The sequence below is a fragment of the Suricata suricatta genome, chromosome 13, assembly GCF_006229205.1.
Source record: "Suricata suricatta isolate VVHF042 chromosome 13, meerkat_22Aug2017_6uvM2_HiC, whole genome shotgun sequence".
Taxonomy (NCBI): Eukaryota; Metazoa; Chordata; class Mammalia; order Carnivora; family Herpestidae; genus Suricata; species Suricata suricatta.
In genome coordinates this window covers 82,758,514-82,828,924 of record NC_043712.1, presented here as the reverse complement: position 1 = coordinate 82,828,924, position 70,411 = coordinate 82,758,514, and the positions used below count along the sequence as shown (strand labels likewise).

At 47.5% G+C, this 70,411-nt stretch overlaps 1 protein-coding gene across 3 annotated transcripts; it reads left to right on the top strand.

Annotated features, from left to right (window-relative positions):
- Positions 1–12,829: 12,829 nt before the first annotated feature.
- Positions 12,830–58,098, top strand: PUM3 (pumilio RNA binding family member 3). Of its 3 annotated transcripts, none has more exons than XM_029919957.1 (18): positions 12,830–12,896; positions 18,764–18,811; positions 20,149–20,355; positions 23,116–23,251; positions 23,849–23,924; positions 26,473–26,566; positions 26,833–26,899; positions 28,304–28,478; positions 29,365–29,468; positions 30,468–30,546; positions 32,372–32,470; positions 33,331–33,384; positions 37,210–37,290; positions 42,306–42,448; positions 49,653–49,875; positions 51,175–51,262; positions 54,043–54,133; positions 57,781–58,098. In XM_029919957.1, the coding sequence occupies exons 2-18, from the start codon at positions 18,775–18,777 to the stop codon at positions 57,911–57,913; spliced, it is 1,887 nt and encodes a 628-aa protein (XP_029775817.1). In that variant the 5' UTR covers positions 12,830–12,896; positions 18,764–18,774; the 3' UTR covers positions 57,914–58,098. The 3 variants fall into 3 exon arrangements, 2 of the variants coding, with proteins under 2 accessions (XP_029775817.1, XP_029775816.1); XM_029919956.1 differs by having other exon boundaries at positions 18,764–18,856; XR_003901824.1 differs by lacking the exons at positions 54,043–54,133; positions 57,781–58,098 and adding an exon at positions 50,158–50,554 and having other exon boundaries at positions 18,764–18,856.
- Positions 58,099–70,411: the final 12,313 nt, after the last annotated feature.

Genomic DNA, 70,411 nt, shown 5'->3' with positions numbered 1-70,411 from the left:
CGGCTGCCGGGTGCCAGCAGCTTCGGCTCCCCTGAGGCTAGCTTTGTGTTGGCCTGGCGGGCCTGGTGCCCAGCTGTCTTGTCGGACATTATCCTGGGTGTTTTTGTGAGCATGGTTCGGGATGAGAGTGCCATTTAAATCAGTAGATTTTGAGGAAAGCAGATTGCCCTCTGTAATGTGGACAGGGCTTGTCCGATCCATCAAACACCTGAGTAGAACAAAAGACTGGCCTCCCCGGAGCAAGAAGGGCTTCTGCCAGGAGGCAGCCTTTGCCCTTGAACTACAGTATCGGCTCCCCAGTAGGTCAGCAGCCCGATGGGCTTTTGACTTGAACTAACAATTTTGAACTTGTCAGCTCCCGTAGTTGTGTGAGCCAGTTCTTTAAAATCAGTCTCTCTGGGGGCACCTGGGTGGCTCAGTGGGTTAAGCATTCGACTTCGGCTCAGGTCATGACGTCACAGTTCACGGGTTTGAGCCCTGCGTCGGGCTCTGTGCTGACAGCTCAGAGCCAGGAGCCTGCTTCAGATTCTGTGTCTCCCTCTCTCTCTGCCCCTCCCCTGCTCATGCTCTGTCTCTCTTTCTCTCTGTCCTTCAGAATAAATAAACATTGAGAAAAAAATTTTTAATTAAATCAGTCTTTCTGGACCCTTAAGTACAGAGAACAAACTAAGAGTTGACGGGGGTGGGGGAGGGGAGAAATGGGTGATGGGCATGGAAGCGGGCACTTGTTGGGATGGGCACTGGATGTGGTATGTAACCAATGAATCATGGGAATCTACCCTCAAAACCAAGGGCACACTGTATACACCATATGTTAGCTAACTTGACAATTAATTATATAAAAAAAGTTTTTAATTACCATATGATTTAGCAAAAAACAAAAACTTAAAATAAAATCAGCCCCTCTGATCGGTAAGATGTATATATAAACACATCTTACCGATTCTGTTTCTCTGGACAACTCTAATACAGCCCCAGGAGGAACAACTCAAAATGTCTCAAGATGTTGCCAAGTGACCTCCGGGGGCAGATGAGGCTGGCATTCCCTCACGGCATAGTTTCTGGAGAGGCTGACCTGGATAGGATAGCCTAGAACCTACTGGAAGCTGAAATGTCTTCAGGGACATGTTCTCTCTGTAGAATTTGGTTGGAGTTCTGTAATCTCTGGAATATCTTTAGTTGCAATGAATCAGCCCTCGCCTTGAGCCATTGAGTTCTCTTCTCTAGAAAAAACCATTTTCTACTTGCCTGAATTTTACACCAAAGACAAATAAAATCACCTTTGAATCCAGTCCTTACAAATGTTCTCATTAATAGGGCTCACTCTCAGTTACTTTATATTGAAAAATATAGCATTGCTTAGAGAAGATGAGCTATTTACTAGCTCCATTAATGCAGACTGGATGCTGATAAAGGCACCTGAAAGAATTTGTTTTTTAAAAAAAGCAAAAAAAATATATAAATACATATATGTAGAGAGAGAGAGACAGAGCACAAGCAGGGGACAGGCCGAGACAGAGGAGACACAGAATCGGAAGCAGGCTCCAGGCTCCGAGCTGTCAGCACAGAGCCCAGTGTGGAGCTTGAACTCAGGAATGGTGAGATCATGACCTGAGCTGAAGTCGGAGGCTTAACCGATTGAGCCACCCAGGCGCCCCTGCATATTGTTTTAAACGCGGCTTTAAATATGTACATGTTGCTAAATACATGAAATGTTACTAGGAGACGTGGCTACTGCACCTGTGTCCACACACAGTTACTAACCAGCTGGCTCGGGGGCACTTTGGGGGGCGCTCTCATTGACACACGCAAGGAGCACCGAGCAGTGAATATTTGGCGTGGGTAGCATTCGCTAAGGCTGAAGGACCGGAGGTTCAACCATCCCCTCTTCCTTCTCCCTCCCTCCCTCCGCTTGTCTCCTTCGCCTTTGTCTCTTCTCTTGGCTTTGCTTTCTCTCCTTCTTCTGTCATTATTCCACTCAGGCATGTACCTTTCAAAGATTTCCATCCCCTTGGGCATAGATACTCCCTCTTTGTTCATATATCAAATTCTGATGGAGGGGAGAGAAAGATCCAGAAAGGGGTGGGGAGCCAATTCTGAGAAATGACCAGGGATGTCGGTGCAGAGCCTATCCAGATGGACAGGGGCTGGGAAAAATCCTGCATTTCCAACCACAAATTCAGCAGAATAGCACCCACTGGCCCCCACCTGTGTGAATCTCAAAACGGGGCTTCCCACTGCACAAATTCAACAGAGCAAACAGGAAAACAAACAAAACGAAAAGTAAAACTTATGCCTTAGCTATTCCTTCCATCGCAGGTGCAAATTGGCTGCGAGAGTCAGCATTTTTTCTTTTTACATCAGCTTGATTTGCCTTCACTCCGGCTCACCAGCGGTGGTGACTGTTTGCTGCCGGGTCTAGAAAGGCCCCCTGTTCATGGGTCATGGAGCCCTCCAGGGCTCTTTGCCGCCTGTAAAATTGAAGAAGGGGGCCTTTAAGACTTTAGCTCATGATGGGTGCCAAGGAAATGCCTGTCTCCCAAGCCCCATGACCTTCGAGGGGAGTCCAACCTGCCCTGACCCCACCTCCACCCCCTTATGACCCCCAGCCCCCCAGCCTGCCCAAGCTCTGCAGTGGTTCCCTGCACTGTGACTCCATTCTTCCAGGATCTCCTCTTGTTCTATCTTTTTCTTTTCCTTCCCTTCCCTTGCCTTCCTTCCCTTCCAGCCTCTCCTCTCCTCTCCTCATTTCCCTTCCCTTTTCTTGCCTCGCTTTCTCCCTTCCTTCATTCTTTCCTTCCTTCCTTCCTTCCTTCCTTCCTTCCTTCCTTCCTTCCTTCCTTCCTCCCTTCCTCCCTTCCTCCCTTCCTCCCTTCCTCCCTTCCTCTCTCGCTTCCTTTGTCTGCACTGCTGAGGAGCATGGGGTGAGGAGAGGAGAAATGCCTCTCGTCCTTTGAGTCGGAGCCATGAGAATGAGGCCACGTTCATGCCCTAATAACTTATTCTCCAGTGCCTCTGTTCTCTGATTTCCAGACTTCGATGAGCTTTCTCAAAAGCTCCTGCTTGAAATATTCGAGCCAACTGTGAGGTTGTACTAACCGTATTTATTTATTTATCTATCTATCTCGGTTACTCTTAGATAATGCTCCCGATTCACATTATTTCTTCAGGATTTTTTCTTTGGTTCCCATGAAAAAGGCAGAGCGGCTAAGATGAGCGAGTCTGGAATTGGGTCACGTGTTACCCTGCTCTCCCTTGAGCGTGTTTAGAAGCATTTTCACCCCTTTTCCCAGGCCCTTTCCTAATGTATGTGATTTACAGGTATTTTTAAATTAGTCTTACGAATACTTATTTTCCCGGATGTATTCCAAAGACGGCATGGGGGCCAGGCCAGCATTTCTGAGTTTAACCTCAATGTCGTTAAAGGGGTAGCGGCACTTGTCCTCTTACAAGACGAGAGTCTGGAAGACCAAGCTTGCGAGTCTTCCTTTACAAGAGCTCTTAAAATCTGTTCCTTCTTTTCACCCCCTGCTCTCGGCACCCAGGTCTGGACCCACGTCCCTCACTCTGCTCAGGGGACTGCATGATCCTCAGTCATTCCTGCTGGGGGCCTGTCGCGTCTGCCCCGGCCACTTCTTCCCCCAGCACTGTCCCCCGCCTCCCTGCCGGCAGAGCGTCTTTGAGGGCTTTGCCAATGCCACCAGATGACGCCTCGCGCCCCCGTGGCACGCTGAGCGCCGGGCACCACCGCCCCCCGCCTCAGGAAGTGGCCCTCAACCCGGAGCTGGCGGAGCTCTGTGCGTAGACACCGCAGCTCCCGCACCCGTGGACGGGACCCCGAGTTCCCCAACAAGATTCCTCCCCGGTTGCCCACATTTGTCGGCAGCCTTTTTTCCACACCCGCCCCCCCCCCCCCATTCCATACAGAACTCCATTCCATTCCAGAATCAGTTGTTTCCCCTTGCATTTTTGCTTCAGGGCCATCTTCTGGAGAATTCGGTTCCAAGACCCTGCCTGTCATGTTACCCCCGCTAAACAATGCTGGCACAGTCTTGTTAGACTGAACTTCCTTACAAAGTCCAAAGAGATTTGGGACACCTGGGTGGCTCAGTCATTTGGGCATTTGACTCTTGCACTGGACTAGTCATGTGACTGCGGCAGGCAGAGCGCATGCTCCCAGCCCCCCACAGGTCAGAACCTACTGCCAGCGGGGAGAGGCAGGGTTGGCCGCCAGCCTCCAGCCCTCACCCCTTCAGGGTCCACTGAGGTATTCAGGCCGAGGCCCCGTCTCCCAGGGTTACTGCAAACCAGGCACCAGCATGCCAGGGTGCAAGAGCCACACTCCTGTCCCAACTGGGACTCTTTCAGTGACATCCCCCAGCATGGCCAAAACCTTCCTGGCCTTTCTCTGGGTCTCTTCCCATCAATCCTTCCTTCTGGCATGGCAGTTGGGGCCTCTCCCACACACCCTGTTCCCACTTTCCTTTACATCCCCTTTGTCCCTCTTTGTTACATTTCTAACTCTGTCTTTGCTTTCTGCTTCCCAGAAAACTCGAAATAACACAAAGGGTACCAGGAGTGATTCCAGAAAGCTGGCACTCAGATGGGGGTTAGAGATGGGATTATTCACCATGGCTGGCCAAGAGGATCACAATCCAAGCGGCATGTGAGTCATGGCCAGTCCTTGGCATGAGATGGTTGCTCAGTTACCAGAAAAATAAAAATAAAAAATCACCGTGGATGACCGGGGGGCCATCTGGTGGCGAGGAATTGCCAGTACAGGGGCCCAGGCATTTGAAAGTTAAAGGGGGTCCCGTTTATTTCAGGAGAGTGAAGTTGGAGGGTTCCCTGTGGAGTGATAATGAGAACCTGGAAGGAAGCAGTGAGTGAAGACTGCCGGGAGAGCCAGAGGCCTCTGTGGAGACTCACAAAGGGAGTCCCAGGCAGAGCCCACGCCTTCTAATTAACACTGCAGAGCCCTCTCCCTGGAGGCAGCACCCGCCCCCCTCAGCTGCCCCTCCTGGCTGGCAGGCGGCAGGCTGGGCCTGATTATAGAGAAGAGAGCATTCGCCCCCAGAGACCTGCAAGGCTGGCCCGCATACGTGGCTGGGGAGGAGGAGGAGCCAGCGGGTGGGCTCTGAGGGTGTTTGGCCAAGGGGCTGGAGGGTGAAAGTGAACAGGCAGCGAAACGTTGGCTTGGAGCCACTTTCCTGGGACATGGCATTTAACACCCTGGCAAGGACCCCAGGGAGTAGGGCGAACGCAGCGCTGTGTGGCTTTCCAAAGACCGGAGAGCAAAGGTGAGATGCCTGCGTTGCCATGGCAGATGGTTAAATAGGATGGGAAAAAAATAGATGGAAAACAGGATCAGAAGCAGCTCACATTCGTTGGAATGAACAACAATGTTCATGTACACTTCTGTACCAGGGCTATGGTAGCTTGCCCACCTCCTGTCTTACTATACGCTGAAGAGATCTGGACCGTCTGGACAACCTGAAGAATCACACTGATCCGTCACATCGATAAGATGAAGACATGGCCAGTAGGCTGGAGACCTTGGTAAGAAACATGTGTTCCAGGAGCTAGAAGACAAACTCTATAAAGATTCAGGGACAAGCCACTGCAGTAAAGGCCTTCAAGGAATCCTAAAAGGTAGGACTGAAAAGGAGGAGATGGTTAAGGTCAGGGAGATGTCAGGAAGTCCCTTACATGGTAAAGACATAGTGTTGCATCATGCATCCCCGATTATGAAATAAAAAAGACAATGTCACACATATGTACTTGTCAGACTCCTGCCCCAGTGCTCACCCCAGAGGACAGGGGAGGGGGCCAGCTCTAAGGCCAGGGGCCTGGATCAGGCAAGAACTGAAGAGCGGCTCTAGGCTGTATGAAAGCAGATTTCCCACTTAGACCAGAACATCTGGTAGACCCTGTGGTGTGGAGGCGTCAGTGGTGAGGAAAAAAAATGCAGTGTAGAATTCCTATTAACCCGATTAGTAAGATCACTCACAGGACCTTGGCATTCTGGCCCAGGATCCTGCCATCTGTTGTGGGAAATTATACATGTCTGGAAACAGAGCTCCTGGCAGGTTTCTGAACCCTGACAGAGATAGAACACTAGACTCTAGCGTAGATCTACTCATTGAGAGCCTGCTTCTGTCTCCTGTCAATTCGCAAAGCCAGATGGGCCCAGCCATGTAAGACAGAAGTGATGCACCAGGAACTGAGCCCAAGTAAGACCAGAGGACACACGTTGGCTGCGTTGAACGGGGAGCACAGACCTCTGTGTCACCCACATGATGGTACCAGCTCCTGCCCCCACGCTCTCATCCCCGGTCTGTTGTAGGGTGTCGTACGAACAGCTGAAGGAGCAGGACCAAGCACTGTGTCCAGAGGAGTCAGCTCAGTCTGTGGGGAGAAACTGAAGCTAAACAGCAGCATCACAGCCTCCGACAGGCTGAAAGACAGCGCAGAGGGAAGATCTTTTTACAGGGCAGGCACTGCTCCTTGTCATCCGCTTTATAGAGAAGGAAAGTCTCCCAGGATGAGAACATACAGAGATTGCTAATCATTGGCCAGTGGCCCAACCAGCTGGTCAGAGCCTGAGGGAAAAGGACGATGGGAAACGAAAAGGTCCGGGAAAAAGGTGTGTAGATGGACAGATGGGAATGAACATAAAATGTAAATATTTCACATGAATACCAGTCAAAAGGAATCCGTCCTGAACACTCAACTAGATTAACAAAATGACTCAACCAGTTGACATCCGTTTTCAGCACTGGTACTCTGGAACTGGCATGGTGGCTGCATGAACGGAATGGCCATAGTGTCAGAGATGGAGGCTACGCACGGGCCCAACAGCATAACTTCCACTTACCAACACCAACCTAACCGCTGTTTCCTCCGAGTATGAATGAGCCAACAACAGAACCAATGCTGAGTCCCTGATACGGCATTTTTCCCCAAAGAGACCAACAGCTACCCTCAACCCAAAGTTGGTGCCATTGGGCTCCTTTCATTCCAGAATGACCAGCAGTTTCTCTTCATAGGATCAGAGTCCTATTCCAAGTACGGCTTGGCCTTTCCTGCCCACACAACCTCGGTCAGCATCACTCTCTAAAAGCTTATGAAGGGCTTGATCCGTGGGCACAGAACCCTATATAACACCGTGTGCGAGCAGGGGATGCGCTTCAAACCGAAAAAGGACACGGCATCCACAAGTCATGTTACACACTGTACCAACCAGAGGCAGTCAGCCTGACAGAGCATCGCAGTGGCCTGCTGAGTCACCACCTTCCAGACCATCATCTACAAGCATGGGGAGCTCTCTTCCAGAATAAGGAATAAATCCGAATCCAAGATCTCTGTATGACGCTGTAAGAAGAATGCATGGATCTAGGAACTAAGAAGTAAAAGCAACAATGGCCTGCTTATTTTCATTCTCAATGAAACTTGAGGGGATTTGTGCTTCCTGCCCCCCCCCAAGACTTTGGGCTCTGTAGATTAGAAGCCCTTGTCCCCAGAGAGAATGAATTCTTGCCAGGGGACAGAGCAAGAGTTCCACTGAACTGTGGATGCCATTTGGATATAATGGACCTCTTGTGTCCAGGACCAATAGTGAGACAAGGAGTCCCCATCCTGGCAGCGGCTATTAATTCTGATCACGAGGTGGAGGTAAGACTGCTTTTACACCGTGGGGCTGGAGGGATCAGTGTCGCCCAGCTGACCCACAAAGGTGCCTCTCACTGTAACTGTCCAGTGGACCTCTGTAGAAACCCTCACCTTAGAAAGGTAGGATTCCCAGGGTCTTAGTCCCCTTGAGTGAAGGCTAGGGCATGAGGGGTAAGCCACCAAGACCTGCCAAGGAAATAGCTGAGGGCGAGATGGGAAAGGAATGGGCAGCGCAGAGGGAGAAGATGGAACGTCTGATGCGGCCCTAAGGAGACCACCCGTCACCCACCGCGTCTTTGGCTCTCCCCACTAGGAGCGATGCAGGAGCGGCTCCCCTAGGCCGGAGAAGCATGTCCATGCTGTGCTAGGGGTGGACGCTGGCAGCTACGGCAGTGGACTCTGATGTCCTTTTCAGAGAGAAGCTGCTGCCAGAGGTGTAGTTAGCTGACAGCCACCAGAGGCCACAACTCCAGCCTCCACCGCAGCATTCATGTCGAGGCCATTCTGTCCCCGGGTGGGCCAGATAATGACTGAGCACAGAGAGGGTACTAGAGCTGGGCCACTCCTATGCATTCCAGTCTCCTTTAATGGGCGGTCTTGGCTTGGGGGTGCTGTGTGGGCCTGGACTTCCTCAGAGCTTACCACGGTCCGAACATCGTCCACCACATCCACTCCCCTCACAGGTGTCAAGTCAGCACCGCGGTCTCAGGCTCTTCCCACTCACTGCTGTTCCCTCTTCTCACCCCTCATCGGCTTGTCCACCAATTTCTTGGCCTCCTAGTTCTATCTTGGTGTCTGCTCCAAGAACTCAGGCTGATGCAATGGGTTGAGGCTAGTTGGTTAATTTTTTCTTTCCCTTGCAGGGAGGAGGACATTGGGGTACGTAGAATTAGAGCCTCATGGTAACTCCTGGCTGGTGCTTCCTATAGTTTTTGAAAGTTAAGTGGGAATACTTGGGAAATGTAGAATTATTAGTATGCTTGGTTACTAGGTCTTTATTGCTCATAAATCAAGGAAATCAGAGGTTAAAAACAGTCAACTACTTTCCAAAGGAAATACCTCTTATCAAGCCTATGAAGAAAGCTTAAACAAAAACTTAAAAACGTGTTAAGTGTTCTCATTCTAGCAAAAACCTGAAACGGGTACCCAGTGCTTGAGGAGTTTTGTTTTACAAAACCCTAGTGCATTGTAAGTGTTCTACCTATAAATGATAACTCGTGGGCCATATGTGATATTAATTAGTCTTGGTTTTTATTTCTCTGTCACCTGCTGACAAAATCTTTCATTAAAAGTGATACTTTATACCAGAGTCAGGTAAACTTTCGTTTTGGTCACGTCATTTCTCTGTGGCCCCTAAGCATGTAACCAAAGAATGTAAATTAGGAAAAAATCGATTTTGTGTTTCTAAGATAGCAGCCAGGGCATTATGAATGCACAATGAGGGTTTGGACTAGATTAGTGTACTTTTTAGCAAATTTATGGTATTGGAAAACATAATCCACCCTACTCAGAAGCCGTTCTTTTTTACTAAAGGAAAATGTGTTGGCAACTGTTCTGTTTCCATAGATTTGCGATTCTAATAGGCCCTGAAAATAAAACTCAATCTTTGCCAAAATCTCACTTATGCTTTATATCAATAACATGCCCTTTCTCCCTGCTTACACATTTGGGAAACAGAAAAACAACACCAATTAATTAAAAATCCATTAATTAGAACTCTAAAGAACTGATTTTAGGAAAGGGGAGATGTGTGGGAGTTAACACCTAACACTTTATTTTTATGAAAAAGAGAAAATTGCACAAAATCACGAGGAACTGGGAAAAAAAAGCAAACATTTTTTTCAGAATACATTTAACAGTAGATAGTTCACATTTAAATCATTTTCAACATATAATCATACTAAGTAACTAATGGAGACCTCAAACAGCAAGGTGGATATAGTTATGTCCAAGGCATTCTCCTACTGGAAACAAACGTATTATACATTAATTCTTTAATTCTGGTGATGTGAAAGGAAGTACAAGAAGATTAAAGGGTTTAATCCTCAGTTAACGAGAAGATCAACAACTAGAAATCCATTCTTTAAACAAGCAGCTCTCAATTTTAGCCACGTGGTAGTCTGATCTGGGGAAATTTCAAAATCCTCAACGCGGAGGTCCTGCTTTGGACTAATTAAATAGCATTACTGTTTTGTTTTGCTTTGCTTTTTGACTCCACAGGTGATTCTGATGTGTGGCCAAGATTGAGATCCACCACCCTGAATACTACAATTATTTTAATTTTTAGCTTACTACAATTATTTTAAGTTTTAAACCAGATTAGTTTAAATGGCAGATTAAATCTCTACTGCTGGATGGAAGCATATTTGCCAAGTGACCTTTAATTTTACTAGAGTACTGGAAAAATAATTAAATCCAAATGCCATGATTAGCATCATGTTTGATGGTCTTCCAATCCTGACAGTGACCATGTAACCCAGGTCCAGGCTCTGAAATAGAAGGTAAATCCTGCTGGGTTGCTTTTATTTTCCTTTTCCTTCTGGGATAAAAGGACAGTCGTTTTGGGTGGAAAAAGTGGGATTTCATCCCTTTCCCCATACTCCTAGTCCTAAACTGATATAAATCCTGAAACTGAGTACATCTGGCCTCAGAAAGCAACGGTGAAATAAGTCAGAGAAAAACAAATACTGTATGCGTTCACTTATGTGTGGAATCTAAAAAATCCAAACTTATAGAAACAGAACGGATTGGTGATCGCCAGAGTGAGGGGGGCACACCAGGGAGATGGGTGAGGGCGAACAAAAGGTACAGAGGAGGGCGGAAAAAAAAAATAAAAGCAACAAGTGAGACCATTAAAAACCAACACACTAAAGGTAGCGGAGCCCAGAAACTGAAAAAATGTGGGGCTTTGATGACACTGTTGTATCACTGAACTAAAAACTACCTGTAGAATTTCTGTTGTGAAGAAAATTACTGCTTAAGCCACTAGTAGCTGAAATTTCCATTACTTGCAGTCAAAAGCATTTCTAATGGATACACCTAGGTTCTCTCTCTCTGTACCTTTCTCCTCTCTTAAGCTATGAATCACTCAACAGTACTAATAACTTGACAGTTATGTTTTGAGTCATGTAGCAACCTCAAAAGATAAATCCTATTTTTCTCATTTTATATATGCAGAAACTGAGACCCATACAAATGAACTATCTTGTCCATGGCCAGTGACCTTGGATTCTAAGCCAGATTCATTTGATTCCAGTGCCAATCTTCTTACTTACAGTACTATAAAACCTCTTAGAGGTTTCAAGTCTAATTGGTCTGATTAAATTGTATGCTTTATCATTTAAGAAGAGCATTTGGGGGCTCAGTGGGTTAAGCAGCTGACTTCGGCTCAGGTCATGATCTCACAGTCTTTGAGTTTGAGCCCGGCATCAGGCTCTGTGCTGACAGCTTGGAGCCTGGAACCTGCTCCAGATTCTGGGTCTCCCTCTCTCTGCGCCTCTCCCACTCTCTCTCAAAAATAAACATTTAAAAAAATTTAAAAAAGCACTTTATGCTTATAGGAAAATAGATATTCCTAATGTTCAACATTTAGATCATTAGATATTTGAAGAATTAATGGGCTTAACTTGGTTAATTGAAAAAGTACAAGATAAGCTGTTTTTGTTGCTGTTCTGCAAAACCAGGAGACACTTTCAACACATTCCAAACAAAAACACTCAAGTCCGTTCATTTTTTGGTAGCACAAAGGACTTGGAAAATAACATTATTAATAATAATCTAGGACTTTGGTATGTGATCATTTTTCTCCTAATCCAAAGACAAATGAATAGTAAGTAGGGTTTTGATGTCTATGCTTAAGGTATTTACATGGATGTGTTTGAGAGGATATGGGGTGGCCTTACAAAGAACAATGTGTCCCTTCCAGGTACTGTGTGTGACGGTGTATCTCTGCTCTTGTGCATTTACTAGAGAATCAGTGGAGTAGGGAAAGCAGCCCGGCCGAGTTTGGAGTCAGGCTCACGGATCAACTCTACTGTTTCCATAAAATGAAGGGAGAAGCCCTGCTTCAGTTGTTCTTAGGAGACTAAAGTGAGCTGAAATGCAAACATACTTATCATACTTAAGGCAAACCATAAGTACTTAATAAACAGCTATGCACCTAGTAGTGGGATGCGTGCCTGAATGACAGCCCCTGCGCTCAGGAAGTCTAGTAAATCACCTGCCTCCAGCCTAATGCCTTAAGGGACAAGAGACCGTGTCTTGCAGACAGTAAACTCAGACACTTGACAGATCTCAGATCATGTCTCAATTCCTCAACTTTTCGGGTCGTCAAAAGGTGTGTTATGTCCCAACCCCCAGAACCTGTTAAAGGGACTTTATTTGGGAAAAGAAGATCCTTGCCAGTGTCATTAAGTAAGGACCTTCAGATGAGATCGTCCTGTATTATCTCGATGGGCCTTAAATCCAATGACGAGTACCATAAGCAAGTGTGTGGTGTTAGTTTCTTCATCTGAAAAGCTTGGATAATATCCTAACTAGAGTCTCATTTCCTGGAGTGGAAAATAGGATAATGCAGCCTGGAGAAATGAGCAGATGTTAAAAATGACATTTAGAGAGCGCCTGCCAAGTTCATCCACTGTGTTAAGCGCAACGTATGATCCATCGATCTCTATTTTAGCGATTCAGAGAAATACAGTAATTTGCCAAAGCCACACACAAAACAAGGGGGGAAAAAAACAACCCTAGGATTAAAATTCAAACCGACTTCCGAGAAATGCCTTTTATCCTTCAGGCTAGATTACCAGAGAGGGTGCAAATGAACACACTCTAAAAAGAAAAAAAATCAATTATTTTGGTATTAGCTCAGGCGCCACCCCGGGACTCAGCCTCAACACGCTCGTGGGCGAGAAGCTGCCTTCGCTTCCCCGGCCTGGGAGCGACAGGGTTAAGGACGTCCCTTTCGGAGGCCGCTGACGCGTGATCGCCCTACGGATCCCGTCAAGGGCCAAAACCCGTGCACGGGCGCGGCCGCGGCGCCTCTAGATGAAGTGCTGGAAGCGGACCAATAGAAACGCCGGATTACCGTTTTCCCGGCTGACGCCAGTGCTTTCACCTCCGCTCCGTCGCGCAGGAAGGAAAGGGCGGGCCTGGGGGCGGGGCAAGTCGCGGAAGCGGAAGTGGCGCTGCGGAGCGTGGCCCCCGCTGGCCCAGGCCCCACGTGTGCGGTGAGTGCGGCGGCCGCCCCTGCGGGAGTTCCTTCGCCCTCACCCGGAGCTTCAGGGGGAGGGTCTGTCCGAGGCGCCGGCGGGTGGCGGTGCTCGCGCCTGTCACCCGCTGGATAGGGTTCGGTGGCCTCTTCTGTGCTGGGAGGTGGAGGGCAGACGGGAGGCTGGCGACGAGGGCGGGTTCGCGGCTCCTCTGCCCGGAGAGTGCTGCGGGGCTGGCCTGTGCTCCGTCCCCTCTGAAACCCCGGCCCGGGCCGGTTGCGGTGGCCTCTCCGCTGTGTGTGGCAAACATCCCTCCACCCCGTGCACCCTGGGTGCCGAGCTTACGTCCTGAATGTACACTTGCACGTTGTCGGCGCCGGGAAGGAAGGAGCTGGTGCCGAGGCGGAGGACAGGGGAGTCTGAAGTGGACTTTAAGCTGATAGCTAAAGAAGAGGCAACTCTGAAGTCTGGACGGCCGGGGGGAACCGAGCAGAGGCAGGAACTTGGGCTACGTCCCTGCGGTGGCCGCTAGGGAAGGGGGACCAGTGTGAGGTTGGAGCACGCCAATAGGAGACAACGTTAGAGGGTAGGGTGGCCGCGGTTCTTTGAGGCTTTAAAGGCCGTGATGAGTGGCTGAGATTCGATTTCCATACAATGGGGATACGTTCTCATTTGCAGAAAACATTGGAGGCTTGTAAGGAAGAAGCCTGGTACACCCAGGTTCTCGTTAGGAATTGTATGTAACTTCGATTATGATTGAGTATGTAATTGAAAAGTGATGGTGGCTGGATTAGGGTGGCGGTGGTGGAGGTGGAAGTTGACCAGTTAGAAGTATTTTTAAAGGGGGTTCAAAAGAGTTTATGGAAGGATTGAACCTGGCAAACCAGGGAGTGGAAAATGTCAAGGTTAAATCTTAGGTTCTCCTAAAAGGGTGTGCCCCTGGCAGAGATGGCAGAAATAGGGTGGAGTGTGATAGACGAGGGTGTTACTGTTTGGAGGTGTTTCGCAGCGAGATACAGTGACAGAATTTCATTTTGGTCTTAACCAAGGGCGATTTGCGGGTAAGACAGAACGGAGGGGTCAGGTGAGGAACCCAAGGGGTTCAGAGTGGGAAATAATTTGGAGGTCCTTCGCATAGAAAGCCGTGGGAGAGGACGAGATCACTTAAGGAGGAAAGTGGGGAGAGGGGAAGAGCTGAGAAATGCCAGTATTTAGAGGTTGGATATTGAAGGTTTACCTCTCTCATAGTTCAGTGCTAAACTCGTTGAGGGGATGGGATCAGCCCCCTGCCCTTCTGTGTCTGGAAAATCTTTGCAGTTTAGTTCCACAAGGCAAAATTGGCCTCTCAGCTCTGGCTTTTTGAACACTTTATATGTAATTCACTTATAACAATTTTTTTGTGTGGGTTTTTTTAATTAAAACATTTTTATTGTTTTCTTTTTGATGGAGAGACAGACAGAGCGTGAGCAGGGGAGGCAGAGAGAGAGAGAGGAAGGCACAGAATCCAAAGCAGGCTCCAGGCTCTGGGCCATTAGCACAGAGCAGTCAGTACATGGGCTGGGATCCACAAACGGCGAGATCCTGACCTGAGCCAGAGTCGAACAGCTTAACCGACTGAGCCACGCAGGCGGCCCCGTTGTGTTGTGTTTTAATTTTGTTTGCTTCTACCCCACCGCTTTGAATTTCTTTTTCATATATTTGTTTCAACCCAGTAGCTTTCTAGCATGTAGTGTGTAGGTATGCGGTATGTTTCAAGTCCAAGGTGTGAAGTCGTAAGGAGACCATCAGAATGTGCCAGAAAGGATTAAGAAGGAGAATCATTGAAGGGAGGCATGCGGAGGAGAAATAAGAAATTCACTTGAGGACATAATGGGTGGCTCAGTCAGTTAAGTGTCGAACTCCTGATTTTGGTTCTGGTCGTAAATTTGAGACCCATGTTGGGCGCTGCACTGACTGCACAGAGCATGCTTGGGATCGTCCCTCCCCCTTTCTCTCTCTGTCCCTCCCTGCTTGCTGTTTCTCTTGTGTGCGTGCGTGCTCCCTCTCTCAAAAATGAATAAACTATAAAAAATAAGTTGCCATTTAAGCTGGATATGAAGGCTGGGTACGATGAATATCTGACAGAATGGCTTTAAAGTTTGGATCCTGAAAAAGAATAGTGGAAGAAGTTTGACTTCTTTGTATTGTTTGTGACGAGGGTATGGTAGGACTAAATTTTGGATGACACTTCAGTTGGACATTTTTCTTGGAGGCAGTAGGAAACTTGACGATGCTGGAGCAGGAAGATGGTACAAAATTGGTGACTTGGTAGAAGATTTATTAGGCAGCAGAGAGTGGATCACAGCAGATCAGACCCAACAGCAAAAACCAAGCTGAGCGAGAGATAAAGAGCCTGCGTGGGGAATAGTGGATCAGGCAAAAGAGGAGCCAGTTCTGAGGGCCGTAGAAAGATGGGGGGTCCATGTGACGGTGCGGGCTCCCCAGGCAGATGCATTTTGCCAAGTGAAAGAAGTAAGACCCGAAAGGCTATCTATGTGTAGCTAGCCTTCATGTATATGAACTGTTTGGAAAGAGGCGAATCCAGAGGGACTGAAAACAGATCAGTGATTGCCCAGAGAGCCAGGAGGGGATGAGAGCAGAAGGGGTCCCCTGGGACTTTTTGGAGTTCTGACAGTTCCCTAAGGCACTGTGGTGGAGACAGGACTCTGCGTTCCTCCGAATCGGCGCCGGACCCCAAAGAGTGGGCTTGACTGCGGGTGAAAAAGTCAGCCACCGTGTCTGGAAATGGAATGCACACTGTGAAAAATAAATCTAACTTGTTCAAACCTATAAAGTAACCTCACCGAATGGAATAGTGGGGGGAGTCGACCTAAGTGATTTTGAAAAACAGTACTGTAAAGGGATGCTTTGGGAGGAAAGACAAAGACTAAGTAAACTCTATGCTAGAGTTGGTAAGTGTGTTTCCCACGGGCATGCAGTGTGGCATTCTGAAACTAAGTGCGGGCTAGCAGGTCAGTGGGTCAGTGTGGATACAAGGAGGCAAGTTTCTCCCTGTCAAGAGAAAAGTTACAGACTGAGCAAGAGGGGAGGACCAGGGTGGATGGACCCTGTGGCACTTGATTAGAGTTGGAGACTTTAGTAGGAACTTAACTGGATAGATCAAGAAATACAGGCTCCTGTGTCTGCACGTTTGTATGCAGACCTGGGTAGCCCCAGCCCCCTCTAGGGAAAAGCCCTCGAAGCGGTGACACCTCAGGCACACTCAGCACTCAGATCCTGCACCCTTCCAAAAAGGAACCAGGGTTCTTTGGAGAAATGACCGATTTCAGGGCTAGTGGAGGGAAGACGCGGCATGAACTGGGAGCAAGTGCCGGGAGGTGAGGGTGTGGAAACCAGACCTGATGGGCCGCGTCACAAAGTAACCAAGGCAGCCTGTGAGGTGTCCGGCTGGCCAAAACTGGCCCAGTTTGAGCAACAAAATAACACAGGATTAGGTTCGAACCCAAGTGGTAAAATATGTGTGAGGCCATCTGATATAAATGGGTAAACAGAGAAAGGGACAAACTTTCCCTTCAGAAGAATTAAAAATATCAGAGGTAAACGTTAAGCGTGGTGGGGGGATAGAAAATCACCAGGAAAACCTCAGCAATTGTTGCAAACAGGGTCCACTGGGGATTGCTAAAATCAGGGGGAGAAACAGGAGATTTGCATAATCTCAAAATGTATCACCCCCAATACTTAATCTTTGCTGTGACCATTTTAACATACGGATTGTAGTAAAATTCTTGAGTACTCCTCACTCTAGGGTAGAGCTTAATTCCCCTTTTGCCGAACTTGGTGACTTCTCATGAAGTAGAGTCTGGAAAGGGAGAAACAGAGACTTGACAGTGGAGAAGTCTGGCAAACACGACCTAAACCAAGTGATCAAGGTTAACGTCACCATTCAGTACCACTATGACCTGATAAGGCACTTCAGCGCTGAGATGCTCTTCAGAAACATCCACACCAGTCTAACGGCCAGCAGATCTCGGGCAAACCCCGAATGAGAACATCCTACAGAGTGCCTGACCAGCTGTCTTCTGTAGCATCTCGGTCATGAGGAAGACCGAGACACTGTCACAAATTGGTGGAAACTCAGGAGACCTGATGACTGACTGCCGTGGGTCCTGGAACAGAAGCATAGGCAGACTCTGAAGTTAATCGTATTGTACTCATGTTCTCTCTCCGTGTTGACAAAGCCCTGTGATAAGATGATAGAAGCTGAGTGAGGGGTGTACTAGAAGGTTCCATTGATCTTTCCAAACTCTTGTGTGAAACGAAAATTATTTCAAAATGAACAGTTAAAACGTAAAGAGAAAATACATAAATGCCCGGAGTTTAGATGAATACAAGCACAGAAGAAGGGAGAGTTGCAAGTATGTTTATGACAAAGCAGCCAAGTGGTGAAATGACCCTACAGTTAACCAATGAATGACTTAAGGAAACTGAGTAATTCAGGGGCCATTCATTTGTAAGAATTATAATAGGAAAGCTTAAATTAAGCTGCACTTTCCAGAGAGCTCTGTAGCCTTCCTGGTCCCTGGAGATGTTTCAAGAAAAAGGGACTCAATTAGGGTTGGAAAATCGTGGGTCCTGTAGCCTGTGCTTGGTGACTGATGGCTGACATTAGCAAATGAAAAGATCTGAAAAAGCCTTTCATTAAAAAGCCTAATTTTCATTTAATTCACTGTTTCTCAAATACATGCCTTCTTTGAACCCTCTGTTTTTCTTACACTCACTAATCATCTTGCAGAATTAATTTCCTGAGGAGAAAATTGTCATTTTAGAAATACCTGGTATTACCTGGTATTGTCTAGGAACTTCTAACATCTCTCGAGGGTCACACCTCACAACTTTAGAAATGAATGTGTACAACTTTGGCAAGTAGAGAAATAGCCAGGTGACATTTGCTCTTGAGAAATTCTCTGCTTTCAGGAGCCTCAGGCACTTTTGGGGTTATCTGTTATATGCCTTGGGCTCTCTGGATTCAGACATGCCCAGTTAGAGTTCTTCCAAATGAAATATTAAATATCCCACCATAACCTTACTCTGCAGATCACTGAAAATTACTGGTTACCTCTAAAAGTAGAGCAAATTAAACATTTGAAATTAGTCTGTTTTAGCTACAGTGGTATACATATGGAACTTGTAGGTGATTGATTTTCTTGCATTAAATTTGAATATACGGTTAAGTGCAACCTCTTGTTTGTTCTGGACTTTTAAGGATGGAAACCAAAAATTCAAATGGTGATATTGTCGGTTTATTTTTTTAATGTTTTAAATAAATAAAAATTTTTTAATGTATATTTATTTTTGAAAGAGAGTGAGACAGAGCATGAGCCAGGGAGGGGAAGAGAGGGAGACAAAGAATCTGAAGCAGGCTCCAGGCTCTGAGCTGTCAGCACAGAGCCCGATGCGGGGCTCAAACTGACAACCCGTGAGTGAGATCATGACCTGACCGAAGTTGGACGGTTAACCAATGGAGCCACGCAAGCACCCCTGTCAGTTTCTCCTCACAAAGTCATCCTAAGTTACGAGAAACCCAAACACTGACATTTGTGTCATATCAAATGTAGTGAGTGGTCCGTGTTTACCCAGAATTATTGCTAAAGTGTTGCCTCCACATATGTCACACACTAGGTGTGCGCGCTCTTCATTTCTGAGTTGGTATCTTGTTTATTTCCACTTTTAAAATCTTAGAAGCAGTGACTTTGTGAGCCTGTGGTATACCCGGGTGCTTTGTCCTTTGTCCATGAAGCCCAAGGACTAAAGGTGGCCCTGATTAATGACTTACTGGGGTGAGAGCAATCCAGTGATCCCTTTTGGGTTTTGTTTTTGTATTCCAGAACCGCTAACGATGGAAGTTAAAGGGGGGAAAAAAGTCACAGGAAAAGGTGCGAAGACACCACAAGTGAAAAACAAATTTCATAAAACCAGCGGTAAGATAGTCGCACCAGGCGGTGTCCTTGTAACCAGAGGGAGGGGGCGGTGGGATGCAGGGGCTCGAGCAGATGGCGGTCTGTATTCCTGGGTCGGGACGAGTTCTTGTGTCCACGTTTGCGTGTCCCCTGTGAAACTGAGACGTTTAGGAAACTGCCAGCGAAATGCAGGGGCGCTCTACTCACAGAAGACCCTGATCCCGGCTGCAGATGCTGCTGCCTCACGGTCCTCATTAATTCACCGCAGCATTTTACGTTCCTGTTGGAGAAGTTGTGCCTGAGTAATGCCCGCCCTGGTAAACCGGACCCTCTGGGCTTCCGGATTTCCGGCTGTGAGGTCTGTGTTGGCCAGCAGGTGCCAGTATTGCAGAACGGAAAAGTCAGGGGCTCTGGGATGCCTAACCGATTCCTCTCCTTTGTGAGGTACTTAGTGTGCACGCTTAGTTAGCCAAAGGTTTCTTTTAATCAAACAAGTGTTTCATGGGCTTTGAAAAAAATGTTCTCAAAATTAGAAATTTGGAAAAATTAATGTCTTTCATTCAATATGATATTTAATAAAACAGTAACATCCTTAAATTTAAAAAAATCATCCCTTTAGTTTTAATTCAATATGTAATTTAATAATATACTTTCTCCTTTTTTGGAGTTTACGTGTTTATTTATTTTGAGAGAGAGAGCAGGGGAGGGCAGAGAGAGAATCCCAGGCAGGCTCCATGCCCTGTGCAGAGCCCGACATGGGGCTGTATCTAACCATGTGAGATCATGACCTGAACCAAAATCAAGAATCAGACCCTTTACCAACTGAGGGCTGAGCCACCCAGGCACCTGTAACATACATACTTTCTAAGTGTTAAGTGTTCGTTTCATTCTTAATTCCCTATTATGTTATGGAACCACTGAAAAGTACTTACTAAGACCTGAATGATAAGGAGTCATTAAAGTAGAATACAAGACACATAAATTATATTTTATGTTATCAAATCATGTGCTTACAGCAGAAACCTGCCTGATTCACAACTTTGGTTATCTGTCAAAATCATGGATTGTTTTTATTATGCATTTCTCTATTCTGTCAATTTTCTATAGTGAACGTGTATTCTAATTTTGTAAATCAGAGAAAGTTTTGAAATTTTGTTTTGATTTTTTAAAAATTCTCTTCTCTGTATTTGAGGGTAGGACAAAGTGTGTCTCCGAGAAGCGTGTCATTTTGGGTAACAAACCCAGGCCAGTGGATACAAGAGATCTAGGCACGGGGTCGCTGACCTCTAATAATTATTTATTGTTGTCCCTAGATCCTGGTTCGTCAAAGAGCTTTCCGAGAAAAGTTGTCAAGGAAGGTGGATCTAAGAACTTCGAGAAATGTGCCACAAAACCCGGGAAAAAAGGCGTAAAGCAGTTCAAAAATAAGCAGCAAGGGGATAAAATACCAAAGAACAAATTCCAGCAGGCAAATAAATTCAGCAGGAAGAGAAAGTTCCAGGCGGACGGTAAAGGCGGCGGTAAGCACTGGCCCCCCGAGCGTGTCTCTGTGGATCGGTGCCCTCGCCCACCGGCACTGTGGCCCACGCCGTTGGGCCCCGGGTTCTGAAAGTCTCCTCGAGACCTTCCAGTCTTGTTGCTTGCCAGGCAGCGTTTGGGCGGGGGTGGGGGGTCGATGGGGTTAGAGAAACGCCAGGAGGCACCGTCCCTGGGCAGAGTTGCCTTCTGGAGCTCGCGCTGCCTTATTCCCTAGGCCCTGGCCGAGCTCTCCCAGCTGCGGAGTGCCGCCGGACTGTAACAGCGTCCTGCTGTAGCCCCGGTGAAACGTGCCCTTCTGTGGGCCAGACTGTACTTCTGACCGATTGGTTCAGCCAGCAGATAACGTGTGTTCTCCGTACACCTGCCAGGAGGTGGGAACCAAACAGTGGAACAGCCCGCAGCCCCAGCTAGGCAGGCAGAGCGGGCCTTAAGTGACCAGCGTGTCTCAGCTCTGTCTCCCGAGGCTGAGGACGCCTCAGTGGACAAGAGGCGTGTGGGCCTGCCCCCAGGGAGCCCGGGCCCGGCTAAGAGAGCCACCCACCAGGTGGCTTGCGTCTGCTGCGCGGTTCCGCGGCCGGCCGCGGCCATCATCGAAGTGGTCACGGGACGGGGGGGGGGGGGCTGCCTGAAGCGGTGGCCGGGCTCCCGTGAGCCTCCTGAAACAAGCTGCTCTTCTCTGTGTCATGATGCTCCAGCTCCCCGGTGGCTCCTTGCCTGGAGCGTTGCTGGGTGCTGCTCCTGGACTGCCCTGCCCCCCCGCAAGCCTGGCCCCTCGTGTGGTGTCTGCTCCTGGGCTCAGACAGGCAGTTTCGTGCCGACGGACACGGGCCCTCTTCTGCAGCGTCACAGGATCTCTCCAGTGTCGTCCTTCTGTTTCTCTAACGTGGCAGATCCTAATACGGCCCCTCTGCTGCCAGCTGAGACTGCTGCCGGGTGCCTCTGAGTCCCGTCTCCTGCCCTGGCCCCTGCCTTGCTCTGGAGCATCGCTCACCAGGGGGACGGGGAGGTGGGGAGAGAGGAGAGGGAGATCCCAGTGTTGCTCTTGCTCACTGGGCTGCAGGATCCTCGTATGCTCCAGCACCCGTGTCCCCTCTCTATCCCTGTCTCTTCATCCTTCGCTCCCCCACCCCCCACCCCCAGTGTTGCTCTTTCCGGAGCCTCTCTCACAGGTCCTAAGTCTCCTTCCCTGCGAGAGGTCTCGCCGCTGCATTTTGAACAGGGTGCCTTCTCCCAGGAAGACCTGTCAGGCTGTAGCCCTGGTTACTTCTGCCCTGGGAGAGGGGTCCTGACCCTGATGTGATCCTCTCGTACTTTTATATCCGCAGCTGCGGGGACTTGGGTACTAGAGATCCCCAAGGTTGTCTCATACATTGCAGCCTGGCGTGGCAGAGGGCAAGGGCGCCCAGAGGTTTGTGGAATTACACGAGCTCTGCATCCATCCTTGCCTTCTGCTGCATCGGGCACGAGGCCCTGATATGAGTGGGAAATGTGTCCTCTCTTTCCGGTAGTCTCTGATTACCAGGCAGGGAGCAAGTAAACAGACAGTAAAGGAAGGAATTAAATACACAATAGTGAATTGTACGGCTGCTAGGCTGCTAAAAATTATGTTCTTGAGAAATAATTTTGCAGTATAATGTTTAAGCGAAGCAGATCCTGAATTTTTACAGATGAATATAAAACAGGCCTAGGGAAATGGGAAGAAGATAAAGAGTTACTAGTCATACATAGGTTCGGAGGTGATAGAATGTTGTTGCATTTTCCAGGTGTTTAGTAACGAATACGTTTTCTGGTCCAGAAGGCGAGAGGTTTAGAAGTCAGGAATTCTCCGAAGGGTTCTTTGCAGGACACTCCTGTAAATAATTCCCGTTTTATGAAGTTGTTCTTTGTTAGGCCTCATTGAGTTTTTTGATTCAGTTGGTAAGTTCCTTAGATTTTGAAGGGAAAAAAATAGTAATAGGAAGATACAAGACTTACAGAGCATTACTCTGGAGAAGACTTAGGAATTTTGACTGCACAGCCATGAGTGAGGGGGCGGGGCCGGAAGTGTGAGAGGGTCTCTCAGGTTCAAGATGCATAAGAACCCTGAGAGGACGGAAAATGTTCATACTCTTTTCCCCCATTTTAGCTTGGACTAATTTTTGTTTACATTAAGAACTAATTATACCTGAAGTCCAATGATTGTGGTGTTTAAAATTTTGTTTTTTAATGTTTATTTATTTTTGGGAGACAGAGTGCAGGCAGAGGAGGAGCAGAGAGAGAGAGGGAGACACAATCCGAAGCAAGCTTCAGGCTTTGAGCTGTCAGCACAGAGCCTGACGCGGGGCTCGAACCCATGAAACATGGGATCATGACCTGGTCTGAAGTCCGAAGCTCAACCGACTGAGCCACCCAGGCGTCCCTGTGATGTTTTAAAGTAGAATTTTTATTTTGCAATCGAAAAAGAAGCTTAACACTTTTCAGTTGCTTTTACAATCCTTTTAATTTTGTTTTTTCCTAATAGGTATCCTGTCTAGAATCAGTACCTGGCTGGTGACTGAACAGTTGATTAGTTCCCACCAGATTTGAAAAGTATAAACTGCCCAGAAAATGAAAGAAAGTATATATGTTTACAGGGAACGGCGTTTATCCCGTTTTAGTTTGTGTAAGGGGTGTCAGTCCCGATGAGTGGTTGCCCCGTGTTTGTGCTGGCTGTGGCCCTCTGCACGGTACATGTAATTGACAGTCATTTCTGCACTGACCAGAATCAGCAGCCAAGAAACCCAAGTGGGATGACTTCAAAAAGAAGAAGAAGGAACTGAAACAAAGCAGACAACTTAACGATAAGACCAACTATGACGTCGTCGTGCGCGCGAAGCAGATTTGGGAGATCTTACGACGGTAATGCTGCCTGATGGCATCTCCACTCGCCCCTGGGAGGGGTCGGAGGGGCCGGAGGGGCGCCCTCGTCCACAGCGAGGTGTCCTAGGGTGAACGGTGCGTCCTGGGGCGGTGCAGGGAGACCCAGCTCTCCGGTAGAGGCGTTGGCATCGGAGGTCTGCCCACGCCGACACGTGTGGGATCCGCAGGGTGGTGTCGGCTATGCTTATGAAAATGTATGAGCATTAAAAAGGGTTGGAAATTTCTTCCTGGGAGAGTTCTGAGAAAATGAAGGACAATTTCTTAGCGGTTAGGTTTTCAGATACTTAAGTCTTTGGTCTCTTGGACTTGTTTTATTATTTTTTTGACATTTGAGGTTCAGGCTGTGAAGATTTAAATTGATGCATAAAATTATACCTTGTGAGATGAGTTCTTGTCTTTGAGAAAATTACTTTTCTCCGGCTGCTCTGGAATAGTAATTTTAACGTCGGAGGTTGGCTGCCTCCGATGAGAAAACCCCTCTAACTGGGCGGACGTGCACTGGGATGGTGTTTACTCTCTTGTGTTGGAAATAACGTCTTTGCTTGAGCTATGTTTCCTCTTCATCCTCATTTATAGGAAAGACTGTGACAAAGAAAAGAGAGTCAAGTTGATGGGTGATTTGCAGAAGCTGATTCAAGGGAAAATTAAAACAGTAAGTAGGCAGCCTCCGGGTGGCATTTGTAAGAACGGAGACCAGCCCGCTCTCAGTAAAGGCTGGGTGACCATTCACGACCGGCGCAATGGTGGCTTGAAATGTATTTGGCCCCAAATTTCAAATATAATACTGACTAAATAACCCCGTCTCAGTGAGGGACCTACTCCTGGGGAGTTATTAAAATATTGACCATCTGGCCGTGTCGTTTTTTAAGAATTTACTTGAGGTAAATCAGCATTCTTCAAAGTTGCCTTGAGGACTTGATGAGGTCAGTAGGGTGTGGAGGAGTACCCTGCTCCCAACTCCGTGTGCTCTCGTGTATTCTAAGTTCATGACTCCTGAGTACACGATGCACTCAGTGCTGCTTTCTTCCTTGCTGTTTCTAACATCATGGAGATCTTTAAAACGTAGGAGGGGCGTTCCAACATAGTTCTCGTTGTTGCCGTCCCATTGCGTTTTATAATTAACTTCTGACCCTGAGACAACTGACTTCAGAGCTTTGGGGACCCTGGAGGGGCAGTCTTCGCCACACCAGAGACACAGGTCTGAGCCGAGGCTGTCTTGCGGGGTGGAGGAGTGTCTTGAAGTAAGTAAGTTCCCAGCAGCCGCTTTCTTACAAATGCAGCGAGAAAGATCTCTGTCGGGTAAAACTTGTCCTCAGCTCCGGGAGCAGTCTGCTGTCCTGGACTTCTAAGTGTTTTATACTCAGGATCCTTCCCCAGCTGCCCGTAGGCCAATTCTGCCCGGCGGTGGGTGTAAACGTGGTGTTCACACCCTGACTCTGCTGCTTAACGAGCGGGTGTGTGAGTGTGTGCATGTGCGCGCGCGCCCTTTGCACAGACCACAGACACGACCACGTTGTTGATGACTGTGTGCTGAGGGCGGTGCTGGCCATTGCAGGCTTAGTCTCCTTTAATTTAATGTCTGAGTCCCTGATGGACATTTGCTGCCTTTCGGACGTGGAGAGGTTCAGTTTCGTCCCCAGGGTCACAGGGGTCACACATTTCTTAACTTTCGTACACTCGCGTCTCTCACCTATGAGGTGGAAGTACCAGCAGTGCACTCTCAAGGTTGCTTCGGGTCTCCATGGGAACAAGAAACTTGAAGCACTGATATTGCTTATACAGTAAGTAAGCAATAATTGCACGATAATTAAAAATTTTGTTTTTAGTTTTATCAAAATCTCTACAAATCTCCATTAAGGAAGTTCTGAAATGCAGAACTTTGATGGAAGTCTACCTTCATCTTCTGACTTACTAGAACTAAAAAATTTTAAAGCCAGAATGAGCAGCAAATAATAAGCACTATTAAAGTAGACTCATGGGGCGCCAGGATGACTCAGTTGGTTGAGCGTCCAACTACAGCTCAGGTCATGATCTTAGGTTAGGGTTCGTGGGTTCAAGCCCCATGTCAGGCTCTGTGCTGACCGCTCAGAGCCTAGAGCCTGTTTTGGATTCTGTGTCTTCCTCTCTCTGCTCCTCTCCTACTTGTGCACTCACTCTCTCTCTCTCTCTCTCTCTCTCAAAAATAAACATTAAAATAAATAAATAAGATTAAGTAGGCTGTTAACGTGGTCTAGTAAAGAATAATTTTGCATGACTCATTATTTATGGTTATTGCTCGAGAAAGCTGGTCAGCGAGGCCTGCAGTGAGGCTCTGATTTAGCCCATAGTTTTGAGGGAGAGGGAGGTGGTATTTGAAATACAACAACTTTTTAGGGGTGCTGGGGTGGCTCAATTAAGTGTCTGACTGTTGGTTTTGACTCAGGTAATGATCTCACAGTTTGTGACTGTGAGACCCGTGTCGGGCTCTGTGCTGGCATTGCAGAGCCTGCTTGGGGTTCTCTCTCTCCCTCTCTCTGCTCTGTCTGCTCTCTTTCAAAATAAATTAATAAACTCTAAAAAAGTGAAGAGCAACAACTTTTCTAGGAATAAAATAGATACATGGTCAAAGATTATAATGAAAGCATAAAATATAATCAGATTATAATAAAAATGTGAGAAATAAAGGGATTCGCTTGTAATTACCAAAGTGTGAATGTGTGTATAGGTATATTTATTCGTGTAGCAAGGCTTTTTTTTCAGATCTGTCTTCTCCCTATAGTTAGGGTGCCAAGGCCCAACGTTCTTAGGTCGCTTATATAAACAAAGTCACAGAATAATAAAATTTTTGAATTGGAAAATTTCCCTTAGGCAAAGTGACTTTCAGAGCAATGAGAAATAGTAGTATGCATAATCATTAGAGAGGTTTGGTTTGGTTTGATTTGCTTTGCTTTAATTATAATGATGGGAATCTTGCAAGATGGTAAAATCTGCCCCAGTGTCGCACGGTGAGCGGCAGAACCAGAGAATGTCCCTTTGTACAATTAAAACCAGCATCTCCACTCCCGCCTAACCTCGGTTTGAATGTATCCGTGAAGACCCCCCCACTTTGTCCCCAGGAGGGAATTCTGAAAAGTAGCAACAAAACAGAAGTGCTGTGATGGATGCGAACTGTTCAGAGGGTCCTCCTAACGCCCCACCCCCACCCCCACGTCCCCCGGCAGATGGCGTTTGCACACGACTCCACGCGCGTGGTCCAGTGTTACATCCGCTATGGAAGCGTCGAGCAGCGCCAGCACGCCTTTGAGGAGCTGCGAGGTACGCGTCCTCGCGCCAGACTAACCGTGGTCCTTGGCCGAAGGTCCCCTTTCCTCTTGACCCGCCCGGGCCGCCTGCGGAGCCGTCCTTGCGGAGGGGGAGGGGATGCAGCGCGTCCTCGGCGGGCCCTCCTTTAGTGGTTCTGGGTTCTTATTGCGGGCGGAGTAAGAGAGCTGTGCCCGCGGGGTTGTGCGCCTGCGCAGTTCTCCGTTACTGGGGGACCGAAGCGAGCCAATCAGCTCACGGTGATGTATTCTGTTTTTCAGATGATTTCGTCCAGTTGAGTAAAGCTAAATATTCCAGAAATATTGTTAAGAAATTTCTCATGTACGGGTGAGTTTTTGTTTACAACATATTGGTGTTAATTAAAAAAAATTTTTTTTAGTGTTTATTTTTGAGAGAGAGGGAGACAGCACGCGTGCATGGGAGGGGTGGAGCGAGAGGGAGACCCAGAATCCAAAGCAGCGCCAGGCTCCGAGCTGTCCGCACAGAGCCTGATGCGGGGCTTGAACTCACAGACGTGAGATCGTGACCTGAGCCGAAGTTGGACACTCAACCGACTTGAGCCCCCCAGGCGCCCGTCCTTAGTTTTTTAAAGGTGTGGCTAGTACCCGGGCACTTGGTCTGGCATCATAATCAGTAGCCCCGGGCAGATGCTCGTTGTGTCTCGGGGGAGTTTGGTCTGAAAACAGTGATCCAAGTCATGTAAAGACGGTACTGCCTTCACCACTCTTAGATTTTGAGGTCCTGGAAGAGGAGAAATAGAATGATCAACTTAGATTCATTGCCCGTATTTAGAAGGTGCTGGGCGGGGAGGGCAGGTGAGGAGACTCGGCAGGGCCCGTGGGTCAGAGAAGGTCCGGGTGAGACGTTTCCTACGCTGGTGGAGCTGCTGCTTGTCCCTGTTTCTCCGATTTCTCCGTTTGGGCGACATGTGCCCTAACGTGCAAACCATAGAACAGTTTAGTTGACAGAACTTTCAAAAAATATATTTCTGGCTTTAATTGTCAGCTGCTTGATTATGTTAAGATGTAATGTAAATGCTTGTGATGAAACCTTTTTTTTAAGTTTATTTATTTTGAGAAAGACAGCGTGAGTGGAGAGGGGCAGAGAGAGATTCCCCAGCAGACTCCCCACCATTAGCACAGAGGCCTACGTAGGGCTTCAAACCACGAAGCCACAAGATCATGACCTGAGCCCAAGTGTGAGAGTCGGACAGTCGCTGACTGAGCCACTCGGGCGCCCGAAGTCCTATTTCAGTGGAGAATCCTGTTTCCTGGCCTCCTCCGTCTTTCACCTTCTCCCTCTGTCCGTCTCCCTTACTTTTTCACGCCGAAAAGTTTAATAAGAGATCCTGATGCTGGGAACACAGTGCTGCCCACGGTTCTCTGTGCATTTAAGTCATTGAGGTCTCATCTCAGCCACATTCTCTCTGTGACGTGACCCAAGAAGCCGAGTCACAGAAGTCCAGTAGCTCACTCAGGAGCTTTCGGCTGCTCGGCAAAGTCAGGCCTCAGGCACCCGGAGCAGCCAGCTCCCGAGCAAGCTGGTGGGCTGTGGGGGAGGACAGGGCTGGGGGGGGAGGAGGAGGCAGGGGGGAGGACGAGGCAGACCGGCTCCTGAGGAAGCTGGCGGGCTGGGCTGTGGGGGAGGTCGGTGCTGGTGGTCTCCCCTTCCTGGGGGGCCACCCCGCCCGGCCCTCCGGTCACCGCCCTTTCCCGGCCTGCCTGGGTCCAGGAGCAAGCCGCAGGCCGCCGAGATCATGCGCAGCTTCAGAGGGCAGGTGCGGAAGCTGCTGCGGCACGCCGAGGCGTCGGCCGTCCTGGAGTGCGCCTACAACGACCGGGCGGTCCTGGAGCAGAGGACCATGCTGACGGAGGAGCTCTACGGGAACACCTTCCAGCTCTACAAGGTGGCCTTCCAGAACGTGCCCCCTCCGCCTGCTCTTCTCGACCTTCCAGTGCCCTGTTCTCAGGATGTATTTTTGCTTTGTCTGGTCCATTACGAGACTGTCTCCTACCCCTTATTCCCTTGGGTTATTTTCTCTCTGGCGTGGTGAGCGAATGATCCGACTTACATTTCCCTTTCTCCTGGGGCACGATGTCTAAATTCCGGTAAATTTAGACTGCGTCGTCCCTCCCTCCCCACGCTCCGTGTGAGGCTTCAGTGCGTCCGCGTCCGAGGGACTCGGATAGCTTCATAGCTGGCACCCCCCGGCCCGCTCAGGCTCCAGGGCCTCGGCTGCCTCTAGCTGCCTTCTGGGTGTCTTCCTGCGTGTGGCCTGTCCCGCTCTAGGTAGGAAGGGAAGTAGAGAGAACCAGCCTTCGGCCCAGTACAGGCTTGACTCCGACAGAGGCCAGTGAGGGAATGAAGAAAGGTCTGTGTCAGACCTTGGGACAGAGATGCGCACATCTGTCTCCGGGGATTGCTTCCCCCAGCCGGGTTCGACTCCTGGCTTGTTCCTTCTGTGACCGTCACTGTAGGACTCTACGCGGTGGCAAGAGTGTGCGCTGCTTGATGTTACGATGAAGTACATGTGCCAGCTGACGGGCTGCTTTGTTGGATGGTCGTTTAGCCTGGCTCTTCAAGTACGTCGATGGGCGTATAGAGTGTGAACCAGAGAACCAGGTTACTCCGTGAGGGTGTCTGCAGTGGGCTTTCGTTATGCAAACGTGGGAAATCGGACTTTTACATTGAGGTTATTTAAAATAACTATTTGACTTTCTTTGCTGTGATGTTGAAGAAACTTGACTGAATTTAGAGGGTTTGAATTTTTTTTTTCCCCTTTCTCTTTGAAGTCCGCAGATCACCCGACTCTGGACAAAGTCTTAGAGGTACAGCCAGAAAAACTAGAGCTTATCATGGATGAAATGAAGCAGATTCTCACTCCAATGGCCCAAAAGTAAGAAAGCGATTTTTGATTTTTGTCTTTTCTTCACAGATGGCATTCTGACTGATGGCATCCGAAAGTTTTGTATAACCCTTGCAGAAGAAAGGTAGATAGCTTCCCAAAGAGATTATACGATTTGATTCGGATCGTAAAACTCCAATGCTCAGGCACATCCTCAGAGTTCATACCGTAGTGCAGAGGTTAGGGCGTAGCCTTTGGGACCCAAACCGCCCAGGTGTGAATCCTGGTCCCCGCCCCCCCCCCCCCCCACTGTCAGTCACGTAAGTGTGCGGCGTTGAATAACTGAACCTCTTCGTGCCTCAGTTGCCACTCTACGAGGTTGGGATGAGAGTAGTGCATATTCCGAGGAGGCTCATGAAGATTGAATGGGTTCATGTGTCCAAAACCCTCCGAAGCAGTGCTTTGCCCACAGAAGCAACACGTGTTTCCCAGTTGCACAGACACCTCTTGTCAGCTTGAGGTCTCTGGCACCTTGATCATGAGCCTCCACCAGAGGCCTGAATTCAGCAAGCGTCCCGCTCAGACGCCTGGATCAGTTTGGCGTTGTTTCGATCGCTGGTGCTGTTTTCCATCTCGTCTTGTTTCAGTGGTGCTAAAACTGTTTGCTGAAACTAAGCCTTGTGAAGGGTGCTTGACAGAAAACAGCTATAGAGAACAGAGGCACGTGAGGATTTCCAGTCACGTGTCGGTTGTTGGGTAAAAGAACGGAGAAGTCCTTATTGCAGATGCTGGAGGGGTTTTAGATGATTTCACCTTTGCTGTGGGCACCAGAACTTTGTATGCTGGTTTCAGTTCTAGCAGAAGACTCAACGGTTTTTATCACAGGGAGTTTGTTGTTTTAAATCCTTCGTACATTACTGGAAAGACGCACTCTGTCTTTTGACAGACTACATTTGCTAAAACCATTTTGCTTGCTTTGATTGTTTTAGGACAACTGAGGTTACCTGTGGCCCATCTGACTTACTCTCTTTTCCTTTCCTGTCTTTTCAGGGAAGCTGTGATTAAGCACTCACTGGTGCACAAAGTATTCCTGGACTTTTTTACCTATGCACCCGCCAAGCTAAGATCAGTAAGTTCTTGCCTTTAGTTTGTACACGAAACGTAGAGAAAGAGCCACGTTAATAGGTAAAAGAGAGTTGTTTCCTTATGTAGAGACGGTAAGGCACTAAACTCCCTTTGAACAAGTCTCCTAATTCCCTGCAGATACTTGCCAGAAGACCGTCGAATTGACTGTACTTTTATGGATTTTGTTGGGTTTTTACAATTTTACTATGAGCCAGATACTAACCTCCAGCTAACCACACTGAAAATTAACAGATAGCTGCTCGGCGTTCAAGTAGGCTGGCATTCACCTGTGCTGGCACAGAAATCATGACGTGGCTAGAAGGTTAGGGGAGGACACGCCTGTAAAACTAAATGGACCGTGAAAAACTGGACCTTGTAAGTTAGAGGTAAAGAACAGAGAGGGAAGGTGATTTGTACTGCCCTTCAGGTCACTGAGGGGAACACAGATGCGAATTCACCGTCTGCTCCCCTGAACTCTGCTTGCCTCATCGAACTGCGAACTCATTGCCCGTTTGTCCTCTTTTTATTAGTAAAGGACAACTAAAATAGTGACCCTGCTTTTTAACAAACGTGCTGGATCAGACATTCACAGGAATTCTGACGCTCTCACAACCGGCATTGAGAAGAGACTTTTCCAAGAGTAAGCTGCCCACCTCAGTTCGTAGTAGATGCTGTTCCTCTTTTGGGATTTCTCTCTCTCTCTCTTCTGCAGGGCACAGTGTCTCACAGTCCTGGATTCATTAAGGGTGGGACTTTGAGAAATGAGAATGTGAGCGCTGGAATATATTCAGTGGCAGAAAATCTATATTATTAGCCTTCGTGTCGACTGTATTAATAAGAAGACATTAGTGGGCACTCAGTGTGAGTGTACAGTAATGAGACACTCTCCCCTGCCCTTGGGTGCGTAACTCTCCACCTGGGTAGCTTTGAATAGGTTCATGCGTTTAGCTGTGTAAGCTGAGTGCGGTATTTCTGATTACAAACCCTTAAGGGTGAAATCGCTTTCTTCTTATTGATGCAAATGGGCACCCGCCTTTCCCTTTCCTGGTTGGAGACTTTGTCTGTATTTTATCTATTTAGTATAAATGTTTTAGGTCGGGAATGGGTTAACGTGGGCCTAGCAGAGCTGTCAGAGCTCACTCCACCTCTGTGCTAGACTTCCCAGATAGAGTTAACAATCATGTACACTGACCATGCAGAAAGATTAAAAATAAGCTAAATCACCTTGTGAGAAATTAATGATTGGGATTTTCCTAAAGGGGGTCGTTGCTAAATGAGGACCTAGTCTAACAGGCTAATTACTCTTAGGGAAACATTAGTTACGTATTTTTATGGGGAATTATTAAAATGATTTCTAGAAGTAATCCAGTGACAGATGAAAAAGAGAAACTTTTGCAGCCAAAATTAGTGTTTTATTTTCTGCTCATTGCACACGGCTGTTTTAGGGAAGAATATTGTCTTTATCTTCGCTGGCTTTACTATTAAAACTCCCTTCTCCCTCCACCCTCCACAGTCACCTCGTAGCTTTCTTCTTCTTGAAAAGTCTTCTAGAATATACTACACACATACACACTTCTCAATAGATCCTGGAAAACTCCTCAGGTGTCTTAAAAAAAATTTGCAGACCACTGGTATTTGCTGTCTCGGAGGCGAAAAAGATGTGTAGGAAAAGATTGTGTTTCTGCATGCGTGTCTACAGAATTAAAAGTTAAATTGTTGGCTACCTCTACTCTCTTTGCTCCTCTGTGTATAACTGGTCCTCAGTGGAAGATTGTCAAAAGGCGGGAGGAAAGAAAGAAATAAAGCTGCGGTGGCATTTGTCCCCTCAGGAAATGATCGAAGCCATCCGCGAGGCGGTGATATACCTGGCGCACACACACGATGGCGCCCGAGTGGCCATGCACTGCCTGTGGCACGGCACGCCCAAGGTGAGTGTGCCCCTGGGGCTTGAACTGCCTTCCCTCGCACTTCCCGTCCTGGTCTTTGCCCCACGTGGATAAACAATAAACCTTTGCAAAGTTGTGCCTCAGGGCCTCCCAGGAATTGGATTTTCTTAGGGCTTAGTGTTTCTCTGGTGGAGTTTTCATTAAAGTACGGAAAGCTTGAGTTGTCCTTATTTGGGAAGGGACCTGTCCCACAAGTGAGAACAGTATTCCTATCAGGCTTACATTTGTAGAAGTTGTGGTACCGGCAGGTTCTCTGATTGGAAATCAGTGATCTTAGTGGGGGAGGGGATCACACGAGCAGAGAGAGAATGCTCTTGTGAGTGTTCAGGACTTCGAGGGATCAGGTGAAGATCGTGTTAATTGCAGGAGTTTATCACGAAATGATGCACATTTCCTTGATCAGTATAATTTTATCTTTAAAAGGATTGTACTTTGCCCACCATTTAAATGTATACAAGTTGAGTTTCTGTTGAAAAATAAGTATTGAATGCCGTCTGTATACTACACTCTTACTCACTTCCTATCAGTTCAGAAGCTGGCAGAAATCTCTCCATTCTCACTGTGAAAGAAGGTAGTTCCTGGAGGTTTGCCTTACAGCTCGTAATTATGGTTCCATATTGACGTCTCGATGAGTTGTCACACACAGGTCTGGTAAGACTGGAATAGCTCCAGAAAGACAACGTGTATTGTAGTGTTTCTGGTTCTGGCTGCATTCCTGTCTTCACTCATGAGAAAAGGGTGCCAGACCCGTGGAAATGTAATATTAAACAAAATTTTTTTGACCATGTAGTTTTTAATCGATAACTAAAAGTTACACAACAAGTTAACTTTTCTCTTTGAAGGACAGGAAAGTGATTGTGAAAACTATGAAGACTTACGTTGAAAAGGTGGCTAATGTAAGTATAAGAAAAGTAAAGCTTCTCTTATTTTTTTGTTTGGGTTTTTTTTGTTAGTTTCTTTTTTTAATGTTTTATTTATTTTTGAGAAAGAGAGAGTATGAGCAGGGGAGGGTCAGAGAAAGAGGGAGACAAAGAATCTGAAGACAGGCTTTAGGCTCTGAGCTAGCTGTAAGCACAGAGCCTGACGCGGGGCTCGAACTCATCAATCATGAGATCATGACCTGAGCCAAAGTCGGACGCTCAACCGACTGAGCCACCCAGTCGCCCCTGTTAGTTTTAATAAAATGAAATCAGGTCTATTGTAGAAAATTTGAAAACTTCAGAAAATTGCCAAGAAGAAAATTACTCATTGTTTTAGTACAGTCTTTTTCTGTTCATCTGCCTATATTTTTATGGTATTAAATTTATACTAAATGAGATTTCTCCTTTTTTTCACTTAATTTCATACTGTGATAATTTTCCATTTTTATTAGATATTTTTGAAGACCTGACATTTATTAACTTCTTTAATGAATCTGTCCAATTATGTTATTAAACATGGAAATTACTGTCTAGAATAAATTTGTAAAGTCAGCAGAGAAAATTCCAGTTGTTTTATAGTTCTTCAGAATCCTTTGGAAATGCTATAACAACCCTCTTGATAAAATTATAGAGGATACGAAAAGTTTTTTCGGAGAGATTAATTGCCCCAAATAATAGTATTTCTATGTATTTAAATACTTAATAGTTTTCCATGGTATTTTTGGAATATAGGTAGTAGTAAACATTCTATGTTAAAGTTTCTATTTACTGGTGAACTCAAATTGGCCATAACAACTACGTCCTGTGGAAAACGCAGTGAGAAGTGCTGGCAGCTGGTGACTACTTGCTGCAGTGAATGTTACTTCAGACGCTGATAAATCGATGCTCCGTGCCTGTGTCTGTACCGGGCTGGAGACCGGAGACCGGAGAGCGAGTGTGAGGCCACACGAGGGAGCTAGCTTTTCTGTAACAAATGAGAGAAAAGATTCTCTAGTGAGTTGTTTCCAATGTATGAGAAAATTTTATAATTCATTTTTCACTATTAAGTAAATCTTCTAACATTTTAATTTGAATATTTTAAATTAGAAGTGAATAAAATAGAATGTTAGTAGAAAACTCTGAAAGGCACTAATAGTAAAAGACTTTTTTTTTTTAGCTTATTTATTTTGGAGAGAGGGCGAGAGAGCAGGGTGGGGAGGGGCAGATGGAGAGAGAATCCCAAGCAGAATCTGTGCTGACAGCACAGAGCCCGGATGCAGGGCTCCAACCCACAGACCATGAGACCATGCCCTGAGCTGAAGTCTAGAGTCTGATGTTTAACTGACTGAGCCACCCGGGCACCACAAAAGTAAAACACATTCTTAAATAATAAAATTAATTGTTTTAATTTTGCAGTTTAGTTGTATGAACAGTTTTGGGTGTTTCGTTCTGTTTTGCAGAACCTGATCCCAGCAAGGTATTATGATGGTAACAAGAAAGGGACAATGCGGTGCCTTTTTTGTCTCACGAAGTTGCTTCTGAAGAGGGGAGATAAACTAATAACAACCCACGGATTTAACTTACAGTTATTTTGACATGTTTAATTTTCCAAGTATTGGGAATTCTTGATATACTCCATTATCCCAGCCCTTTTGCATTTATAGACTTATTTTTGGCCCAGCCATGGTCTGTCGCAGGATCTTGAGAAGAGTTGGTTTTGTGGAGTGGCGAGTGTGGTATTCTATAAACGTCATTTAGGTCAAGGTGGTCGATGCATTGTTCATGTCATCGGAGTGTTTACCAACCTATTTCTCCTTGGCTACTTCCATCCGTCGCCGAGAAAAGTATCTTACAGTCTCCAGCTGTAATTGTAGACTTGTCTTTTTCTCATTGAAGTTCTGTTCTAGTTTCTTTTGTATTCACCCAGAGATAGTTTGTACTTGGGCATGCTTTTGCGCGTGGGACCGAAAAATCCGAGACCTGGTTGTGTGCTGTATACACAGTGTTCTCTGCTTGTTTCCTTCACTTAATTGACTTCGAGGGTCATTTCTCTCTCTCTCTCTTATCTAGATCCTATAAATATGTATCGGTATATGTACATAGGCATATAGCATATAGGTCTATATATGTAGGTATCTGTATGTAGATGTATATTACACATAATGTATAACTAGATAACATATATGTAATTATATGGGTTATATATCTATACATAGCTATCCACCTCTATAAATATATGTGTATAGATACACCCACATTTCACCTCCCTCATTCTTTTCAATGACTAGATAGGGTTTCAGTATATGACTTCCGTAATTCATTCAACCAGGCCCTACTGTGGGACCCTTGGGTAGTTTCTGGTTTTTTGTTATTTCAGCTAGTACTCAAGAGCGTACCCTTTGCACCTTTGCGGAAGCATGTCTGTAAGATAAATGCCTAGAAATAGAATTGCTAGATCAGAAAGTACATGCATTTAAAATTTTTATGAATGTTGTCACTTTCTCTTTAAAGAAGTTGAATGTACATTCTCATCAGTGACCAACGTGCGTGCTTTTTCCCCAAACCTATGCCACATTAGTATATTTGCAAATTTTGTCTATATGATAGGTGACAAATGGTATTTCATTGTTTCATTGTCTTTAATTAATGAATATTATTTCTTATGCCAAAAGCCACCTGTCCCATTGTTTTCTGTGAACTATGTTCTTTGCCCATTTTTAGTAGTGTTGGCCTTTATATGGTAAAGGTGTTAGACTGTTAGTTTTCTCCAGTTGTTTTTTCTTTTTTAATGTTTCTTTATTTATTTTGAGAGAGACTGTGTCTGTGAGGAGAGAGGGGCAGAGAGGGAGACAGAATCTTAAGCAGGCTCCCTGCTCCGCGTGGAGCCTGATGTGGGGCTCGATCTCCTGACTCTGAGATCATGACCCCTGAGCTGAAATTAAGAGTCAGAAGCTTAACCCCCTGGGTCACCCAGGTGCCCTTCTCTGGTTAGTTCCGCCATGTTCTTTAAACGTGTCTCTGAGTGAATGTTATCAGAGGTCAGATACCCTCTGAAATGATATCATTACCTAGGATTCAAAAAGAATATGCCACACGCTCTGCAGACACTGTTTATATAAGAAGTTCTTAAACTTCGGAACAGGGTGAGTGTCACGGAAGTCATTCAGTTCATTCAAAGCTGGACACAACTGACTGAGCCACCCAGGCGCCCCTCAACATTTACTTTGACTGCAGGTGGATTCAACACTCCAATCAGAAGACAGGGTGACGGAATGGATAAAAAAGACTCGTCTGTGTGCCACTGCCTACAAGACTCATTTCAGACCGAAAGACACATGCGCAATGGGACTCAAGGGGCGGAAGAGCGTTTATCAACCAAATGGAAGTAAAAAGGGAGCCAGGGTAGCAAAACTTACATTGGACAGAACAGACTTTAAAACTCACAAGACGTAACAAGAGACACATAAGGATATACAAGGCTTAACCCACTGAGCCACCCAGGCGCCCCTTGATCCAAGTAGTTATTAGCAGCGTGCTTAGGGAGCGGTGTTAGCTCCTGGTTAGTTACAAAAACAAATGGATCTCGCCTGTTTGATTCTGAACAACGTGCTGCTTCTGCCTTTCTTTGTTTCTTTTCGTCAGTCTGGAACATCATTAGCTAGGTCCTGATAAGAGAGGAAGTTCCTTTGAATGGCTTTTATCTCTCTTGTCTCTGTTACTTCAGACAGTCCTCTGCTGATAAACTTTATGACGTGAGTCCGCGTGCGTAGTGAAGGGGAGACGCAGCACATTGCTCTAACCTTCCCTGGCTTCCGTTCGCAGGGTCAGTCCTCCCACCTGGTCCTGCTGGCCGCGTTCGACTGTATCGACGATACTAAGCTGGTGAAGCAGATAATCATATCAGTAAGTAATTCATTCTGATGGTCTTGAATCGAAGTTAAATCGATACATCGTTTGTGACTGTGTCCCTTTGATTTCACACCTATACGTATAAAGACATTGAAATGTGCTTTCTGCTAATCCTTTGTTATTTTTATTTATTTTTTAGTTGACTCAAGTCTGTTTTGGGACATTTGCTCTTTTCCTGTGTAAAATAACAATACTGTAACTTGGTATTAATATTAATTTAAGCTTAAACAAGACTGGTTAAATTAGGATAACATGGCTGTTAGGGAATAGGACATGCTACATGAAACCTTAGCAACGCAGTGCTCCGGTTTGCTCAGAAATTCATTGCCACAGTAATTCTGCAGTTCGTCAGGAACCCACAGGGAGAGGATGCCCATGACCTTTCTCTCCGTCCTGGAGGAACGACCTCTGCACAGTTACGGTTATCAGTGGCCCTTCCTGGATGGAGCTGGTAGTTCGCTCAGTTGTGATACTCCTTAGAGCCTCCGTGAAAGCTTGGTCAGAGCCCTGGTAGAGATTCGCAGACAATTGCTTTCTTCGTTTCAGCAGTGCCTCGTAGCCTGGGCCGGTGACCACGAGGTGGGAATAACGAAATACAGTTCATGTAACCCTGAGTTCGCCTTCAGGAAAACTAAGGTGTCCTTTTGGACTTCAGAGTGAAAACTTGGGTCTGCAGTGCCCACCTCTTTCTGGCCTCTGACTATGCAATCCTTTCTTCCCTTCCCTTTTTTTTTTTTTTGCTAGTGTGCAAGCGGTGCCGGGTGCGTGTTAGAGGTCCCAGCGGTTGCAACATTGGTCGCAGTGACCAAGATTAGAAGCATTCTTAAAACCGTATGATCTGTGTAGACCTAGATCGCACGGACCTTTGCTTCAGACACCCAGGCGGGGCCCCTCGGGAGATGTTAGTGACAGGAGCGGGTTTCACAGCGTCCGCAGGGAGAAGCGTTCAGAAAGAGACGGTACCTGTTGGCCCATGGTGGTGCTGGGGCCTCTCTGCGGCCGGTCTGGGCCCGTAGCGCTGGAGCAGGAGGAAAAAGGAGCAGCGGCCCGGGGTTGGGTGCCAGCTGTCGGTCCCAGTGTGTGACTTTCTCATGCCCTCGCTGTCACGTTGCGACTTTCCCCTTGACCGTTGTAGGATGGCGATGACTTTCTTCGGGGTAGAATTGTGGGAAGAAATGAGTTGGCAGGACTTCCATGTCACAAACGGACTATTTTGGCATGTTCCTTGTGACTTTATTACCCTTTTGACTCCAATCAATAATGATTGTTTTTCATTCCGGTGACAGAGATGTGAGGCCATAAATTGGCAAAGTGAATAAAGTTGTTTCATGAAAATGGAAGCAGGCTGGGCTATTGAAAGTTCGCTTTTGTGTAATATTTTCACGACAGCTGAAATTTGCATAAGTGTTCCAAATGGATTTCAAGAGAGAGAGGCCAGGCGCCCTTCAGGATCTGCCTCCGCTGTCTGCTGGATTAATTTTTGTCCACGCCTCTGTCCACTTGGAAGTTGCTTGTGAGACCGTGGTAATTCCTGTGCTTATCGATTTGATTCCCACAACTCCTTAAGTGAGCTACGTTCCTGACGACTTGCTCATCCTTGGGACGGCTCTGGGACGGCTCTCCCTGTGAGCGGCCTCAGGCGCTGAGCCCGGGCTTCTCCCTGACTGGACGCTCAGCAGGTTCTGTGCCTCGTTAGGCTTCATAATAGCCAGCGACACGGTTGGGGACTGCTGGTCACTCCGGCACGTTCCCCACCACCACGGAACCTGGTGCGGCAGTCACTGCTCCTCGGAAACCCCCAAGAGAGCATTGGCGATGCCACTGAGCGTCCTCTTCAGGGGTGACCGGACTTGCTGACACGTCAGGTTGAATTCACAGCCCGGTCCGCGGAGCCCTCCTCTTTTCCCACTCACTTTACTTTCCAAAATAACCATGCTTCTAAAATGGGTCCATTTTACCCTGGAATTGGGGGGACGATGTGACTTTGACAGCACGTTCCTCTGGAGAGGGCGTAAGCACACTGGCCAGTTGCTGTTTGAAAGGGAGGAGGTATTGATGCATGCTCTAAAATATACTATCCTCTAAACATATATGCTGACACAGCGAACCCCCAGCCTCGCAGCATCTGACTGAAAGTAAAGCCTGACAGACAGACGTAAAGCTCGGGCCCTTTGCGGACCTGTCCTGATTGCGTGTCCCAGCCTCCCCCGGGCCCGCCGCAACGGATTCTCTGTTGTGTGTGAGCATTTCCTACCCTTTCACTGTATGTAAATGTACATGGTATGATTTTGCATGTTTACAAAGTCTCTATCATCGAGGGCTTGTATGTTTTGTTCTGCACTTTGCTTTTTCCCTTCGGCATTGTGTTTGTGCGATTCGTCAGTCGGCAAGTCTTTTTTATAAAGGGCTGGATTGTGATTATTTTAGGTTTTGTGAGCCGTTTTAGTGATCTCTGTTCCCTATTCTTGTTTTTTTTCCTTTTTTTTAATCTTTTTTTTTTAACAACCCTTCAAAATATGAAAGCCATTCTTATCTCCTCGGATATGTAAAAGCAGGCTGCAGGGTGGATTTGAGCTGTGGGCCATGTTTTGCCTGCCCTGTTCTAACTCCCTGGTTTTCAGTGCCCAACGGTATGGTACTATGAGTAGGGTTATTTTTCCAGTTTTCTGTTGATGGAGACATAGATTATTTATAATTTTAAAAATAGTTACGTTCTCATTAGTTTTTGCTATCCCAAATAATTTTCTGAGCATTCTTGTCTGTCCCTGTGTTTCTCTAAGGCATTGACGTAGCAGGACGGATGGGTTGCCGGTTCCCCGCACGTCTGTTTACATAGAGTCACGTGTCATGTTGGCCACCCAGCCTCTACAGAACCTGTTGCATTATGCAGTGCTTTTAAAAATAGCCAAGACAGCTTAGTGTTGCTAAGCATTCTGTTCAGAAGTAGCTGGAGTCCCTGCAATGTCAGGTAGAAGTCCTAGCCTAATAACGCTCCTCCTTTTCTAAGACCAAGCCCAGCTCAGTCTCGAGACCGTGTTCTCTGACAGCTCTCCGCGTTCTAGCAGCCGCCCCCCCCCCCGCCCCCCGCCGGTTTGTCTCTGCCCTCCCTTCATGGAGCGGTTACTCGTGGTGTGACCCAGGGCTCACAAAGCCAGACGCGGTCGTGGACCAGGAGTGTAGGTAGGGGCTGGGCTGTGGGGAAGGAGAAGCTACAGCACCCTGTCTGGGTGGTGGCTGCCAGCTTCTAGGAACTTGAGCTCCATAGGGAGAGATGTCTTCTGGTTCTGTGTGTTCTTTTTTTTTTTCCTACTTAATTGTGGTACAGTACACATAAAACTTACCCTCTTAACCTTTCCCTGTTTTCTCACATACTTTTTTTTAATTGAAGTAAAGTTGGCATGTGATGTCATGTTAGTCTCACATGTACAGCATAACAGCACTCCTCTGCATTGGGCACCACACAAGGCCATCACAATATCGTCCTCTGTTCCCTGTGCTGGGCGTACAGCCCTGTGACTTACCCATTATAAAACACAAAGTAAACATCAGAAATAGACTCATAAATACAAAGAACAAACTGATGCCGAGTGACCTTTACACACCCACTGCAGGTCACGTTACTCATGTAAACCTTGGGCTGCTTCTGAAACGGAAGCAGCCGTAGGACTCAGTCGAGGTGTGAAGAGTATTTAAGACCATGAGTGTTGTTCTCACAGCGTTGGTTCATGTTCCAGGTGAGCACCGAGGGTTTGCTGCTTTCAGCGAGCGCTGGAAGCACTGCATGCTTTTGTGCAGCCAATGAGGAAGGCTGGGATTTTAAGAAGAGAACATGGTTCTTGTGTGGAGTTTGGAGTTGGCCCCGCCAACCTTGGGGTCACAGACTTTGTAGCGCCGTGATCTCCTTGATGACCAGCTCCACCTTTAGCTTGGTTCCTTGCATTAAATTACTAATCTCATTGTAATCTGGAGTTACTTAAGAGGTCAGTTCCTCTGAGTGTATATTATCTCACGGAGAACTCTTTCCCATGGAGTCAGAGCCCTGCCACTGTCCTCCGGCACATCACCTGCCCGTTTATGGGTTCGTCATGTGTAAACCTCAAGTGCTGGACTGAATTCTTTCTGTGGCTCTAGCCCCTTCTGCAGAAATCTCTGCTGCTCAAACACGTATGGCTTTGAATATCTATTAGGGCTTGTTGCAAGAAATAAGGATGTTGGGGTGTGGGGGAAGCAAGTTTTTTCTGTTGCAGATTCTCTGTTAAGAGTAAAGGAATTTTTAAACAGTGACTTTTCTGTCTGAAAACATCCACACATGTACACAGGAGCTTAGCTGGGGTGGGGATGACATTGCCTTTGTGACTTAAATTCAGACAGCCAGAAAAGGAGATATTGTCCTTGGTTAGTTGATTGGAAATGTCATAGAGCGTAACTATTTGTAACTGCTCCGTGGAGTCTTTCTGCATTTATTCCCCCCCCCATTTTTGTTTTCAATGCAGTACTTAAACAGCCTTCATTTGCCATGAATAAACAATAACTTGAAAAGCCTTTATTCACTTGTTCGATTTAACAGAGTTCCTTTATCTCTCTTCACATACATCTCGGTGGGGAAATTCTAATAAGAATGTTCTTCATCGATGCTGATGCTGCATTTAAAGCAGCTGCAAATTGACTGTATCTGCTCAGTGACCCCAGCAAGCGGTGTCCCTAGGAACAGTGGACTGAGAACTGTTGGCCAGAGTGAATGAGAACTCCTTTAAATACTTTTAGGTCCTCGAGCTCGGTCAGTTATTTAAGTGGACTGTTCAGTAAGGGCAGTCACCGTGCAGACTCCGATCTCTGTTCTGAGTGTAAATCCTTGTGCTTCAGTGACGTGATTTCAAAATCAGCTCCACATTTTCTTTTATGGATGTTGGGGAAAATAATTAAGTATGTACCCTTCTGTACCGCTCAGATTTCAAGTGCCATGTTATTTTAAGCACCTAGATTCATTTTTTGTTTCTATGATTTCACAGGAAATTATTAGTTCCTTGCCTAACATAATAAATGACAAATACGGAAGGAAGGTCCTCTTGTATTTACTGAGCCCCAGAGATCCTGCACACATGGTGCGGGAAATTATTGAGGTTCTGCAGAAAGGAGATGGGAACGCACACAGGTAAGAATAGTACAGTGACTTAAGCCCTTTGTTTTCTGATGTGGTTGCTTATTTTGAGTAGCTTACGTTTTTAGGAGTCTGCTTACATGTGCATACCCTCTGTCATGCTTCTCTAAAACTCTGAAGGTGAATCCCATTTTGAAGCCTGTAATTTTGGCAGATTCTTTAAAGTTTTTATCTCGCAAAGGAGATAAACGTATCATGCCAAAAGAATGCCTCTGAGTGCCTGGCACAGAGTAGCCATTCAATGTGTGGTCCGTTTTGGTTTTGCTGCATTTATTTGTTTTAAATTATAGCAGTTTTTTAGGGGTTTTTTTTGTTGTTGTTCTTGTTGATTTTTGTTTTTTGTTTTTTGTTTTTTAGCTCTGCTCTATCTAGCCAGCAGTGCTGTTTTAGCTTCAGGTATACAGTGTAGTGATTCAGCATTTCTGTACATTCCTCAATGCTCATCACTGTGTGCTCTTCACCTGTTTCATCCACTCCCCTCTCCACCTCCCCTCTGGTAACCATCAGTTTGTTCCCTGTAGGTAAGAGTCTGTTTCTGGTTTGTCTCTTTTTTTTCTTCTTTGTTGATTTGGTTTATTTGTTAAATTCCCCATATGAGTGAAGTTGTATGGTACTTTATTTCTCTTTCTCTGACTTATTTCACTTAGCATTATACTCTGTGACTCCATCCATATTGTTGCAAATGGCAAGATTTCATTCTTTTTATGGCTGGGTAATAGTCCCTTCTTTATATACACCATTTTTATCCATTCCTGTCTTGATGGACACTTGGGCTGTTTCCTAGTTTGGCTATTATAAATAATGCTGCAATAAACATGGGAGTGCATTTATCATTTCAAATTAGTGTTTTTGTATTCTTTGGGTGTATACCCGCTCGTGGAATCACTGCATCGTGTGGTAGTGCTGTTTGTGATTCTTTGAGGAACCACTGTCCTCTTTCCCACAGGGCCCGTGCCGGCAGGGTCCTTTCTCTCCACATCCTCACCAGAACTTATAGTTTTTTGTGACACTGATTCTAGCCATTCTGATAGGTGTGAGGTGATATCTCATTGGGTTTTGATTTGCATTTCCCTAATGATTAGTTGATGTTGAGTATCTTTTCTTGTGCATGTTGACCTTCTATATGTCTCCTCTGGGGGAAATGTCTCTTCATGTCTTTTGCCCATTTTTAAATTGGATTCTTTGTTTTTCCAGTGTTGAGTTGTGTAAGTTCTTTGTATGTTTTGGATACTGACTCCTTATCGGATCTGTCATTGGCAAATGTCTCCTCCCATTCCACGGCCTACTTTTAGTTCTGCTGACTGTTTCCTTTGCTGGGCAGAAGCTTTTGATTTTCATGGAGCCCCAGTACTTTATTTTTGCTTGGATTTCTCTTGCCTCAAAAGACAAATCTAGAAAAATGTTGCTGTGGCCAATGTCAGAGAAACTACTGCCTGTGCTCTCTTTTAGGATTTTTATGGTTTCAGGTGTCACATTTAGGTTCTTAATCTACTTTCAGTTTATTTTTGTGTATGGCATAAGAAAGTGGTCCAGTTTCATTTTTTGCATATAGCTGTCCAGTTTTCCCAGTACCTTTGTTGAAGAGACTGTCATTTTCCCATTGTGTATTCTTGCCTCACAATCCTTTGTTAAAGGTTAATTGGCCATATAGTTGTGGGTTTATTCTTAGGCTCTCATTCTATTCTGTTCCATTGATTTATGTGCCTGTACCATACTGTTTTGATTATCACAGCTTTGTAGTGTGTCTTGAAATCTGGGATTGTGATCACCTCCAGTTGTGTTCTATTTCAAGATTGCTTTGGCTATTCAGGGTCTTTCGAAGTTCCATACAAATTTTAGGTTTATTTATTTCCAATTCTGGGGAAAATGCTATCAGTTATTTTGATAGAGATTACTTAAATCTGTAGATTGCTTTGGGTGGCATGGACATTTTAACAGTTTTTGTTCTTCTAATTCAGGAACATTAAATATTTTCCCATTTGTTTGTGTCTTCAGTTTCTTTCAGCAGTGTTTTGTAGTTTTCAGAGTATAGGTCTTTCACCTCCTTGGTTAAGTTTATTCCTAGGTATTATAACTGGCCTGTGATGCCCTTTTTTTTTTTTTTTTTTTTTTTTTTGTAGTGCCTTTATCTGATTTGCTATCAGAGTAATGTTGGCCTAATAAAATGAATTTAGTAGCATTTCTTCTTCTATTTTTTTGGAATAGTTTGAAAAGAATAGGTATTAACTCTTCATTAAATGTTTGATAAAATTCACCTGTGAAGCCATCTGGACTTTGTTGGAAGTTTTTCGGTCACTGCTTCAAATTCATCACTGGTGATTAGCCTGTTCAGATTTTCCATTTCTTCCAGATTTAGTTTGGGAAGGTTATATGCTTCTGGGAATTTATCAGTTTCTTCTACGTTGTCTAATTTGTGGGCACAGACTTTTTTATATTATTCTCTTGTAAACCTGTGTATTTCTGTGGTGTCAGTTGTTAGGTCTCCTTTTTCATTTCTGATTTTGTTAATTTGAGTCTGCCTATAGGTTTATCAGTTTTGTTCATCTTTTCAAAAAACAAGGCCCTGGTTTCATTGATCTGCTTTACTGTGTTTTTATTTTTTCAGTTTCTATTTTTATTTCTGCTTTGTTTATTATTTCCTTCTTGCTACTGATTTTGGGTTTTGTTTGTTCTTTTCTACCTCCTTTAGGTGTAAAATTAGATTATTTGAGACTTTTCTTGCTACTTGAGGTATGCCTGTATTGCAGGCATACTTCCCTTTTAGGCCCACTTTTGCTGTATCTTGAAGATTTTGGATTCTTGTGCCTTCCTTTTCATTTGTCTGCATGAATATTTTTATTTCCTCTTTGATTTCTTGGTTGACTCATTCATTCTTTAGTAGCATGTTAATTAACCTCCATCTATTCGTGTTCTTGATTTTTTTCCTGTGTTTGATTTCCTAGTTCCATAGTATTGTGGTCAGAAAAGATAAATGGTATATGACATCAGTCTTTTTGAATTTGTTGAGACTTATCTTGTGGCCTAATATGGTCAATTCTGAGAATATTTTATATGGACTTGAAAAAAATGTGTATTCTATTGTTTTAGGATGGAATGTTCTGAATATATATGTTAAATCCATCTGGTCCAGTGTGTTAGTCAAAGCCACCGTTTTTCTTGGTTTTCTGTTTAGATGATCTGTTAACATAAACAGGTTGTTAAAGGCCCCTGTTGTTAATATTATCATTGATTACTTCCTTTATGTCTGTCATTAGCTGCTTTATGTATTTGAGTGCTTCCACATTGGGTGCCTGTATATTTATAATTGTTATCTCTTCTTGTTGGATTGTCCCCTTTAATTTTGTAGTATCCTTAGTTGTCTCTTGTTACATCTTGTAAGTTTTAAAGTCTGTTTTGTCCAATATAAATATTGCTACCCCAGCTCCGGTTTTACTTTCGTTTCATTGATAAATGCTTTTCTACCCCTTCAGTTTCATTGTGCATGTGTCTTTCGGTCTGAAATGAGTCTTGTAGGCAGCACATCGATGAATCTTTTTTTATCCATTCTGTCACCGTGTCTTTGGATTGGAGAGTTGAATCCATTTGCAGTCAAAGTAAATATTGAGGGGCGCCTGGGTGGCTCAGTCGGTTTAGCATCCGGCTTCGGCTCAGGTCATGATCTCACGGTTCATGGGTTCGAGTCCCGCGTCGGGCTCGGTGCTGACAGCTGGCTCAGAGCCTGGAGCCTGCTTCAGATTCTGTATCTCCCTCTCTCTCTCTGACCCTCCCCTGCTCACACTGTCTCTCTCTGCCTCTCCAAAATAAATTTAAAAACATTGAAAGAAAAAAACAAAGAAAATATTGATAGGTATGTACTTATTGTCATTTTGTTACTTGTTTTACGACTGTTTTGTGGTTCTCTGTTCCTTCTCTTGCTCTTTTCTCTCCCAGTTTGCTGGCTTTCTGTAGTGTGATACACTTGGATTTCTTTTTCTTTATTTCACTCATATCTGTTACCAGTTTTTGAAAGGTGGTTATCCTTAGGTTTATATATGACGTCTCATGCTTATAGCCGTCCGTTAAGTTGATAGTTACTTAAGGTTAAACCCATTCTAAAAGCACTAAATTGTTACTTTTCTCCTCCCTCCCTTCCTCGTTTTTAGGTGGATGGTGTGATACTTTACATCCTTTTACTTTGTGACTCCCTCAACTGATTTTTATAAATATACTTAGTTTTACTGCGTTTGTATTTCTTCCTTTTCTTACCCCTTGCTTCTGGTCTTTCCTTTTCACTCAGAGTCTGTCTCTGTTGGCATTTCTTGCAGGGCTGTTAGGGGTGAAGAATTCCTTTAACTTCTCTTTGTCTGGGAAACTCTTAATCTCTCTATTCTGAATAATATCCTTGCTGGGTAGAGTATTGTTGGTTGCAGGGTTTTTTTCTTTCCAAACTTTGAATATATTATGCCACTCCCTTCTGGCCTGTAGAGTTTCTGCTGAAAAATCAGCTGAGAACCTAATGGGGCTTCCCTTGTATGTACATGTTTTCTTTTCTCTTGTTTTTTTGTTTTTGTTTTTGTTGGTTTTTTTTTTTTTAATTTTCTAATACCACATTTTGCCATTTTAATTACTATATGTCTTGGTGTGGACCTCCTTTGGTTGATTTTGTGGGGGCCTCTCTGTACCTCCTGGATCCGGGTATCTGTGTCCTTTCCTAGATTTGGGAAGTTTTCAGCTGTTACTTCAAGTAGGTTTTCTGTCCCTTTTTCTGGGATCTTAGTAATGCAAGCATTGTGACAGTGATGACGCTGATTCCCTTAATCTGTTTTTATTTTTTCTTGCTTTTTTTCTCTCTCCTTTTCAGCCTGTTGCCTTTCCATTCCTGTGTCCTCTGGGTTGGTGATCCCTTCTTCTGCTTCCTCTAGTCTATTTATTCCCTCTAGTGTATTTTTAATTTTAGTTATTAGTCCTTCCTCTCTGACTGGTTCTGTTTTATGTTTTCTGTCTCTTTGTGGCGGGTCTCACTGGAATCCTCCACTCTTTTCTCAAGTCCAGTGAGTATCTTTATGACCATTACTTGAAATTCTCTATCAAGCCTATTACTAGGTCTCTTGCTATTTTGTCCTGTTCTTTCATTCAGGGCATACTCCCCTGTCTCCTTATTTTGTCTAACTCCCTATGCCTGTTTCTTGGTGTTAGGAAAGTCTGCTGTGTCTGCTGCTCCTGAAGGCAGTGCAGTGCCCCCTGGCCCCCAGGACCCGGCACTTCCGGGGTGGCCTGTGTTGTGTTGTGTGCACCCTGCTGCCGAGGCTGAGCCTGAGCCCGTTTTTCCTCCACCCCAGTTGTGCACAGTGGCTCCCTTTGTGTGTGTGCTGCCTGTGTTGGCAGGCCAGCGCGGGGCTGCCTTTGGCTTGATCTGAGTCCGAGCAGGTGTCTGCCGTGATGCGGTAGCACCAACCTGCAGTGGTGCCTTCCCCGTGCTGTGTCCTGCCTGAGACGCTTTCACTGGGGCGGGCCCGCTCTCAGGTCAGACCAGAGTCTTCCCCAGAGCCTGCTGGGGCTGCAAGAGGACACGGTGGAGCATGTGGTGTTAGGAAGGTTCTGGCTAGTCTGTTTTGGGCGAGGATGGGGGCATGGTCCCGGAGCTGAGGCCTGGCCGAGGGGGTGTGTCTGCAGAAGTGCTCGGAGGTGGGGTGCGCTGTTAGCAAGTCAGGTGGACAGTTTGGTGTAGGCACTGTTCCCACAGCGCCCATGTGTCTTGGCCAGGGGACAGGGGAGGGAAGGGACGCCCACCTGCTTCTTGGCTCCCGTAGAAGTCTCCCAAAGCTCCCTGCCTCTCCATCCAGGCTGTGAGACTAGTACACACACCCTGGGGGCTTTGCAGACTGCTGCTGCTGCGCCCGTGTCTCCACAGGCCTGTGTGCACACTGTCTCCGCAGGGGCTCGGGTTTCCGTCACCCTCCAGCTTCCCAGAGCCAAGCAGGCTGACTTTTTTAAAGTTCCAGGTGTCAAGCCCCACTGACTGCAAGAACTGAGATGGTGCCCCGCTGATTTTCAAACCGCATGTTACAGGGATCGTCTTCCCCCTGCAGACACCCTGTGTGGGGGCTGGTTCTCTCCCTTCTCCACACCCGCTGCGAGTCCCGCCCTGCTTCCGGCAGCCCTGGGGTCCTTTCGGCTCCCAGCCCGCATCTTCACCCCCTTCATTACGGCTTCTTCTCTGTATCTAGTAGGTTAGACTTTCTCTGTCATGCTCTGGGCTACTCACCCTGATGTGGGTGTTTTCTAGGTGCATCCATGGGAGGAGGGGGCCTTAGGGCTCCCTTCTGCCATCCTCCTCGAGGTCAGTGCTGCTTTATTTTATTTTTTAATTTTCTTTAATGTATTACTTGAGAGAGAGAGAGAGAGAGAGAGAGAGAGAGAGATGGAACATGAGCCACGGAGGGGCAGAGCGAGAGAGGGAGACAGAATCCAAAGCAGGCTCCTGGCTCTGAGCTGTCAGCACAGAGCCTGATGTGGGGCTCGAACCCACAGACTATGAAATCATGACCTGAGCCACAGTTGGATGCTTAACCAACTGAGCTGCCCAGGCGCCCCAGTTTTGCTTTATTTTTAAAGCAAATGGTATCACATAATTAAATATTCTAGAGAGTGGAGTCCATATAATAGTCTAATCCTGTCTTCTAATTTGTTGTTGTTGTTGTTGTTGTTGGGTTCTGGATTGGTTTGGGCTGTTTTGGTATTAGAGCAGGCGGGGCTCACTGAGGTGCTGATTCTGTGTCAGGCTCTGATCAGATGCTGGAGACCCAAAGATGAAGGACAGGCTCCGCCCGTCAGCCGCTTCCTGCACGCACAGCAGAGAGACAGGGTTACAAGACGTTTGAGGAAGACTGCGTTAAAAGTTTTTTTTTCATGTTTGTTTATTTTTGAGAGAGAAAGAGTATGTGTGTGTGTGAGCAGGGGAGGGTCAGAGAGAGAGGGACAGAGTCCGGAGCAGGTTCCAGGCCCTGAGCTAGCTGTCAGCACAGAGCCCGATGCGGGGCTCGAACCCACGAACCATGAGATCATGACCTGAGCGGAAGCCGGACGCTTAGCTGACTGAGCCACCCGGCCCTCCCGACAAAGACTGTGTTCAGCCCTGAGAGGTTTCTGTGGTAATGAGATCACTGTATGTCCTTGGCCTCCGTGTCACCTGAGTGTCTCATTCCCCACGTTCCGACAGTAAGAAGGACACGGCGACCCGCCGGCGCGAGCTCCTGGAGTCGGTGTCCCCGGCCCTGCTGGGATACCTGCAGGACCACGCCCGCGAGCTGGTGCTGGACAAGTCTGCGTGCGTGCTGGTGTCCGGCATCCTGGGAGCTGCCGTCGGAGACGTCCAGCCCGCCATGCACGCCGTCGCCGGCTTGGCGGCGGCGGAGCTGCACCCAGGCGGCCAGGATGGAGAGGTAAGGTGTCAGGGGACAGGTGCCACACAGACCCCGGGCACCGCGAGCACGGCCGAGAAGACAGCTCTCGTGCCGACCGCCTGGCCTCAGCCCGACCCCGCAGCGCTTCCCATCTGTGGAATAGAGTCCCTGTGACCCGCAGAGCCAGACAGCTTCTTAGAGGCGGCTTTGCCGTCCGTGACCGGCACAGGCTGCCTTCCTAGCGTCTCCTGTGCTCTCAGTCTGGTTTGAATTTCTGTGCATTTCTGCACCTCTCTGCATTCGTGCCGCCTCTTCCCTCAGCCCGGTGCCACCTGCGTCCGCATTCTGCTGTGCTGGCCCTCTGGAAAGCCTCACTCACCTATAAGTTCCCAGAGTCCCTGTCCTTGCAGTCTTCCCGGACTCTGCTCCTCCTGCTGGCTCCTGCCCGCCTCCCACCTTAGGTTGCTGCGTCCGCGCCACGATCTGTGCTGGGCAGCGGTCAGCCCTGGCCCCGCACACCACAGCCTGCCGTTATACCGAACACAGCGTTAGCCGAATACGTACCCAGATGATTCCGTACTACAGGACGGAGATACGTGCTGGGAGGGACACGTACGGGTTCTCTGGGGCCGCGGAGGCAGCCTGTCCCTGGGAAGGCTTCCCCGAGGCAGCGAGACTTACCCGGGGCCAGAGGAGTGTAGCCCCGCGAAGCGTGGAGGTGACGAGCGCGGGCGGGCCGCGTGGGGAGGAGGGGAGGGCCTCGGCTTGTCGGGGACAGAGGCTCAGGGGCCGTGAGCCGGCTCGGGCAGGGGAGGCAGAAGTCGGGCTGCATGGGGCCCTCGTGTTGGGGAGCCTGCTGCTTCCTGCCGTGGGCCCTGGGCCCGGACGTAAGGCCCAGAGGATGTAGGCCCGGGGCGTTTCCTCTGGGCAGGGTCGAGCCCGCTGTCCCCTGCGCTTGATGAGGAGAGATCCTGGGTCCTGCGGGACAGGCTGGTATTTAAGCACCCTCAGCACCCACTCTCTGGGGTGCTGCTGGCGCGCTCGGTCCCCTCAGAACGGCGCAGTGCGGCCTGAGCGGCGGTTGGCCGGGTCTCAGCATCGTGCTGGTGCCGCGCAGGCTGGAACTCACGAGGCGTCCCAGTGGCTCTGCCTGCGTATCCACCTTCCCCTCCGTTGGGGATCAGGCTGCCTCTCTGGTCCCGCCCAGTGTTCATGGTCACTCTCCATGGTGACCCACTTTCAGCTCGGCTCAGTGTGTGTGGTGACAGAGACTGGACTGCAGGCCAGGGCGTGGCTGAGGCCCGCCGATTAAGTCCCTGCCTTCCCGCCCCCTTACAGCTCCACGTCGCAGAGCATCCTGCCGGACACCTCGTTCTGAAGTGGCTAATAGAACAAGATAAGAAGATGAAGGAAAGTGGAAGAGAAGGTAGGCTGTGAAACTTGACCTTCTCTCGTATCTCCTGTGGAATTCCAGTAATTCCTGGCATGCCATTTATGTTCAAGTGCAGTTTGCCGAGTGTTTGTACATGATGTCCACAAACAAGAGATAATTCAGGGGTTGCAGACCACGCTCTAGTAAATGTTGGAAATTTATGTCCCAGAATCCTTTCATTTCCTTTCCCTTTCCTGCCCTCCCTCCCTGGCCGCTTCAGACTTTGAACCTGGCCTCGGCCAGTGCCCTAAAATGCCATTCTGTTCCTTGAGGGGCTGAGGCCGGGAAGGGGGGAAGATTTGTGAGTCACTCTACCCCACATGAAAAGCATATTTATCCCTAGTTTGGAAGAAAGGATAAGCAGAAGAAAACCACCCTCATCAGATTTTTGAGCCGATGCCGGTTTGGCATTGAAAATTCACATGAGCACAGAGCAAGCGCGTGCGCGGCCGTTGTCCTGCGGAGAGCCAGCTTTCCGGGGAGGCCAGTGTCTTTTATGTCACTCAAGACTTGAGTCCATTCCTGTCTCGGGCCTGTCTTGGACCAGACCTGGTACTGCGTTCGAGGTCCATCCAGTATCGTGGCCATGACAGCGCTTGCCGCCGACGGAGAACAGCTCTACTTCCTGTCGTCATGTCTGGACGGAGTGACAGACCGAGGTGTCGGTCCTGAGGCAGGTTGCAGCTCTGACGGCTGCCAGGCGGCCAGGCAGGACTCAGGCTGTCACCTCGCACTCTCCCTTCAAGATCACAGACTCGGGGCTGCTTTTCACCGCAAACTTCCGGCAAGGAGACAGCTGGCTTGTAACACATTTTGAAGAAAAAGTAACATTGAGTCATCTTTTTCATTATTAAGCATTCGGTGCGCTGTTGAAGCCGAGTGTACGTCAGGAAGATTGTTTGGCTTTCTTTTAAAACCCGAGGAATTTTCAGGTGACTTTTGTCCCTAATTCGGTGACACCGACAGCCTGCCTGTGTGGACCTGACGTGTCCCTCACGTCCATGGATCTCTGAACGAGGTGGCTGGCTGGCTGGCCCCCTGCTGCCGTGTAACAGGCCGCCCCCAAACTTGGTAGTCCTCAGACAACATCCGATCGGGTTTGGGTTTGTCCTCGCTGTCACCTGGGGCGGCTCGGCTGTCGATCCTCTTAGACGATGGCGGCGGCCAAGTGCCGCGGCCGCCGAGCCTCCCCGCCGGGCTGCTCGGGCTTCCTCACGGCATGGCGGTTGGGCTGTAAGAGAGGAAAGCAGGTGCGTGGTGCCTTTATGCTTCAGCCTCAGAAGTTACGTCACATCGTCCTCTCCATTCTCTCTTGGCGAAGTCAGTCTCAGAGGCCCACCAGAGTTCACGGGAAGACACTGACCCCACCTCCGGATGGGGGTGGAGGTGGGCGTGGGGAGCATTCTAGAAGAGCGCACAGGTCAGGGACACTGTCGTGGTCGGTCACCTTGGAGAGTACCATCTGCCTCACTGGTCGATGGCTGTCCTTCGACGTGTGACACGAAGAGCCAAATAACCCTAGGCCTCTTGGCTTTTAAAGGGTCCTCACATTCGAGTACCTCCCGAGGGAATTACACTTGCGACTGCCCAAGATACTTACCTTCAAGATAGGTTTGCCCATACTTGCATCTGTACCAAATCCTAGCTTCCAGAATTTGTACTTAGTTCAATACGCTTAGATGGCATGTGGAATAAGATGATGTACCAGGAACTTCAGAATCTGATAACGACGAACAGAATCCTATCAAGATAAATAATACTTCTGATGGGCGAATGGCTAGCTTTGCAGACAGACCCCCACCCCCACCCCCGGCGTTAGCCGCAGTAGTCACCGGACCACTAGTGCATCCACGGCGCCTCCTGAGTGAGCACTTTTCACCAGGGAGAACCTGATCTCACCAAGCATGAGGAGCTGCTCTCAAACATTGACTTCCTGGATACCTTTCGGGTCTGGGTTAAGCCATTAAATAGCACAGAGAGATGTAGGCATGACCAAGTGGGCATTTTAGAAGAATTCATTGTTTGTCTTGAGTAATTGCTTCCAAATATAGTCTAAGACCTGGACCAAAGTTGAAAAAAGTGGCTGTATTAGAAACACATTAAATAGGGGCCCCTGGGTGGCTCAGTTGGTGAAGTGTCTGACTTAGGCTCAGGTCATGATCTTGCAGCTCAGGAGTTTGAGCCCAGAGTCAGGCTCTATGCTGACAGCTTGGAGCCTAGAGCCTGCTTCGGATTCTGTCTCCCTCTATCTCTTCCCCCACCCTGCCCCCCCACTCTGTCTCAAAAATAAGTGAAACATATTTTAAAAAGGAGAATTTTAGGACATTACGGTGGCTTTTCAAAATAAAAATGAGGGATTCCTGGGTGGCTCAGTCAGTTGTGTATCCAACTTCAGCTCAGGTCATGATCTCACAGTTCATGGGTTTTGAGCCCCACATCGGGCTCTGTGCTGACAGCTCAGAGCCTGGAGCCTGCTTCTGATTCTCTCTCCCTCTCTCTCTGCCCCTCCCCAACTCGTACTCGAGTTCTCTGTCTCCCCCCATCCCTCTCCCCTCCTTCCCCCCGACTTTCTCTCAAAAATAAACATAAAAAAAAATTTTTAAACACACATTAAATAAATCAGAGCTGGAATTTTTAGTGTTAAGGGAGATGGAGTCAGAACTCTATTCACTTTTATTAGAAGATTTGCAGGTTTAAGGGCAGTAGAGAAGGAGATTGGGAGCTGAAATCTTGGTATGATGTTCACTAAGTTTCCGTATATTTTCAATTTTCAGGTTGTTTTGCAAAAACCCTTGTGGAGCATGTTGGTATGAAGAACCTGAGGTCCTGGGCTGGCGTGAACCGAGGGGCCATCGTGCTTTCTAGGTATGTCGCTTTCTGCCCCTCGGGCTCCGCCTCCTGACGCCCCTTCCACAGCCTTCCTCCGATCTGTCCTGTGTGTCTGCTAGCCGGCCATCGCTCCCCTCACTCGGTGGAGACAGGCACGTCAAACAGAGGCCAAACCTAACACTTCCCATGGGTTCTTAAGGTTTATTTGATGGTTTTGACCAAAACGTAATTGGATTCTCTCTCTTGCTCCCTCACTCTTCTCTCAGGAAATCCCTTTACATTGGATTAATTGGTAGAGATCCCTTTCGTGACCTCCTTTGTTCCCCCGATTATGGAGGGACACCTTATAATTATAAATTATATATACAATTTATATATATATAAATCATAAATAATTATAATCATGTAATTTTTTTAATGTTTATATATTTTTGAGAGACAGAGAGACAGCGTGAGCAGGGGAGGGTCAGAGGAAGGAGACACAGAATCTGAGGCAGGCTCCAGGCTCTGAGCCATCAGCACAGAGCCCAACAGGGGGCTTGAACCCCCGAACCACGAGATCATGACCCAAGCTGAAGTTGGCCGCTTAACCAACTGAGCCACCCAGGCGCCCCTAAATCATGTAATTCCTAAGACTTGCCAAGTGTATGTTTTCTGGAACGTTATTATGGCCGTTATTAATTACATATCTCAAAAAAACGAAAAAGATCTATAGCAACTGGCTCACCTATTGGCATTTCGCATTTGTTGGGCTTCAACTATATGATCCGAAGGAATGAGCTCTTAGTCTGGCTAATGCCACATCTCCTCACCCGGTCATTTCCTGCAAGGCTGTGACATCCCCTTACACCATCCTGAGAGGCAGGTGCACAGGAGACCGTGTCACTTTTTGTTGTTTTGGTTTTTTTCCTCTTCTTCAACTTTTGTTTTCTTTTTCTTCTTCTTCTTATTTTGCCTTTTGATCCCCTTTTTCCATATCCACCCCCTGCCCCCTCCCCCATACACCCTTCCTGCTCTGGCAGCCACTGATCTGCTCTCTGTGTTTATGAGCCTGGTTTGGTTTGGTGTTTGTTTTTGTTTTAAATTAGATTCCACATATAAATAAGAGGTTATACACTGCTTGTATCATTTGATTGTTTCACCACATTTATGGTTTTGACCAAAATTGTAATTGCATTGTTTTTAATGAGTGAGTCTTCTCCCTATGAAAACTGACAAAGTTTCTTTTTAAAATCACGACTGACTTCACATGTAGTTTTTCTTTCATTATTTTCAAGTACTCTTAAAGGGATTCTGGGAGTATTTGCCACTGAAGTCTGCAATGCTAATTGTTTATTTCTAATTAAAACGGCAGAATACTGATGATTTGTGAATTGAGGCATGTGCTCAACTTGTCTATTTTTCTCCAGACAATTACTTTGAATTTATAATTCACAGGTCATTGAAACTTACATAAATTTTGTTCCTGGATGTGAAGCCCTTCTATTAACAGCATTCATTTAAGATAGATGTGGTGGTTGCTGGGAAGCAATCACTGCCGATTTTTTCCTCTGCTGTGTTACAGAGGTTTGGAAGAGGGGATGCCAATCTTAGTTTGAATGTCCTACAGTATCTCACATGCAGCACGCAGTGCACCTTTATCTGTATTTTTTGTAAAAGAACTCTTTATTGGGTCTGCACGTTGATGTGGGCACACATACACCCCTAAACACGGTCCGTACAGACTTACGTTAAGTCAGGTGGATCAGGATCTCCAAATGTCTGGGTGGTGCCGATCGTTCGTTCATTTCTCATAAAACTCAGTTAATTTTCTGGTCGCAGTTGAACAGCCAGAATCCATTAGCTGAAACCTGAACTTTTTTAATATGTTTCTTTATCAAACGTTTGGCGTGTTAACACCTACTGACATATTCTTTCATTAACACTCAATTAACTAAAAATTTCCACCCTGCCTTGAAATTAATTTGTAAAGAGTTCTCATCCATCAAAGCTCCACTTGGGCGGACTTCAGACATTAGAGGGAAGAATACTAGCACGTAAAACATTTGAGGTTCTGAAGGGAAGTTGAACTACAGGTAACCTAATAATTAACACAATAATAATCAGTTCGAGTGGTTTTAGCTCCCTGACATGTGCTTGCCTTGTTTGGTGAAATTCTCTGCTTGTGTATTTTACTTTAGAGCTGTGCGGTATTTCCCCCAAACACATACATCTTTTTTTACAATAAGGGGAAAAGCATCCTGGGTGAAAAAAGAGTATTTATTAGTCTTGTATGTTTCTGAAAAACGACTCAGGGAAGCAGAATTCTCTAGCATTTAGATCATCACGGGCTGTAGACGCACCGCCTGGGTTCCGATCCCAGGTCACTGTGGATCTAGTCTTGGGCGGATCACTCAGCTTCTCTGACCCTTCATTTTCTTGGTTGTACAGTTGGATTAGTAGTAATCATAGGTTGTCATGCAAACTGTATGAGATGGTGTACGTCAGATTCTTAGCCTTATGTCCAGCGCGTGTGCTCAGTAAGTACTTCTGTTACGGCCGTGCATCATGCGAGTGCGTGCTTAGCCAGAAACTACCCGGTGCGTCACACAGCGGTTACCAGGGCGCTTCACTGTGCGGCTTTGCAGGTGCAGGCTGTGCCGTGTCCCCTGCCGACAGCAAGGTGCTGCATGGTGCAGCTGACTCACCTTCCTTTATGGACCGCTGGACATGGTCAGGACTGGGGCCTTAGGGAAATGCCGAGGGATTTGTTTCTAGGATGTGCTTCTGAGGTCAGTATTACATGTGGTCATGAAGAAGAGGGGAGCAGGAAACTCACAGCCCTGGTATCCTGCGGGGGGCGGGGGGAGTGTGCTGCCCCGTCCCCGTGTAAGAGAACGGGGGCGCGGTGGGGCTCATTACCAGCCTCCAGGACTCCGTCCCCTTGTGGGGGTGGCACAGCTGACGTAGTGGCTCATGTTTATGCGGAGCACCTGCCCTGGCGCGGGGCCTCGGGTATGAGATCCCTGGAGCCCCGGGAAGTCTCTCGTTCACAGGTCAGGAAACAGGAAACAGTCTTAGAGATTTTAAAGCGCGCGCTCTTGGCTGCCGCGGTGACTGGGTGGCGAGGCAGACTCGGCCCCGGCCAGTGAGCTCCTCGCCTCCTCACGTGCGGTAGCTACAGAGCTTAGTCAGAAGGCTGTTAGCTGCTGTCCTTTCGGGTCCGCCACCTTTCCTCCGTGGGCCCCCTTTCCTGAGGGCTCACACGGTCACTCAGGGAGCACTCTCGGTCATGTGCTGTGCCCCGCGGTATCGTGGCATGGAGAAATAGAGCACACGGGTTCTGTTCTGGAGGCTCATCTGGGTAGGGAAGGGGGGACGGGGTACACTCACTAGACACATTTACAACCGGCTGTTAGTCCTGAGGTAATCTGTGAACATAGGAGCGGTTCTGTACAGAACGGAGTGCCGTGTGATCCGCCAGCAAGATTCTAAAACGTTTTCTATTTATGTGGTTTCAGAGCGTAGGCCCCCAGCCCCCATCATTCATCTGGTGAGGTTAAAAGAAGTATTTATCATTATCAGACTCGTCTCACCAATCAGTGAATTTTTTTCAACCGACTGTGGGTGGAGATAGTACTAGCAGACGATTAGAGGTTTTGTGAAATGTAGTTTGTTGGTTAATTATTGTCTTCTCTCCTCAGCCTTCTCCAGAGCTCTGACCAGGAAGTTGCAAACAAAGTCAAGGCTGGACTGAAAAGCCTGATTCCCACATTGGAGAAAAACAAAAATACCAGCAAAGGGATTGAAACACTGCTTGAGAAACTGGCTGCGTAGCGGCAACAGTTAAGAACAACGTGAAATCATTTTTCCTGTTCTCTTTTCCCGGAGTGGGACGGAAGGGCCAGGGTCCAGCGTCCTGGGAATCCGGGGGCCGTGTGGAAGTGTTTCTTCTTTGTATACGAGTCTATTTATAAAACAGTTTCTAAAAATGGTCTTTTTAAAAGATTTTTTAAATCCCAGCCAAGTCTTCTGTCTTATTGAGTGCTGAGCAAATCAGATGTGAGGCCGTATCACGAAAGGTTTAACCGTCCTGTGCAGCGACACCAACCAGATACATTCGAAGGAGAAGCCTGAGTTGATTCAAGGGAGAAGATGTCTTCTTGAGCAGTAGTCTGAGAGGGCTTCACAGAGGAGGTGGGACTTGAGGACCTTGAGGGAAGGCAGGGCAGAGGAAGTCTGTTGGGAAGTCTGAAGAAGAAAATGAATCGTTTTGCAGAAACTTGTGGAAGCCTTGGGGTGGGGAGGATGGCCTGAGGCGAGAGCAGCTGGCTTCCCTGCTGCTTTGGGGGTTGGGTCCGGGCTAGGTTTTCATGGGACCTGCACTCAGGTAGAGTCAGGCTCCTGAGGGCACAGGTGCTACAGGAATGAAGGGGTCACAGTGGGACCGTGTGAACGTCAGGGTCACTGGGAAAGTCTCCCTCTCTTGGGAGCCTGGCCTTCCCAGTAAGTAGCTCCTACTCATCAGACTGTCTTCCTTAGGACTTCGCTTGAGTAGTTGAAGACTTGGCAGAGTTCAAGTTAGAAGGATGGAGTTCCAAATGTGTTAGCAGTGCAGAAATTTAAGTTGGAGTGTAGGTAGGATGTTTGAATTTTACAACTGCGCTTGGCATTCAGCAACAATGCGGAAGGCTTGGCAGACTCCCCGCCTGTGACACGTGGGGACGGGGGCGTGGCCCAGAGCAGAGGAGCCCATCTGCCTGCAGCCCCCACCGCGTGGCTCAGGGCGGCGGGGGTTGAGGTGAGGAGGTGGGTACAGAGGGGCCAACAGCAGAGCTGGAGGAACACGTTGGGGACTTGTGTTTTCCGTGCAAAGGGCGTGTTCACCAAGAGGAGGAGAACACCCGCTACTTGTTTCGTGTACGAGACTAAACAGACCTCATTTTAAAACTAGAGTCCAGTGGGGCCACCGCAGCCAGTGTTCCTCTGCCCGCCCTCCGCATCCCTGCTTTGCCCTGCTGGGAAGGGAGCACTTCCCCTTCTTTTCAGCTCTGCTGTGTTCTTAAAAGCTGATGGGGGTTTCTGTTGTGGTTTTATCTGTTCCCTTCCCTCTCTTAGTTGGAGGCGTTGCGGATGGAGGCTGGTCCCCATCGTCTCTCCGTCTTTCTGTAGAAGTGCGTGGTCTTGAGAAGCCCGTGTTCAGGGCTCCCACGGTTAATCACTGAAGTCAGCCGTGGACCGTCCTTACGTTGCCTGTACCGGTTCATCTTTCCTGGTGTTATTCTCTGCTTCATTCATGTTCGTTTGCCTGTTTTTCTACATTCTTCTTAATTTTCCCGGACCTTTTCATCAGAATTGCTTCAACTTCTCTAGCAGGTACCATTTTCCTCCTTTCTTCAGCCTGGCAAGGCGCCCATGTTACTCAGGTGCCCACGCCTTTCCCTGTGGCTCCTGTTCCTGCGATCCCATGCATTGTTTTCTTGCTTACCCCCCTCTGGAATGGGGCATAAGCTCTAGTGACTTCTTATGAAAGAAAGCAGCTGAGAGAATGGCTTCATTACATACCCTTCCACCTGGGTGCCTAGTTTAGCTGGGTATAGAATTCTGGTTTGAAATTAATCTCCCCTCAGAATCTTAAGGGCATTGGTCAACATTTTTTTGATGTAGGGTTGCTATGGAAACCTTAACATCATCCTTGTCCCCAGTCTTTTTTTACGTGTGGCCTTCCGCGGGGGCACTGCTACTCCAGACGGTTACAGGACGGTTTTTAATCCCTAGGCGCCTTCTCTTGCAGGAAATTGTGCATTGGTATTTGAGGTGTGTCTGTTTTCCGTGCTTCCTGCTGGTCACGTGGAAATGTTATAGAAAATTTCAGTTCTTCCTTCTGAGAGTTGGATTTGTATCATTGTCTCTCTGTCTCTTTGTCCTATTTTCTTTATTCTTTGGAACTTAACTACCATTTTGAATGCAGGTTTGGTCCTCTCGATTTTTTTCTTTGGCTTTTTGTTTTGCTCTGAAATGAGAGACCTATTTCCTCTCCTCCTTCTTCCAGCCTTTTTCCACTGAAGGGTCCTTTTTTTATGCTTTGGATGAACTCCCTCTTACCTCTCGGGATGTTCTATTTTATGTTTATTTGGCTTTGTTTTGTTTTCCTTCGCTCTCTTTTCTATTATCTGCTCTTTGGTTTACTTTGGTTTCTTACCTGTATATTTAAGACCCTGAAAACGGATAAGAATTGGGCAGACCTAGCCTGTCCTCTGCTGTTGAGGGTTTATTGCACCGGTGTAGTGGCTGCTGTCTCACCGAAGTCCCCCGGATCTCGGGCCTTTCGTCTGGGCCCGTTGCTGCCTCCGGAGAGAAATCCGCCTGCCTGACGGTGTTCTGGTTGCTTAACACCCAGTGTGCAGATCTGAGGTAACCCAGAGGCTTACACTATGGACAGGGCCTCTCCCTCGTACTGTCTTGTCCCCAGGGCCCTGGCCGGTAGAACTGAACCAGTGCAAGTCCAGACAGTGAGCTGCCGGCCTTCCACCGGGTTTGGAGTGGTTGTGAGCCGGTTGAAGCCGTCCCCCCGTTTCCCATCCCAGGCCTCTCCCCGGCAAGGAGAGCCTCTCACTGCTGACGTGTTTCTACCATGGGGAGAACTGAGCCACCCAGGCGCCCCCATCTTTTCTTACTCAAATCTAAAACCACCACCACCACAGAGACCCGAGTCCCTAGCCTGGTCCCTGGCGACTTCTTAAGTCTTCAGTGAAGCTTCTCACGCAGGAGACCCAGCAGGCTATTTGGGCCCCACGACTTTCAGGCACAGTGACAATGGCTGCTCTGTTGTGCGTTCCGAAGTGTGCAAACACGCCTGCTGTGACATGTTTGTGCCCCAGAGAGCGCATTGCAGGACACGCTGCCGTGTCGGCTCCCTTCCCTGTACACGAATCATGTTTGGAATCTTTTACCAAAACATGTTACCCATTTTTAAGCGTGGGTTCATGCCGCTCCTGACTCTAAGTGGACAAAGCTGCAAACGTGGTAGTGAGGAATTTTGGTCGGTGCTCTTGTTCTGAGGGGAGTTCATTATTATATCTTGAGGGAAAATAATTAGCGCTTAGCTGTGCCCGTTGTGATGACCACTTGAATGGAGGCTGATGGGAACGCAGTAAGGTTATGAGAATCATCTGACTGTGCTCTTGAGGACTGTAATTAAGCATGATGAATAATTCAGATATTTTAAATGACTTCCAGATGTTTGAAAACAGACTTTCCTCTTAGAAGTCCTCCTGCATTCAGAGCTCATAATTTTATTGATAAACCTACCAGTAAAGACATGTGCTTCACTTGTTACATTCAGCCATTTGCAGTGGAAGAAAAACCATGTTTTTTTTTGAGAGCGTGAGAGAAAGAGAGAACACAAGCAGGGGAGGGGCAGAGAGAGGGAGATAGAGAATCCCAAGCAGGCTCCATGCTGTCAGCACAGAGCCCAATGCAGAGTTCCAACTCGCAAACCGGGAGATCATGACCTGAGCCAAAAATCCAGAGTCAGACTCTTAATGCACTGAGCCATCCAGACGCCCCGAGAAAGACCATGCTTGTTAAAGACGTGTGTGTGTGAGAGAGAGAGAGAGGGAGTGACAGCGAGAAAGCCACATGGGTTTAAAGGACAAGTCGGGGTTCATTTCTCTTGCCAAATCGACTTTTCTGCTCCATCTCTATTGCTTAATACGTAAGTCTAGTTCTAGATACAGAACTGCTGTGTCCACTTGTGTTAACCCGACCGACTTAGGCTTCCCCTCCCACCTTGCACAGTCACCCTCTTTGGGAGGGTGACCCACCGTGGCCTGCCTCCACCAGGTGTCACAAATCACACCACCTTTCCCTTGGCCATGGTGATTAGTTAGTGGGCGTTGATACCCTTCTGAACGAGCATCTGGTTAGAAGCTGGTGTGGGAGGGAAACCAGGACGCAGAGCATGTCGGGCCTCCTCGGGAAACGCTGTGGAAGTTTCTGTGCCCTCCGCTGGGTCTCAAGCTCCTTTGTCTGCCGCCCAGAGCTGCCTGCCCAGGTCTTACTCTATTTCATCAGTGCTGAAAACACACATCTTTTGGGGGCACCTGGGTGGCCCAGTCAGTTAAATGTCCAACTGCAGCTCAGGTCATGATCTCACGGTTGGTTCGTGGGTTCAAGCCCTGCATAGGGCTTTGTGTGGACAGCTTAAAACCATGGAGCCTGCTTCCGATTCTGCGTCTCCCTTTCTCTCTGGCCCTCCCCTGTTCACACTGTGTGTCTCTCTCACAAATAAGCATTAAAAAGTGCACATCTTTGTTTTCATAGTCTAACAATTCTGAGAGGATGCATCTTAGAGTTGATGGCATCTTGGCCTGGTCCTTTTTAACAGCTGTGTTTCTTAGTGACACAAAAAATAACGGGTCTGAGAGTCAAGGCCGTTTACAGACGGGAAAATACAGTGTTCCTCTCTCTATCAGCCTGCTTTGCTTTTCCATAGTAGCGTTTCACTCCCTTCACAACTTTGTTTATTGCTGGACTCCTAGAGGTGAACAGCGTTAGGGTAAGGTGTCTTCTATGGATTTGCACACAAAATACATCCCTTTGGAAAAGGAAAATCCAGTGAAGTTAGAGACGGTGTAGCACGGTCGCTGCGAGCACCCGCCCAAGGCCCCACCGTGATCTGAGGCCTGGCTCCTTGGAAAAGTTGCATAATGTCTCTGCTTTAGTCTCCTCCTCTATAAAAACATCATGCACCTGTCCTTGTCACTGTAGGGATTACATGAACTTATATATGTGGGGGGGAGGTTGCCTTAAAACGTTTTTTTAAAAAAATCTTAAATTGAGATCTGACACGTAGCATTGTGTAAGTTTAAGGTGTAAACACACTGATGGATAAATCGATACATTGCAGTGTGAGTGCCGCTGTAGCGTTGGTAACACCTCCGTCAGTCACACAGTTGCTATCTTTTGTGATGAGAAATACCAAGGTCTAGTCCCTGTGTAAGGTTGATGTTTGTAACACGGGATTGCTGCCCATAACCACCATTCTGTGTTTTAGTTCATTGCAGGATTCTTTACAGTAGCCAAGACCGAAACCAACCAAGGGTCTGTCAGCGGAAGAGTGTGTAAGGGGAATCTGGCAGGTGTATGTATGAACACACGTGCTGGAGCGGTGTTCAGCCCCGAGAAGGAGGAAAATCCTGCCGTTTGCAACAGCGTGGGTGGGTCTTGGAGGCATTCGTGCCAAATGAGAGAGGTCAGACAGCAAAGAAAAATACTGTCAGGCTCCCACTTACTCGTAAAATCTAAAAAGGTCCAACCTGTAAAAACAGAGCAGAAGAATGCTTACCAGGCTGAGGGTGGGGAAGTAGGTCAGATGCTTAAATCTACACGCTTGAAACCAGTGGATCCGTCCTGGAAATGATCTCCCGCATGCAAACGGCCTAGAGCTGGACCTGACCGCTGGGGCTCCCTCAGGGGCAGCTAGGATCACGGCATTTGGGAGTGTTCAGAAATGCCCCTGTGACAGCTCTGGGAAGTTCCATCAACATCAAACATTTCATGGGGCGCCTGGGGGGCTCAGTCAGTTAAGCATCCGACATAGGCTCAGCTCATGATTTCATGGTTTGTGTGTTCGAGCCTCACATCGGGTTGTGTGCTGACAGCTAGCTCAGAGCCTGGAGCCTGCTTCAGATTCTGTGTCTCCCTCTCTCTGCCCCTCCCCGCTCCCATGTTGTCTGTCTCTCTGTCTCAAACATTTTAAAAGATTTTTTTAAACAAAAATTTCAGCAATTCTTGCCCTAAACTGCAAAATATACTTGTTCTTTTGAGTATATATTGGCTAAGAAATCACCTAGAAACTTCCATGAATTCATTACCACTTTCAGGCATGTATTTTACAATTTAAAACATCAGCTTTGTCCCTTAGGAAAGGTAGTCAAAGGTGTAAGTCATTGTATTGGTAGCTGGTTTGCAGGCCCCTTAGTTAATCTCTTCTACCCACGGGGTAGGCTGAAGGGGGAAACACCCAGCTCAACTCAGCTCCTTTAAAAAATGCAAATGACCTTGATGGGAAAGGCACCTTTAGCTGTGGCCAGTGACCCACACCTTCCTTCTGAGTCCATCAGCCTGCCGCTCCAGTAGGGGGAAGAGCTAGACAGGTCCGAAAGGACTGTTTGCCTGGGGTAGGCCTGGGTAGAGCTTAGAAGTGGGGTTTCAGTTTGTGCGGGAGCCTTGACCTCCAGGGATGGAGTATGGGTCCGGCCCAGAGAGGGCGTGGCTGACTCCTGGGGGGTTCTCTTCCGCACGTGGCCCTGTAAGGGCGCTGGCTTTGCTCGGCAGCTGATCTCACTCCTCAGTTTCTCCTCCACAACACAGGCCACCTGCCTCCTATTCCCTCAATTTACAGAGACGTTAAAAACAAGATTCCCGAGCCTTGTGTGTGGGGCTGCTGGGTGAGGGCAGTGTCTCGGACAAAGGAGCTTGGGGTTGGCGGAAGGTCCAGCTTTGAGGCTGCGCCCTGGCTCTGACCCAGACCGTAAGTAAATCCCAGTCTTGGTGAACCTTCGTTTGCTTACGTGTGAGAATAAAGATGGTATCTGAAAACACCAGGGTGGGGGTTGCAAGCCCGTGAGACTTGCACGTGAATGGAGCCTGTAGAAGTAGGGGTTTATGATTCCCCTGGAGAAGATACTGCTTTGCCTTGTTTGCTACCGAGTCACAGGGCTGCCGTTCGCCAAAAAAACTGCGCTAAGTAAAACGACCAAAAGCCCAGAAATAGGACCCAAAGATTTGCCACGTTTAAAGACCCACTAGAGCATTATCTACAAAACCACAAGATTTTTTTACTTTTCTGGGGGAGGGCTGTAATTTTGTTTGACACACTATTAATTAGAGCTCAGGTTCTGGAAAGGTGGGTCTTAAAATACCGAAATCAATATGCCAAAAACAATTTATATCCCAGGTGGAGACAACTTCAGAAACGACTTTTACTGCCCTGATCGTGTTGCTGTAACTTTGCAATCCTATTCTAATGGTCTCTTGTTGAATATATACGTGTGTGCGCGCGTTAGAGGAGGAAAAAATAATTTTCTTCTGCGTCCTTCTGAGTTTTTCTAAGCTATGCTTCTAAGCTGGAGCTCTGGTAGCAAAAGATAGAGTAGCAGGCAAGAAGCCCACCAATGGACTGAAAGTCTGCACCACTCGGGACCCTTGATAGGGACATGAAGACCCAAAGCAGCCCTAAGCCTGCGTGTTTTTATGCTGGGTTTGACGGAGAGGAAAGTCCTGGGAAGATGTGATGGAACAGAAAGGCTTGGAGCTTAGTCACATGGGGGAAACAGCAGTCTTGCCCGGGAGGAGTTCTCTTGGCGTCCTTCCGCTTGGGAGATGAGCTGATCCTTTCCCTGCGGGTGTAGGCAGCCAACCTCTCCCCTGCGGTCTTGGGGGACCTGCTTCTGGAGAAGGGCAGAAAGTCCTGCACCTGCTGCTCCCCGGATTCTGTAGCCTGACCATCCTGCCTTTTGCTTCCTTCTTCAATGCACTCCATGTTTGTAGGGGACCCATGCTTTTCTTGTTTCTGAAAGTACTTCTGACATTACACTCCAGCTTCTCGTTTCTGCATTGCACCTCAGATGTAATCCTCTGTTTTTTCTGCAACCTTTCAGGACAAAAAAACCCCTAGGAGATATAGTCACTCTTTTTAGAAGGTAGGCGTCCGTTAATGCCCATTTCCAAATAAGAGAAGCGAACTTTAGGTTTCCCCTCTTTGAAGTAATGCGATCCTGTGAATGCTTTGGAAGCAAAGTGGGATCAAGTGGAGAAAGCAATTACCATTAATCCATACAGAAGTTGTTTTGAGTGTTCCCAGATCCCCAAAAATAACCTCTCAGGCTTTTCTCTTACCTTAGGGCTTATCTTGCTAATGGGTGTGCGAAATAAATGGAGATGCAGCACACACGGTCATGGACACAGTTGAATACTCGGGCGGCCTGCCCCTGAGCAAGGTGGGGTGCGGCTCCCGGGACAGAGCTTGTTGGGGCCCCTGCCCGCTGCTGGGGTGCTCACTGCCTCCCCAGGGGCTCAGCACGAAACAGACCCTGAATGCTGTCACTCTCCGCCCTGCCTTTTCCCCTAAGAGCGGAAATCCCTTTTGTATTTCTTTCAATTAGCAAAAACAGGTACCAGTGTAGGTCTTTTGTGAAAGCAAAGTGGCGGTACAGGAAACTTGAGAAAGGCCGAGATCCCTGCATGTCCACTTAAATCTTGTCCCTCGCAGTTACGGTATGACCATTCTGTAGAAAACTGTTACATTCAGATTGCATTTTTAAAATTTTTTTAAACATTTTTAAAAATTTATGTATTTTTGAGACCGCGCATGTGCAAGAGCTGGGGCGGTGGGGGCGGGCAGAGGATCTGAAGCTGGGTTCTGTGCTGACAGCACGGAGCCTGATGTGGGGCTGGAACTCGGGAACAGTGAGGTCAGGACCTGAGCCCAAGTCAGACGCTCAACCGATGACGGGACCACCCAGGCGCCCCTCAGGCTGCATTTTATTTTTATTTTTATTTTTTTTAATTTTAAAATTTATTTTTGAGAGAGAGACAGCATGAGCAGGGGAGGGTCAGAGAGAGGGAGACACAGAATTCGAAGACAGGCTCCAGGCTCTGAGCTAGCTGTCAGCACAGAGCCCGACACGGGGCTCGAACCCATAAACATGAGATCATGACCTGAGCTGAAGCCGGATGCTCAACTGACTGAGCCACCTGGGCGCCCCTCAGATTGCATTTTAAAATGTAATTTGTTTTAAAGAACGCTTTAGAGACTTACAGTTGGAGTTACAGAATACTAAAAAGATTTCTAACCAGCTTGAGATTTTTTTTTTTTTTAAGTGTATTTTGAGAGAGAGCCCATGCAAGAGGGGGAGGGACAGGGAGCGAGAGAATCCCAGTCAGGCTGTGGGCTGTCAGCACACCGTGAGATGATGACCTGAGCAGTCCCCCACTTCACTGCCGTGGCCACTCGGGTGCCCACCGGCCTGAGATTTGTAAGGGAGAGTTAATTATTGAGAAGAGGAGGCCGTTTCCGCTTTCTGATGGGAAGACCTAAGCGGCCAGTCATCCCCACATCAGACTCCCTTGAGAAGGGTATGAACCCAGGAAAGTGGCGGAAGGAAAGCGGGGCGCTCGATGGGCAGGTTGTTAGCGTGAGACCCAAGTGGGCCAAATGTACAGCAGCCCTTGAATGGGAGAGAGCCGCTTCAAGTTAACCGCCGAGAGAAGTTTCTGGAAGTTCTGCCCAGACCCGAAGCGCAGTCAGAAAGACTTGAAATCCCAGCAGGTGGAGCATACGATGTAATATGTAAAGACATGCACTATGTCTTTTAAGTCTTTTCTTTCTTCGTGGTGTTGTGATGGCTTCTGTCGGTGCTCAGTTCATGAGTGCCTCTGCTGCCCTGGGGCCCCAGGGCTCTTACCCCTCTTTCCCTGACTGGTGGAGACGCCCATGAAGGCCATTCCCTGCCTCTTGCCTTCGCCTCGGTGTGGGGGGGGGGGCGCGCGGCGAAAGGCCGAGCAGTTCGGGGGAACAGCCTCCCTGGACTTGAGTAGAGGTACCCAGCCCCCACTCCAGGACTGTGGGGGGAGGGGTGCTCTGAATCCTCTTCGAAGCTGACCTTGTGCATGGATCGTGTGGTACAACAAATCTGCACTTGGGAGGAGGTGCAGGGGTTGTGGGGAGCCGGGGGCACGGTTCTCAAGGGGTGGCCTAGGAATGGAAGAGTGACTGGGAGAAGGAAAAAAAATCTATGGGCAGGGATGAGGTCGAGTTCCCAACTTGTCAACAGCCAGGTTGTGTGACCTGAGCTGAGCTCTGGATCTGAACTCTCCCCCTTAAGAGGAGGGGCTTGGAAAATCTGTGTGTTTGTGTGTGTCTGTGTGTTGTCTGTGTGTAAGGGTGGCCCTGCATTGCTCTCACTGTGTGTCTCTGTCTCTACATGTGTCTCTTCCTGTGTGTCTCTGGGTCTCCATCTGTATCTCTGCGTTTGTGTCTGTGGGTCTCTGGGTCTCTCTCTGTGGGTTGCTGTCTGTGTGTGTGTCTCTGTGTCGCTCATTGTGTGTGCATGTGTCCCTGTGTGTGTCTCTGCATGTCTCTGTGTTTCTCTGTGTCTCTTTATGTCTCTGGGTCAGTCTGTGTGTTTCCCTATGTCTCTGTGTGGGTGTCTCTTTGCATGTGTCTTGTTTTGTGTGTGTCTCTGGGTTGCTCTGTGTCACTCAGTGTGTGTGTGTGTCTTGCTCAGTGTGTGTGTGTGTCTTGTTCGGTGTGTGTCTCTCACTCTGTCTCTGTGGTCTCTCTCTGTGTCTCTGTCTCTCTGAAAAATAAACCTAGAAGAAAAAGCCCCAGTGCCCTGAACCACCCTGGGGACTGGAATGCGGTGGGCGGGCCGGAGCCGGTGGGCTTGCTGGTCACCCTCCTGGACTCCAGGCAGCGTGGCAGCACTCAGGTTTGTGTCACGAGTTCAGGTTTGGAGCACCTGCTTTGCACCCGGTTCAGCAGCTAAATCAATGACTTACAAAACAATTGGTCACTGTCCTTTCCAACGTCCCTTCTAAGTGAAATAGTTGGTGTCGGCCTGCTGGCCACCTCCAGCCGGGTGTCATCCAGCGGTGCCAGAGGGGAAGCGTTAGGCTGGAAGCCGATTGCTCATGAAGCCATTGAGGCTTAAGTACCAGATGGTTGGACGTTCCCGGCCTGTTTCCTCAGTATTCACAGTCTCGGGAAATCCCACACTTGAGAGGCCTCAGGCCCCGCAAAGCCTGCATCCTCCTTGCATTAGGCCTGAGCTGCTTTTTTTCTCCCCCATTAAAACTTCTTAAAGTTTATTTTTGAGAGAGAGAGTATGAGCAGGGGAGAGGCAGAGAGAGACGGATCAGAAGCAGGCTCCAGGCTCTGAGCTGTCAGCACAGAGCCCAACTCAGGGCTTGAACTCATCAACTGTTGAGATCGGACGTTCAATCAACTGAGCCACCTCAGTCTCAAAAGGAACAAACCAGCCTTTGGGAGCAGGGGGAGGGCTGCTCTGTGCGTTCAGCCTCACTGGGTGATGGCAACACCGGTGCCAGCTTGTCCCCGCTGATGATGAGCGGAGAGGACAGAAGGGCCCACTCTCCTCCTCCAACATGCGTACCAGAGCCGCAGGGCCTTGGGGCTGAGGACAAACCCTCTGCAGGTGAGCTGCCTGGTTGAAATCTCCACCGCTTCTGTGACATTGGGTGCAGGGACACCCCCTTCAAATCCCAGTTACCGCATCTACGAAAAACAATAGCAATGCCTCGTGGAACCATGCTTGTTAAACAAGATGGCGTCCTAGGATCGGTCCTTCTAATGCAGAGCCTGGGCACACGGGGAGCGCTTGGAGTGTGGGTTTTCCTTAGGACCCCTGTTGAGTGTGCAATCAAGGCAGAAACGAGTTGACTAAATACCTCAGAAACAGAACCCCAAGTGTTGGATGGATGTGTCCATCTCAAAGATGGTATTTCTAAGCTTCGTGACAGAAAATGTTTTCTTGGTTTTTGGGGTTTTTTTGTCTGTTTGTTTTGCCAGTGAGAGGAAGTCCTGTTTACGGTGAGTGTCCATCTCTGGTCTTTTCTCCGTCCTACTCCTTTAGACTTAGAAGTGATGTCTGGAACTCCAGCAGCCGTGTTGTGTCATGTGGGCAAGGTTCTTACCCTTGGGGTGAAAAAGTGGTGAGCAGAAGAGAGCCTGTGTCCCTGACAAGTTCACGAAGTGGCTCTTCTAGCCTTGGCCTGCCGACTCTCAGGTTCTTTGATAAAGGCAGGGTTCCCAAGCACCTGTAGGACTTGTTAAAATGGATTTCTGGGCTCCATTCCCCAGTTTTCGGAATCAGAAGGTATGGTTTGGACTCTTAAACGTCTGCATTTTTTTAAATGCTTTTTATTTATTTTTGAGAGAGAGACAGACAGACAGACAGAGTGCAATCAGGTGAGGGTCAGAGAGAGAGAGGGAGACACAGAATCTGAAGCGGGCTCCAGGCTCTGAGCTGTCAGCACAGAGCCCTACATGGGGCTTGAACCCACGAACCGTGAGATCATGACCTGAGCCAAAGCCGGACGCTTAACCAACTGAGCCACCCAGGCGCCCCAAACATCTGCATTTTTAACAAGTTTCTGGGTGATTGGGATTGTGCTATTCCTGGGGCTGTGTTTTGAAAGCCAGGATTTTATATGTTAGCGAAATAAACTCTTGGTTGTTGAAACTACTACTGTTTTGGGGGTGTTCTTTTGTGAAAGAGGTGTCTAATTAGTTAACTTGAGTAACGA

Excerpts from the sequence above, each read along its gene's own strand:
- PUM3 (XM_029919956.1), top strand. The coding sequence starts at position 18,775 with ATGGAAGTTAAAGGGGGGAAAAAAGTCACAGGAAAAGGTGCGAAGACA. Across the intron at positions 23,925-26,472 it reads TTCAAGGGAAAATTAAAACA|ATGGCGTTTGCACACGACTC; the intron begins GTAAGTAGGCAG and ends GTCCCCCGGCAG. Across the intron at positions 32,471-33,330 it reads TGTGGCACGGCACGCCCAAG|GACAGGAAAGTGATTGTGAA; the intron begins GTGAGTGTGCCC and ends TTCTCTTTGAAG.